This window comes from Pteropus medius, unplaced genomic scaffold, assembly GCF_902729225.1.
Source record: "Pteropus medius unplaced genomic scaffold, Ma_sr-lr_union100, whole genome shotgun sequence".
In the NCBI taxonomy this organism is placed as follows: Eukaryota; Metazoa; Chordata; class Mammalia; order Chiroptera; family Pteropodidae; genus Pteropus; species Pteropus medius.
The window spans coordinates 17,990,599-18,062,687 of NW_024349798.1; the positions used below are offsets into that span (position 1 = coordinate 17,990,599).

General features: G+C 38.4%; 1 protein-coding gene across 2 annotated transcripts; it reads right to left on the reverse strand.

Annotated features, from left to right (window-relative positions):
• Positions 1-22,247: 22,247 nt before the first annotated feature.
• GCSAML (germinal center associated signaling and motility like) lies at positions 22,248-52,793 on the reverse strand. 2 transcript variants are annotated; one of them, XM_039885622.1, is made up of 5 exons: positions 52,628-52,793; positions 41,420-41,479; positions 35,439-35,488; positions 23,664-23,692; positions 22,248-22,730 (listed from the first exon to the last, which is right to left on the reverse strand). In XM_039885622.1, the coding sequence occupies exons 1-5, from the start codon at positions 52,654-52,656 to the stop codon at positions 22,488-22,490; spliced, it is 411 nt and encodes a 136-aa protein (XP_039741556.1). In that variant the 5' UTR covers positions 52,657-52,793; the 3' UTR covers positions 22,248-22,487. The 2 variants fall into 2 exon arrangements, with proteins under 2 accessions (XP_039741556.1, XP_039741557.1); XM_039885623.1 differs by lacking the exon at positions 41,420-41,479.
• Between the last annotated feature and the right edge of the window lie 19,296 nt (positions 52,794-72,089).

The following is a 72,089-nucleotide window of genomic DNA, read 5'->3' on the forward strand; positions in this document are numbered from 1 at the left end:
CTATCTGGCAATAGCAGTTGCTAGAGTATAGCTGTCACACCTCTGCATTCTCTCTGTATCCTGGTCTCTGCCCTGACCACTGGGTTCTGCTGTAGTAAATGCTGATCACTCAGGCAAGAATGACAGGGCTACAGAGAGTTCACTCTGTCTCCTAATTTCTCCCCTCTTTTTGTGTTTCACATGGAGCTCCTGGCTTTGTTTGCAGCACTAATCTTCACTCCTCTCCCTGTCCTCCTCCCTTGCTCACTTGATTCACCCTCTTTCAGATGCTCTAATGCACAGCTCTCTTAGACTTATTTGTGTTTTAGGCTGGGCGTTTTTTGTTGGATCATAACTTTTTAATTTGTTGTAATTTCTAGAGGAGAAATCAAGGGAACCCCGCACACCACCGTGCTTCTGATATCACTCAGGATTTCTTAGTTATAACATTAGAAGTTGTTTTATAAAATAACAAACTGATAAATTGAACTTTCTCAAAATCAAAAACTGCTCTATAGAAGACACATGTGTCCCAGTCATTCCAATTCTAGGTCTTTGCCTAAGAGAAACAAAATCACATGTTTATACTAAATACATTCTAATTATACTGACTGATAATTTTATTGGGGAAAACCATCAATTTCTCAAACAGCTAATTTAACAGTTTTAGGTGTAATAGCCCCAACTGGAAACAACTTATCCGTTCATCCAGAGTGAAATGGATAAGCACATTGTGGTGTATTGATGCCACAGAATCCAACTCAGTGTTAAAAAGAAATGAACTATTAATACATACAACAATAGGAGTAAATCTTAAATTAATTATTCTCAGTGAATGAAATCAAACAAAAAAAGAGTACATACATTATAATTCCATTTATTTAAAATTTTACAAAATAGAAATGAGTCTAATAACAAAATGCAAATTAGCATTTGCTAAAGAAGGCAGATGGGAAGGAGCGAGGGGGTAACAGTGTAAGGGCAGGTGAAAACTTCAGGAGCGGTGTGTATGTTAACTCCTTTGATTACTATGACAGTTTTACAGGGTGGAATTATGCCAAAGCTATCAAGTTGTACACTTTATAAATATTTGCACTTAGTTGTATATTAATTATATCTCAATAGAGCTATTAAAATAAATTTAAAAATTTAAAGTCTGATGAAGCAGTTTCTTGGTTTAAATTGTCATGATAATGCCTTCTGTCTCAAAGATTAAATCAGAAGTGGAGAAAGAGCAGTGAGTTAGAAGAGAAAGGCTATCAGTTCAGATTTGAATCAATTGAGATCAACACCTAAGAGTCTACAAATTCAGATTTCAGTAGGTTTTGGAAGCATATGGCATATTATTTCTGGAGAATTAAGTTTGAGTCACTGCACTCCTAGAATATCTTGTCTTGGGAAAACTTCTTAGTGATGATTCATTTTATTACTATATAGTTGAATTGTTTGTTTTTATTGTACAGACATAATTTAAATGGGAAGAAAAGCATTGTGTTTACACAGCTAATTTCACAGTGTATTAAGGGAATCCGTTGGTCTCTTACTCATTAGCAAGTAACAAGACCCTAGAGAATCTGAAAGAGACAACTGGCTTGTAGTTCCAAGGGAATGAGACTATAAGCATCTTCCAGGGTCCTGTGGGAAGAAGTGGCTGCTCTCCTTTGGAGACACCTTTGAAAAAGTTCTGACAGTTCAGGCGAGTGAAAGATTCTGTTAATTAAGTAAAAGACAAACTTCCCACAGGACTTTTGAAATGAGGCTCTGCAGCCCTGCTGTCACTAATATGTGGTGTTTTTTTCTGAGCTGCCTTGTCACATTGGTTGTTCATGTTATTTAATCTACTCTTTCTCCACCTGGATGTTAATGGAATTGTATTCCACTTTTTTTCCAGAAAGAAGATTTATTTTATAAAGGTCTCTCTTTAACTTGTTACAAAGAATGTGTTTTTCTCTTAGTTTCCAGTAGATGGCGTCTAATCCTCTTGGACCCCTGGTTATATAAAATCTTAATAATGCCTTTTTTTTCTTATAGATATTCAATCACACTCACTATACTCAGTTTCAGTTCCTGTCAGTGTTAGCAACAGTTTCTGCAGTGTTTGCTCAGATTCCTCTGGGGCTCCGCAGTGTTTGAACTTAGAGGATATGGGAAGAGGGCCCTCTGGGTTGGCGTATGGAGGCTGAGACTCAGCCTCGCATTTTGCAACCCCAGCTTTTAATAATAAACTGTTTCTCTTCCATCTCCCATTCTCTGCAGTCCCCATTTGTCAGCTTTCTGCCCTGAACCCTGGGCACTGCCACAGCCCACATGGAGGTCACAGCTCTGTCAGGCGGGGCTGTTCAGAGAAACTGCTGTACCTTCACCCTTCTCCCTCTTCCTGCAGGGAGCTCCAGCTGCAAAAGGCAGCTTCTTTGTTTCTCCCTGTCCACCATTGGTCTCCCGGGATTCTTATCTGTGGTAGCTCTTATGTGCAGATCCCATGCTCAGATGTGCTGGAGTGCAGTTTGGGTGTTTTTTGTTAAGTTTTAGATGTTCAGCTTATTGTTATTTCAAGGAGAGAGACCTGGGGATGTCTCTAACTCTGGCATGTTTCTGACATCAATCCTCTCAGGGGTTATTATTTGCCAGTACATTTCTAAATTGCTTGAAGTTGATAGTGGGATTTCTGTTCTCTTCCTGGAGGACTGATACCTTCTTGTCAACTTTTTTAGTGCACCTACAACTTCCTTGTTTCTGAGACTATAGGCAAGAGTGTTCAGGAGAGGGGAGAGAATAATTTCAAACAGAAAAAGACCCTGATTCAACTTTGGAGTCTTGGCAGAGCCAGTTTTCATGAAGATACATATACTTGGACCAAAATAGAGACCCACCACCCAGAGGTGAGAGAAGCAAGTGGCCAGAGCCTTATTTCTGCCTTCTCAGGAGTTCATCCCGAGTACAAGGAAGATGAGAACATAGGAGGACAAGATGAGAGATAAAGGCAGCAGCAAAATGAGTATGTCTGTCACCACCACTGCCTTCTTGTAGCCTGAGATGTCCTCACACACAATCCTAAGGACAGCCATGACTTCACAGAAAAAGTGAGGGATCTCCCTGGGGCTGCAAATATGAAAATGCAGCATGAAAGCAGTATGGCTCATGGAAGTAAGTGCCCCTCCAGCCCAAGACATAACAATCATCTGCAAGCAAACCCTAGGACTGATGATGACAGGGTACCAGAGAGGATTACAGATGGCCATATAGCGATCAAAGCACATAACAGTTATAAGGGTGCATTCTGCAATGGCAACAGTCAGGGAGAAGAATATTTGAGTCCCACAAGCCAAGAATGAGATGCTCTGCCATCCAGAGAAGAAGTTGGCCACCATCTTGGGGATAATGCAAAGATCAAAGTCAAATCCATTAAGGACACAGTTGACTAAGCAGAAAGTACATGGGGGTGTGAAGTCCTGAATCCAACCAAATGAGCAGGACTAGCAGGGTGTTGCCAGTGAAGGCGGCCGTGTAGATCAAAATGGTTAACATTATGGTTGTGAGGTGTTTAAATTCTGGGAAGAAACCTGACAGGGTGAAATCTGTGGGTTCTGTCTCTTTTCTTCTCCACATGACTGGTGACAACAGAAAGGGAAAAGATTTGTAAAAACTGTCATAGTAGTAAACAGTTTCTTATTAAAGTCTTTATAAAGAACAATATTATAACAATGATAAACATAAAAATATTCATCCATGATTACTTGAATCAATTCTTAACATCCAATCAAAACAGTGAAAAGGAAAAAATAAAAAATAAATCAGGATAGTTTAAGGGTCCTCTGAAGCAACTTCAAGTGTACCAACATTCACATCATTGAGATACCAGAAAGAAAAGAGGGAGAGGAAATGGGAAACTAGTTGAAGAAATAATGAGTAAAAACAGGCCTAACCTGGCAAAGAAAATAAAAATACAAGTCTAGGAAGTGTAAAGAATCCCAAACAAGATGAACCCAAAGAGGCCCACAGGAAGACACATCATCATTAAAATGCCAAAGATTAGAGACAAGGAGAGAATCTTAAATGCAGCAAGAGAAAAACAGTTACTTACTTTCAAGGAGCTCCCATAAGCCTGTTTGCTAGTTTCTCAACAAAAACTTTGCAGGCCAGAAAGGATTGGCATGCAATATTCAGAGGTAAAAAATCAAGGTCCTACAACCAAGATTACTCTATCCAGCAAGGCTATCAAAAGACATGAGGTCACTGCATGGATAAGAAAACAAGTCCCGTACAGATGCTGTCTTCAAGAGACCCACTTCAAATTGAAAGACACACGAAGACTGAAAGTAAAGATGAAAAAAGATATCATGCAAATTAAAATTTTTAAAAAGCTGGTGTCGCAAAACTTATATGAGATAAAATGATTTTAAAATAAAGGCTATAAGAGACAAAGAAAGACTTTACATAATGATAAAGGAATCAATCCAACAAAAGAATATAGTCCTAGAACACATTTATGCACCCAACATAGCAGCACCTCAATATATAAAGCAAATGTGACCAATGTAAAGGTAGAGATTGGCAGTAATACACTCATAGCAGGAGACTTTAACATCCCAGTGACACCAATGGACAGATCTACCAAATAAAAAATCAACAAGGAAACAGCAAACTTAAATGAGACACTAGACTGGATGTACTTAATTGACATTTTTAGAGTGTTCACCACATAGCAGCAGAACATACATTCTTCTCAAGTACACATGAAACATTTTCCAAACGAGACCATATGTTAAGTAGCAAAACAATCCTCCATTAATTTAAAAGACTGTATTCATATCAAGAATTTTCTCCAACCACTATGTTATGAAGCTAGTAATAAATTACAAGAAAAAATTGAAAAACACACAAACACGTAGAAGGTAAATAACAAGCTACTAAACAAGGAACGTGTTGTCAATGAGATCAAGGAAGAAATCAAAAGATATGTTGATACAAGTGAAAATTAAATACAAAGTCTCAAAATCTATGGAACAGAGCTAAAGCACTGCTAAGACGGAAATTCACAGTAATACTGGCTTACCTAAATAAAAAGAAAAATCTCAAATAAAAAAATCTAACCTTACCCTTAAAGAAACTAAAAAAAAAAAAGCAAAACAGGACAAAAGTGAGTAGAAAAAAATCAGACTAAAATAAACAAAATTGAGTCTGAAAAACAGTACAAAAGATCAACGAAGCCAAGAGCTAATCCTTAGAAAGGATAAACAAGATTGATAAACTTTGTAAAATATATTTAAACTTTTAAATTGTTAATTAACTTTATTAAAGCAATATTGATTAATAAAATCATGTAGGTTTCAAGTGTACAATTCAATAATACATAATATGTATATTGCATTGTGTGTTCACCACCCAAAGTTAAACTTCCATCTTTCTAAATCTGAGGTCCATGAGTTTAGTACATATGTTTTCATCTATATAATTTATTGTTTCAGGTCTTATGTACTCATCAAGAAAAAAAGAGAGAACTAAAATAAATTCAGAAATGAGAGAGTAGTGACAACTGACTCCACAGAAATATAAAGGATTATAAGAAAATACTACAAGCAATGTATGCCAACAAATTGGATAATTTGGGGAAAAGGCATAAATTTTTAAAAATACAAAATCTTCCAAAACTGAGTCAAGAAGAAACTGAAAATCTGAATTGACCAATTACTACTAACAAAATTGAAGCAGTAATCAAAAACTTACAAGAAAGAAAAGTCCTGAACCAGATGGCTTCACTGGTGAATTTTGCCATACATTCAGAGAACGATTCATATCTATTCTTCTCAAACTACTTTTAAAAATCAAGAAATGGAAAGCTTCCCAAGCTCATTTGATAAGGCCACCATTACCCTGATTCCAAAATTAGACAAAGATGTCACAAGAAAGAAAGGAAGAAAGAAAGAAAGAAAGAAAGAAAGAAAGAAAGAAAGAAAGGAAGAAAGAAAGAAAGAAAGAAAGAAAGAAAGAAATAGAATATAGAAGGAAGGAAGGAAGGCTTAGCTGAAGGAAGGAATAATGGGAAGAAGAAGTGAAGGAAGGAAGGAAGGAAGGAAGGAAGGAATAGTAGTGAAGGAAGGAAGGAAGGAAGGAAGGAAGAAAGGAAGGAAGGAGGAAGGAAGGAAGAAAATTATAGGCCAATACCCTTGATGAACTTAGATGCAAAAATCATCAACAAAATATTAGCAAACCAAATTCAGTGATGCATTAGAAATATCATACACCATGATCAAGTTGGAATTATTCCTAGAACGCAAGTTTTGTTCAATATCTACAAACCAATAAGTGTGACATACCACATTAACAAATTGGAAGATAGAACCATATGATCGTATAAATAGATGCAGAAAAATCATTTGACAAAATCTAGCATCTTTTTGTGATAAAAACTCCTAGCAAATTAGAAAAAAGAAAACATATCTCAACAAAATAAAGATTATATATGACAAACACACAGCTAACATTATATTTAGTGGAGAAAGGCTAAAATTGTTTTCCTTAGGATCAGGAACAAGAAAAGGATGTTTACCTTTATTATTTTTATTTAACATAGTATTAGAAAATTTGGTACATATATACCATGGAATATTACATAGCCATAATAATAGACGAAATACTGCCATTTGCAACACAAGAATGGATCTTTAGATTACCATGCTAAATGAAATAAGTCAGACAGAAAAAGTTGAGAACCATATGGTTTCACTCATATGTGGGATATAAAACCGAAAGTATCAAACCAGCATGACATCAAGCAGAGACTCATGGACATGGACAATAGTTTAGTGGTTAGCAGAGGGAAGAGCGGGAAAGGGGAGGTAGATAAGAGTAGAAGAGTTCACCCCAAATACATTTAACAAATAAAGAAGTTTTAGCCACAGCTATCGGACAACAAAAAGAAATAAAGACATCCAAATTGGAAAAGAAGAAGTAAAATTGTCATTATTTGCAGATGAGATGATAGTATATGTAGAGAATCTCAAAGATTTCACACACACACACACACACACACACACACACCTCACACACAGAATCAGAACTGATAAATGAATTTAGTAAAGCAGCAGGATACAAAATTAATATTCAGAAATGGTTGCATTTTTATACACCAATAATGAACTATCAGAAAGAGATTAAGAAAACAGTCTCATTGACAATTGCATCAAAAATATTTAGAAAAAATTTAACTAAGGAGGTAAAGACATGTAGTTGTAAAATTATAAGCTATTTAAAAATTAAATTTTAAAAAGACACAAATAAATGAAAGCATATGCTATACTCATGAGTAGAAAAATTTAACGTCATCAAAATATCAATACTACCCAAAGCAATCTATAGATTCAATGCAATCCCTATCAAAATATCAATGGAATTTTTCACAGTACTAGAGCAAATAATTTTAAATTTTATATGGAATCATAAAAGATTCTGAGTAGCCATAGCAATCTTGAGAAAGTACAAAGTTGGGGGTGTCACACAATCTGACATCAAATTATATTGTAAGGCTACAGTAATCAAAACAACATGGTACTGGCATAAAAGCAGACACATTTATCAAGAGAACAGAATAGGGAGCCTAGAAATAAACCCACACCTACATGATTATGTAATCTATTACAAAGGCATTAAGGAGATATAAGAAGGTAAAGACAGTTAATTCAATAAATGGTGTTGGGAAAACAGGGCAAATACATGGAAAAAAATAGAACTGGATCACTCTTTTACATCAAAGACAAAAATAAACTCAAAATCGATAAAGGCCTTAAAAGTAAGATCTGAAACCTTAAACCCCTAGAAAAAAAACATAAGCAGTGAAATCTCTGACATTGCTGTTCCTTATATATTTTTTTCTGATATGTCTCTTCGAGCAAGGGAAACAAAGAAAAAAATTAACAAATGGGATTACGTAAAACTAAAAAGGTTTTGCACAGCAAAAGAAACCATCAACGAAATGAAAAGAAAACCTATTGAATGGGAGAAGATATTAGCCAGTGTTACATTTGATATGGGGTTAATATCTAAAATTTATAAAGAACTCTTACAACTAAACACAAAGAAAAAGTTCCACAAACAATTCAATAACAAATGATCAATGGACCAGAATAAGGATTGCTTCAATGCAAACATACAGATAGCCAATGGACATATGAAAAGATAGTCAATGTCACTAGTCATCAAAGAAATGCAAATTAAACGCACAATGAGATATCACTTCACATCTGTCTGGATGGTTATCACCAATAAATCACAAAACAGTGTTAGGGAGGATCTGGAGAAAACAGAAGCCTCATGCACTGTTGGTGGGATTACAAATGGCTGTAGCCACTATGGAAACAGTTTAGAGGTTCCTCAAAAAAATTAAAAATAATATCTTATGACTCAAAAATTCCACTTCTTGGTATTTAAGAAAACAAGAATAATAAATCAAAAAGATATTCATCCCTTTGTTTACTGCAATGGTATTTACAATAGGAAAGATATGGAAGTAACCTAAGTGCCCATCAATAGACAATCAGATAAAGAAGATGTGGTACATATGTACAATGTAATATTTTAAAAAATTAAATCTTACCATTTGTGACAACATGGATGGATCTGGAATGTATTATGCTAAGAGAAATAAGTCAGACAGATACAGAAAAATACATGTGATTTCACATATGTGTGGAATTTAAAGAACAAAATAAGTGAACAAACAAAATGGAAACAGACTCAGATACAGAGAATAAATTGATCATTGCTAGATGGGAGAGGCATTGGGAGGATGAATGAAAAAGGTGGAGGGCTTAAGAAGTACAAATTTGTAGTTATAAAATAGACACAAAGATGTGAAGTACACCATAAAGAATATAGTCAATAATTTTGTAACAACATAGTGCCAGGTGAGTACTAGACTAATCAGAGAAATTACATTATAAATTATATAAAGATCTAATTACTATGCTGTACACCTGAGACTAACATAAAATTATATTGTATGTTAATACTAATTGAAAAATTAAAATTTAGAAAAATGCTTCTGGTTTACCCAAACCTTCTGGTTCTGGGCATCATAATTTAAGGAGAAATCAATGATTAGGAATGTGCTTTGTGTTATACACACTTATGATTATTTAGCTTTTCATCTAATTAGCCTTATTCTATCCAGGGATAAAACTCATTGTATTTACATGTTTTAAAGTAAATTTGGATTAAGTATCAATAGGGTGAATTTTTTAATTCTAAATGGCCTTGTAGGTTCCTGCTCTTATAAAATGTATACTGTCTTTAACCACTAGCCATAGCAGTTGTGTGCATGGTGGGAACAGGGAAAACATTAAACTTCTTTCCCTCAGGCTTACCAAATTTTTCCTTTTTAGACATTTTTTCCTGTATACCACCTTCCCCCCTGATATTTGTACAGCCATGTAAACATCTACAGAAATTCTTGCTGGGTTTAAAACAAGGGAGAACACACCCATCTTCTCCTATGGGCTCATATGGCCTCGTTACAAAACTTGACAAAAAAAGTACAAATAAGACAAATGTAAGCAAATTTTACTCATGAAAATAATTACTAAAATTCTTTAAAAAGAGCAAATTAATTATGAGTGGATAAAAAAATCTATAAACATTTACATTTAATTGGAAGCAAGATTAACATTACAACAGATTATAGAAAGAAATTATATGCCCTTTGCATTAGTTACAAAAACTTGACAATTTTTTTCATTAAACCTTGACTTTAAAACCATCCTAACAAATTAGTAGTAGAATACTCCAATATCCTATTCTTTTACCTTCTTTATAATCTTTGACACCATATGTTAATAAAATTATTGAAGATATCATTTCTACATTGTTAGGCTATCTCCCCTCCTCTGATGTGTGTGTGTAGGTATGAACAGCAAGATCCAAGTTTATTTTGCTTTTTTACAAAAAAGCCTAAAAAAGCCTTTGCCCCTCCACCCAGTACTCCATCCTTAAAAAGAGCTGGCTCAAATATTAGGTCATTGATTACTTTTCTAATTCTCACACAATTTGACTTCAAATCACTGCTTCCATGCAGTCACTTGACTTAGATTTGTTCACCAAAAATAGTGATCAGTTTGGAATGCAGATGTTGTGATAACAACAACGAAAACTCTGTCTGTTCTCTCTTTGCTCTTCCACTACGAGGCTGAAACTTCCTGTGAAGAACCGGCAGACCTCTGTGGGTTCGCAGAGCAAGGAGTAGTCACCCATCTACATACCCAGTTTTCATCTGAGCAGGCTGTATTGATCGCCTTCAAATCAGAAGATCACATACTCATCAGATCTACCTCATGTCACTGGATATTTGATTGGTTTGTTGAGTTAGTCTGGTTTGGAAGGTGCAGATAGTTGAAGATAGAAGGAAAACACAATTTTAATAGCAAAATTAGCCCGCACACATCTTATCATCTCCCACCTAACATGAGTCTCAGTGCAGTCAGTGGGTTTCTGTGCCTGATCAAGTGTCATTAGATGGTGAGAAACCTACATTTCAGAAAGACCAGACCTTTGAAAATTCTCTAACTTTGCACAGAAGGAAATCAGGGCTCTGTGATTTAAGGGCTATGTCCCATAGCCTCTCACTTCTGGCTCAAGTGTTGATTCTGAGGCTTTGGGGCATCCCCAGATTTGGTGAAGTTCTGTTCTTATAAACTCTCATTCCAAATCTATTCGTTACAACCCGAATAGAAAACTAAATTTAATCACCATTTGTGCTTACATGTGTTAGCGTCTGTCTCACCCTTTACACTGTGAGGTTTACCATGGAAGAAACTGTGTTTGCTGAGTTTCACCTTTTCTCTCTCCTTCTAGAATGTTGCCTTCAGTCAAAATGAGTTACACACACAATAAGCTTAGGGCTGGAACCCAAGTTTTTGGACTCTGGATTTCAAGCCTGGATCACACCAGATACTTTTAGCACTAAAGTCATTTTCCTCCCTAAAGGCATTATTTTATTTTGCACGATGACTTTACTGGCTTCAAAACACTTTCCAACACTTTATATCATTGGGATTTATGGGAGGAGGCTAGGCATGGTGATGTCCACTTGAGCAATGATATCTGGAAAATTGCACACAACCTGCCAGGTCACATAGATAAATAATGCTTTCCGACTCCTGAGTAAAGTCTCTGTTTACCAAGACTGAGCCTCACAAACACTATTGATAGACAACTGTAGAGTTGGCATTATGAGTGAATTTTCACAATCTGGAAAAGTTGGGTTACTTCCCTGTCAAGACACTTACCTTGTAATTTGTGTTCAGTCACTATAATTTCTTAGAAAGTGTAAAATATTTAAAATATTTAAAATTCCTTCTGACCATTTGTACTGAGTATGTTGTTAAGGAAGAATGAGTAGACCACTTGTGTAGGAAGGGCATGAATGAGTGGGTCTTGCTAGGCTGTCCTGTCTCAGGCTGTCGGCTTCTGAGCAGGGCTGGGATCACCCTAATGCCCAGTGCTGTGGGTCCAGGTGAGTGACTGGTCAGCCTGAGTGATGCTGCTCCATGGCTCAGCCCCGCCAGATTCCCATTAAGGACTGAGGCACCCAGGTGTGGTGTCCTAGAGGAATCTTCTCCCCAGGATATAATTAGAGCTTTTAAAAATGAACTCAGATTTTTCTTTTGGTTGTTTTGGTCAGCACTACTATAATTTCTCCAGAGATTCAACTTGGAATTTTCTTTGACTTTTTAATTCTTAATCTCATATAATGATTAAGCAACATATTGATTTTTAAAATTTCTTTTCTACTTTCAAATTTAAGTCTTGCCTTCTCAGTGAAGTTTCCTTTGTTTCCACAGTGAATATCAACATATTTTCTTTAGTTAATTGTGACATCTCCTTCTTTAATGTATCATACCTACATTGTCCTGTTATTAACTTTTTACCACTCTCACATTTGCTGATTATATTTTATACTATAGAAGCACAGGGTTTTGCTTCTCAATCTTTTTGTTCCCTAGCATGGTAGACTGTCTTATTTCTTGTAGGCACTTATTTAACACTATTAATTAAATCAAATTTTATTAAAATCAACAAATGCTACTCTATGTGCTGGGAATTCAAAATGGAAAAAAAGTAAATCCACCAAAGCCTGATAAAATAAGGGAGGCTGAAAAATTAAAAAGAGATTATAATATGGGAGATATCACAGCAATAAAAGTATATAGACATTGCTGCAAGCACATGTGAAAGTAAGGGTTAATTTGTGAAGATGAAAAATTAGTGGATGAGCAAAGAATGGTTTCATTGGACAAATATAATTTGAATTTGGTCTTAAAGGATATTAAGAATGAATGAGAATAAGGAATGAGGGAAATTCGAGAATGAGGAGTTGTGTATGAGATCAAGGCAGATGCACCAACATGGCTATATAGAAAAGTGAGTCATCCATAATTTTTATTGGACACGGAAGCTGTGTGGATGGATGGGAATGATGTTGGAACATGGACAGAGTGAGATGCACAATGGGCACCCAGCTCAGGAGAGCAGAGTATGATCTGGGCACTGAGTTACTGCACCAACCCTACCCAGGGGCAAAGCTTCTATGATCGATGGACATTGTGAAATACAGGAAAGGTATTAGAATTAGCGTATTCAACTGGCCACACTGGTGAAGCCAGACTCAGCAAGGGCCTTGAAGAATTAAAGAAAATAGGAGACCCATTGATGTGGAGAGGGTTTATTTTTTGTCCACAGAAAGTTGAACTCGTTCATCAGACTAGATGCCAAAAGATTAGTAATATTTAAAATAAACTTTTAATTTTTGAAGGATTCTAGGTTTACAGCTAAGCTGCAAAGACAGCACACTTGGTCCCAGCAGGCCACTCTCCCCATTTCCCCTCTTGTTAACATGTTTCGTTACTATGGAACCAACACTGGTTTTTAGTACAAAGAAGGAACCCATAGCCGTACAGTAATATTAACTAAATCCTGTGCTTTATTCAGATTCCACTCATTTTCCTCTAATGTCCTTTTTCTCTTCAGGAGACCACATCCTATACATCAGCATATCTTCTTAAGCTCCTCTGGGCTCTGAGAGTTTCTCAGATTATTTCAACAGCCTTGGTAGAGTTGAGGTGTACTGATCAGTATTTGATAGAATATCCCTGGATTTGTGCTTGTCTGACATTTTTGCTCAGGGTTAGACTAATGTTACATGTGTCGGGGAGAAAGATTGTAGAGGTAAAGTGCCCTTATCATCATGTCATGTAAGGGGTATAGGATGTCTACATGACTTGTTGCTGATGATGTTAGTTTGGTCGCTTGGCTGAGCTGGAGTTTGCCAGGTTTCTCTGCTGTAAAGTTACACTACTCCCTCTTTCATACCCTGTTCTTTGAGGGCAAGTCCTTAATGCAGCCCACACTCAAGGGAGAAGGGAGTTCCAGCTCCACCTTCCTGAGAGACAGGGTACCTACATAAAGCACTTGGAATTCTTCCACATAGAAGCTTGTCTATCCCTGCCTCCTTATCACCTTCTTTCATCTCTTTCTTTCTCCTTTCCTTTCTTCTCCCTCCATCCCTTTCTCCCTTCCTTCCTTCTTCCTTCCCTCCCTCCTTCCTTCCTTCCTTCCTTCCTCCTTCCTTTCCTCTCACCCTTCCTTCCTTCTTCTTCCTTCTTCCTTCCTTCCTTCCTTCCTTCCTTCCTTCCTTCCTTCCTTCCTTCCTTCCTTCCTTCCTCTGTCCATCCTTCCTTTCTTTCTTTCCTTCTTTCCCTTTCACTCATTTATATCAGTATAGACTCATGGTTTTATACTTTGGAAAAATCAATCATATTTTGACTTCCCATCTCCCCAGGAGAACCTAGAAGTAGTATGTAGAGCCCTCAACTACCTTTTATTCAACTTTTAATTTTGAAATAAAAATTTACATGCAGTTATGAGAAGTAATACAGAGTGATCCCATACATGCTTCACATACTTTTCCCCAATTACAATCAGGAGTTGATGCAACCTTGTTCATATTTCGCCAGTGTAATATTTACTTATTTTGGTGTGTTTGTGTATTTACATCTATACAATTTTTTTTTACACGTCTAATTTGTGTGACCAACAGCACAGTCAAGACACAGAATGGTTCCATCACAGGACCCCCTCATATTTACCTTTCATAGTCACAGCAACCTCACTCTCTCCGCCTTTCTTCACCACTGACGGCCACTGATCTGTTCTCCATGTCTACATTTTTGTTATTTCGAGAATGTTATACACATAGAATAATTTATTATGTCGCCTTTTGATACTGGCTTTTTTCACTCACTATAATTCTGTTGAGGTCTATCCAAGTTGTGCAATGTATCAATTGCTCATTTATTTATTTATATTGCTAAGTAGTATACTATGGTACAGATTTATCAAAGTTTGTTCTAAAATTCACCTGTTGAATAATATTCTGATCATTTCCAGTTTGGGTTATTATAACTAAATTTGCTGTTAGTAGCTATAGTTTTTCATGTGAACATAAGTTTTTATTCTCTGGGATACAATTTGAGGCACAACTGCTAGATCCTTTCTAGAATGGCTATTCCATTTTATATTCCCAACAGGCATATATGAAACATATGATTTCTCCACATTCTCTTCACTATTTTTTTCTTTTAGTTATCCTGATGTGTGTGTAGTTATATCTCATTTTTTTAATTTGCATTTCTCTAATGGTTAATGATATTGAATATCTTTTCATGTGCTTATTTGCCATCTATATATTTTCTTCATTAAAAAGGTCATGTCTTTTGCTCATTTCTAATTGGATTATTATTATTAAAATTCAAAAGTCTGTTTTATGTTCTAGATATTATTCTTTGTCAGATATGTAGTTTACATGTTTTCTTCTAGTCTATAAGTTTCCTATTCACCCTCTTAAAAGAGTCTTTTTAAATTAAATTTATTGGAGTGACATTGATTAATAAGATTTTATAAGTTTCAAGTGTACAATATGATAATACATCATTTGTATATTGCATTGTAAGTGCATCACCCTAAGTTTAGTTTCTTCCCATTGCCATATATTTAATCTCCTTACTCTCTTCAAACTCCCCCAAATAATCTTCCTCTATGATAACCACTATACTGTTGTCTATGAGATTCTTGTTTTTTTTTTCCATTCATTTGTTGCTTTCTGTTTTATATCTCACATATGAGTGAAATCATATGGTTCTTTTTTATTAAATTTATTGGGGTGACATTGGTTAATAAAATCATAGTTTCAAGTGTATAATACAATAATGTGCCATATGTATATTATGTTTTGTGTTCACCACCCAAAGTTAGATTTCCTTTTCACCATATATTTGACCCCTTTTATCCCTATCAAACTCTCCCCCTCCCCCGTTCCCTCTGGTAACAACTAATCCACTGTCTGTGTCAATGAGTCTTTGATTGTCCTGTTTGTTTGTTACTTTTAGTTTTATATCCCACATATGAGCAAAATCATACGAATCTGAAATTTTTCTGACTTATTTCGCTTAGCATGATAATCTCCAAATTGATCCATGTTGTAACAGATGACAGTATTTCACCTCTTCTTATGGCAGAGTAATATTCTATTGTATATATGCACCACATCTTCTTTATCCAGTCATCTATTGAAGGATACTTCAGTTGTTTCTATGTCTTGGCCATCATAAATAATACTACAATAATCTTTGGAGTGCATATATCTTAACAGATAGATGTTCTCAAATTTTTGCTGTACATACCCAGAAGGATTTAATTTTTTGAGAAACCTCCATATTGTTTTCCATGGTGGCTATACCAATTTACATTCCCACCAGCAGTGTACGAGGTTGCTTTTCTCCCACAACTCCTCCAACACTTGTTACTACTTGTCTTGTTGATAATAGCCATTCTAACAGGTGTGAGGTGGTAGTTCTTTGTAGTTTTGATTTGCATTTCCCTAATAGCTAGTGAAATTGAGCATCTTTTTATATGTCTGTTGGCCATTTGTATATCTTCTTGGGAGAAATGTCTACTCAAGTCCCCTGTCCATTTTTTAATTGGATTGTTTGTTTTTTGTTGTTGTTGAGTTTTATGAGTTTTTAAAATATATCTTTGATTTTAGCCCCTTATCAGAAGCATTGTTTGCAAATATCTTCTCTCATTCAGATTGCCTTATTGTCTTGTCAATGCTTCCTTTTGCTGTGCAGAGGCTTTTTAGTTAGATCTAGTCCCATCTATTTTTTCTACTTTTATTTCCCTTGCCTTTGAGGTCAAATTCATAAAATCCTCCCTACATCTAAGGTCCATAAGTTTAGTTCCTATGTTTTCTTCTATGCAATGTTTGATTCAAGTCTTACATTCAGGTCTTTAAGACATTTGGTGTATGGTGACAGATAGCAGTTTAGTGTCAGTCCTTTGCATGTGGCTTTCCAATTTTCCCAGCACCATTTATTGAAGAAGGTTTCTTTTTTCCATTGTATGTTTTTGGCTCCTTTGTCAAAAATTATTTGTCCATATTACTAGGGTTTATTTCTGGGCTCTCAATTCTGCTCCATTGGTCTGTGTGCTTGTTGTTTAGCATGACAATGCGGTTACGATTATTGTCACTTTGTAGTGTAATTATAACCTTTTTAGTGTATTGTATGCAACCTGCTAGTATTGTGTTTAAAATGTTTGCATCTGCATTCATCAGAGATATTGGTCTATAGCTTTTTTGGTTTGTGTGTTTGTGTGTGTGTGTGTGTATGTTATTTGTAGCAGATTTTAGTATCAGGATAATGTTGGCCTCATAAAATGAAGAAATATTGCCTTGTCTTCAGTTCGGAAAAGTTTGCGAACAAGTATTAAATCATCTTTGACTGCTTGGTAGAATTCACTAGTAATGCCATCTGGTCCTAGACTTTTACTTTTTTGGTAGGTTCTTGATGATTGTTGCAATTTCCTTACTTCTGATTGGTCCTTTTAAATTTTCTAGTTCCTTGTGATTCAGACTAGGAAGGTTGTATTTTTTCAGATCTTGTCCATTTCTTTTAGGTTATTTAATTTTGTGGCATACAGTCTTTCATTGTATTTTTGTACGAGACTTCGTATTTTGGTGCTATCTGTCGTAATTTATCTTTCATTTCTGATTTTATGCATTTGTGGATTGTTTTTTCCTTCTGAATCTAGACAGAGATTGGTCAATTTTATTGATCTTTTTAAAGAATTAGCTCTTTGTTGCATTAATTTATTCTTTTTATATTAAATGTATTGGAGTGACATTCATTAATAAAATTATATAGGTTTCAAGTGTACAATTCTACAATACATCTGTATATTGCATTGTGTGTTCACCACTCAAAGGTAACTCTCCTTCCATCTCCACATATTAGACTCCCTTTATCCTTATCTACCTCATCCTACCCCCTATCTTCTGGTAACCACTAAACTATTGTCTGTGTCTATGAGTCTCTATTTGTCATATGTGTCTGTTGGTTTCAGTTTTATATCCTGCATATGAGTGAAATCATATGGTTTTCAACTTTTTCTGTCTGACTTATTTCACTTAGCATAATAATTTCAAGATTTTTTTTGTTCTAAATTTTATTTAATTCTGCTCTAATTTTTATCATTTCTTTCTTTCGGCAGACTTTGGGCTTCCCTTCTTTTTCTAGCTTTTTAAAGATGTAAGGTTGTTTATTGAGATTATTCTTATTTCTTGAGATAAGTCTGTAATGATATGAACTGTCCTCTTATTACCACTTTACTGTATCTCAAAAGTTTTGATATGTTGTACTTCCATTCTCATTTGTTTCTATGCATCTCTTGATCTTTCCTTTTATTTTTATAAGCCAGTCATTCTTTAGTAGCATGTTGTTTAATCTCCATGTTTGTTAGGTTTTCTACTTTTTTTTTTGCAGTTGATCTCTAGTTTCAAAGCATTGTAGTCAGAGAATATGCTTGATATGATTTCAGTCTTCTTAAATTTGTTGAGGCTAGTTTTGTGTCCCAACATATGGTCCATCCTTGAGAATTTTCCATGTGCACTAGAGAAGAATGTGTATTTGGTGTTTTGGAGATTAAAGGCTCTGTAAATATCAATTATGTCCAATTGGTCTAGTATGTCAGTTTAGATTGATATTTCCTTATCGATCTTCTGTTTAAATGACCTATTCATAGCTGAAAGTGGGGCATTTAAGTCCCCTACTATAATCATGTGTTAGTCAGTTTCTCCCTTTAGTTCTGTGAGTAGTTGCTTTATATATTTTGGTGCTCCCTGATTGGGAACATATATATTGATAAGTGTTATGTCTTCTTGCTGTATTGTCCCTTTTATCATTATGTAGTCTCCATTTTGTCTCTTGTTAACTTTATTATCTTGAAGTCTGTTTCTTTTGATATAAGTATGGCTACACCCACTTTCTCTGAATGCTATTTAGAGTATCATTTTCCACCTTTTCATTTGAGTTTATATTTGTCTTTGCAGCTGAGATGTGTCTCTTGAAGGCAACATAGAATTGGGTTTTATGTTTTGATCCAATCTGCTGCTCTGTGCCTTTTTATTGATGAGTTCAGTTTGTGTACTTTCAGGGTTAATCATTGTTATATAAGATTTTTCTATAGCTATTTTATATTTTGTTTTCTAGTGTCTCTATTGTTTCTTTACCCTTGTGTGTCTATCTATTATTTTAATTTGGTGGTGTTCTGTGATTTTTCCTCTGTTCCATCTTTTTTTATGCTATGTGCTCCAGTTCCAGATTCTTTTTGTTTGTGTAGTTACCATAAAGTTTATATAAATGAAAGTTTTGTACACGTGGTAGTCCTTGTTCTTCTGTGTGTGCCTTATCTCTATTTCCCTTTGTGGATTCAGACATTTATCCCAACCTCTTTACTGTTTCTGTTGTCTCAAATTATATCTATTTATGCTGTGAGTTCATCTCTGAGTTGCAATTTAAAATGTGTTTACCTCCTTTAACCAATATGTAATATTTAAGTTTATAATACCCTATTTTAAATACAGATTGCGATTTTTCTGTTTCTGTCTGTCATCTTGCTCATAGTATTGTATCTTTTTGTCCTCTCGTTTTAGGTAGAATGACCTCCTTTAGTATTTCCTGTATTGCAGCTTTGTGGTAGAAAATTCCCTCAACTTCTGTATGTCTGAAAAGGTCTTTATCTCTCTTTCATATCTAAAAGAGAACTTTGCTGGATATATTATTTTTTTGCTGGTAATCTCTCTCTTTTAATAGTTTGAATATTTGATTCCACTCCCTCCTAGCTTGGAGAGTTTCTGCTTAAAAGTTCGATGATAATCTCATGGATTTTCCTTTATTGGTTATCATATTCTTTTTCCTGCCTGTCTTGAGAATTCTTTTTTGTCATTAATTTATGACAGTTTTAACATACCGTTTGGAGAAGACCTTTTTTGGTTTGTGATAATTAGGTGTCTGTTTGCTTCTTGGATTTGAGAATCCAGTTTTTTCTATAGATGTGGAAAATTTTCATGGACTATTTGTTTAACTAGCCTCTCTGTTCCCTTCTCCTTCTCTTCTCCTTCTGGTATGCCCATTATTCTTGTGTTGCGCTTTATGATGGTGTCAGATATTTCTTGTGGAGTGCTTCCCTTTTTTTTATTTTCACTCTCAAGCCTCTCTCTTCCATATGTATCATTTTTCAGATTTCTGCCTTTGATATCTCTAATTATGTCTCCACCTGGTCAGCTCTATTTTCTAAGCTTGCTATTTCATTCTTCATCTACTTTATTGAGTTGTTCAGTTCCAGAGTTCTACTTGGTGCTTTTTTAAAGTTTCAATTTGTTTGGTAAAGTATTACTTTTGTTTATTGATTTTATTTGATTTCATTAAACCATCTATCTGAGTTTTTTTGCATCTCACTGAGTTTTTTCAGGACTGTGATCTTGAATTCTATGTCATTTAAATAACATTTCCTGAAGATTTTTCATTTTCTATATGAGCTGCCTTGTTAGCTTGGTTATTCATAGTATTTGATAGATTATAGTCCACCTAGACATTTATGGGAATGTACTCTGCTTATTTAAAGATCACATTGTCTTGAAGAGTAATGCCTCTTTAGCAGGTTGATAAGAATTTTTTCTTTTGTTTTACAGTAGTTAGTGCACAAGCCTCCTGCACTGTCCAGGACTCTTGGATCACCGCTGTGATACTAAAAATGCCCCTTTTTTCCTTGGAATTTGTGTGTATCCTCTGTGGTCCAGTAGTCTTGGTCTCAGGGCTCCACCTCTGTGGGAGAATGTGTTAAGAGATGGAGTTCAGATCCCTTGATGTCCTGGAGTTTCCCCAGTAGCAGATGCAGTGTCGTGCTACCCGAGGTACCCAAGTATCTTTGCCAGAATCAGCCTGGATGGGTGGGTGTGGGATGGCTTGAGAGAGGCCACAGGTGTGCCTGTGGTTCTTTTCCTCCAAGTAATGGTGAGGACCAGGCTTCAGATTCCCTGCCTCTGTATCTCCACCCATCACTGGGATCAGCCGCAGAGTGTGTCTGCCACTGAGCTGTATGCTCAGTTCCCAGGCTGCAGACTCCCAGCTCTGTAGCTGGATGCTCGCTGCTGCAGATTCTCCTGGGCCCACTGCTACTTCTGGGAGGGTGCAGGGAGGCGGCCAGGCTCTGTGACTCCATTTTCTACCTGACAGTGTCAGTTGCTAGAACTCAGAAGTCTCATCTCTCTAGTCTGTCTTCACTCTGGCCTCTACCCTGATCACTGGCTGGAATGCTCAGGGTATAGAGAGTATACACAGCAACCTAATTCTTCCTTTCTCCCTGAGTCCTGCAAGGAGCTCTGGGCTGTGTTCTTAGCATCTATCGCCACTCCTCTTCCTTTTTAACTCCCTTGCTCACCTGATTCATCCACCTCAAATGGCTCTGATGTGCAGAGCTCTCAGATGTGCTGTGTGTTAGACTGGGAATCTTCCACTGGATTTTATCTGTTTAACCTGTTGTGGTTTAAAAGGGAAGGATAAAGGAGGCCCCTCACACCAACATGTTTTTGACATCACTGGTAGTTACATTTTGTTGTATTGTAATTATACTTGATAAAATTGATTAAAATACATACAATTTTAAAACTCAAAATAGTTATATGCACAAAAATAAGTTAACCTTTAGAAAACAGTTTACAGATTAAAAAGCACTTTTCCAACAAGTTTTATTGATTTTTAAAACTACATGAGATATTTAATTTTGAAAATTTTTCTATGATGAAAAGCTGTCTCAGAAAGATGAAGTGGTCTGTCCATGGCTTATGGTTAAAACCAGGCACATTTATGCCTTTGAATTCCAGCATTTCTTTTATTAAACAATACTATCCATTAATCACCTGCCCCTTCTCCTATAATTCCAGATGGTTACACAATTTTTAATTATTTAATGTTATTTTAAATATATTTATTAAAAATAAAAATAATTACGAGGGTGTACAGAGAGTAAATAATTTTGTCATTTCCTAAATTTAGCTGATTTCTATAACACTAGCATATTTCTGACAGAGAGACTTTTTTAGAATTGCAATATTTCTATTATGTTCTTCTTCCAGACATTGAAATCACCACAAAGAAGCATAAAAACTTGTCAAGAGTAGAGAGTCAAAACTTGTGTAAAACAAGTAAGATAGCTGGTGTCCATCTATTGACTGATGCTTGTGTATGACCAAAATGTCATTATATAGAAAAATAAATCATAGATGTTTTGTAAATTATAGCCTTCATGATCTTGTTAGGAAGTTGGAATATAATTTAAAAGTTCCCTAAAAATGAAAAAAAAATGAATGGATTATTTACTAATTTGTCTTAAATTTAAAATCAGGTGCTATTCTTCTTTAGCAAAGGCAACTAATTATAAGTTAAATTACCTAGTGTGTTATGAACAAAACTGTAGGTATAGCTTACTTTTAGTTTTTACTAATATTGGAACAAAATCCTTCTATTTACTATTGGAAAGAAAGACAATGCCCTTTAATGTATTTCTTCTTCATTTTTTTTAAATGGCATGCTCAACTCCTCTTCTCAGGAAAGTGAATAGCAAAAACTATTGACTCTTGAACTGGTACCACATGTAAAATCTCAAATACATGGAAATCTCAAAAACATGGAGAACACGACATTGAAGTAAATACCAGATTAGCAAAGGATCTCATCACTGATCTTATATTTTAACAGTCATTAGGTAGATTACACTTCAAAATAAAATATATAATTAGAAATAAGAATATTAGCATTTGGAATTTGGAGAGCATTGTTGAAACTGAACATAAGTCATGCATTTGTGGATGCATATTGTTCTAGGAAGGTTTCCCTACCATCTCCATGTTCTCCAATCTTACAGAAAAAAAGGTGTAGGATACTTTATATCATTATGTCAATTTATATGGCTTCACACAAACTTCAGAGATGCTGTTTAAGAGTTTCCCAAGGCAATAGAGTAAAAGAATATCATTTCCAAACTCTGGCCAGAGATGAATGTTTTATGAACTGCTGAGAGAGAGTCCTGTTCTATAGCATCCATGAAGATGATGGAGTGTGAGGGTCCTAGTGGGGGAGCACAAGTTCATAATCGTAATCGGAGGTGCAGGAAGAAGGCCCAGCACTGCAAGTTGTCCTGAGAAGGGCGTATTCTGTTTCTGGCCCTTCTTTAAAGGATCTCACTCTCTTTGTGGCAGAATCAATGTTTTCATAACCATTGTCATTGGAGCTCAAGGAAGGCCTCCGATAAGAGCTGTGACTAATGACAGTGTAGCACACTTCTTCAGAACCACTGCCACTCTCATTTTCCTGCCAAGCACAAAGAAGAGAGAAATCAAGGATCCAGACTCATCTATCATACTTAAACTCAAGGCCACACCACCTTTCTTCCTTTCTGATGGTGACCCTACATCTCAGGTATCCAAAAGCATGTCTTCAACCCTGACATCTTAGAGACCTCGTTTTAGCAACATGAACTATGTTCTAAGTTACTGCTCACTCTGACATGTCACCTCGTGTAATGAAAGAGGAAAGGACGCTAATATCCCTCTGAATATCTAGAGGAAAACAGTTGTTTGCTTTATATCACACATATTGAGATAGAATATAAAGAACAATCAGAACTTAAGAAATTAATGTACACAAACATAAATATTTATGAGATAAAATACAATTAATAAAAATTAGAGTTTAAATACGTTTGCAATTATATAACCAGGAAAGAAAAAATTAAAAATTAAGATACTACATAATAACTAAATCAACAAAATGCTTGTGATGTAGTGTTAAAAGGTATAAACATTTTTCATGTTTGTTGATATCCACCATGTTTGTAAATATAAATGCTAATTTGTGGACATAAGGATTGGAAAGAATGTGAATAGCTAAAAACGACTGATGTTCTATGCTGGTCAGATTATAAGTGTGTATTTATTGGACTTTATTTCATTTATTTTTGTTATAATAGTTTCAAAAATTAAAATAATAGACTTCAGTAGAATTGAGACAAGAAGAACTTTCCAACCATCTAAATACGTTAAAATGTTTTTAATTTTTTATTTCTTTTTATTTCTGCATTAAAATTACCAAGAATATTTAAATATTTTAAATATTTTAAAATATTCAAATTACAAAAGACATTAATAGATGCATTTAGAAATTGCAAGAAAGACATACAGCTATGCTTATATAAAGTCATCTGTATTTTGAAATTTATCAGAAATACGTAACATTTTTTATTACCTGATTAGAAGTGGATGAAACTTCTTTATCTGGAAAAGAAAAAGAAAAAGGAAAAGAAAAAATCTAAGAGTGTTGCCCTGTGATGGCTGAGGGTGGGGGAAGGTGGAAAAAATAGAATGCAGTGGTAAAACTATATAAAGTATCAAGTACCTGACACTGTCCACACCATTATAGAGATTTTCAGGACTAAAGGGCAAGACCAAGGGAAAACATACATTCAAGGGCACATCAACCATGTTTCTGTGTAAATGATACATACCAAGTCTGATGAATAAAAGTGGATTTTGGAACTGGTTAACAAAATTTCATCTATAAACATACTACAAAAATAAAGTATGGCAAGTAAAAAGGAATGATTATAACTATAAATTTAAGATATAACTTCTATAAAAGTATTTTGATATTTTAATTTTTTTTAATATTAGTTTCAGGTGTATAGCATAGTGGTTAGACATTTATATACTTTACGAAGAGATCTTTTAATTAGTCTAGTACTCACCTGGCTCCAATACACAGTTATTACAATATTATTGACAATATTCCTTATACTGTATTCTACATCTCCATGACTGTTTTGTAACTATTCATTTGTACTTCTTCATCCTTTCATTTTCTTCACCTAGCTCTCTGCCTTCTTCCCATCTAGTGATCACCAGTTTGTTCTCTATATCTGTGAGTCTGTTTTCATTCTGTTTGTTCACTTATTTCGTTCCTTAGATTCCACATATAAATGAAATCATGTGGTATTTGTCTTTCTCTGTCTGGCTTATTTTATTCAGCATAATACTCTCTAGGTCCATCCATGTCATTGCAAATGCTAAAACTTTATTCTTTTTCGTGGCCAAACAATATTTCTTTATATATATGTACTACACTTCTTTATTTAATCCTCTATTAATGGACAATAAGGTTGCTTCCACATATTGGTTATTGTAAATAGCACCGAACAAAGGGGTACACAGATCTTTATAAATTAGTGTTTTAATTTTCTTTGGATAAATACCCAGAAGTGCAAATACTGGATCAAAAGGTAGTTCTACTTTTAATTTTTTGAGAAAATGCCAAAATATTTTCCTTAGTGGCCATACCAGTTTGCAATCCCACCAACAATGTATGAGGGTTCCTTTTTCTACACATCCTCACCTACACTTGTTGTTCGATGATTTATTGATAATAGCCATCATGACAGGTGTGAGGTGATATCTCACTGTAGTTTTAATTGCACTTTTCAATGATTAGTGACCTTAAGCACCTTTTTATATGTTTATAGGTCATCTGTATATCTTCTTTAGAGAAATACCTATTCAAGTCTTCTATCTATTTTTTTTCTGCCTGTTTTTGATTGGATTGTTTGGGGGCTTTTGGTGTTGAGTTGTATGAGTTCTTTATAAATTTTGAATAGTAACCCTTATCAGATGTATCATAGGCAAATATCTTCTTCCATTCTGTAGGTTGCCTTTTCATTTTGTTGATGATTTCCTTTGCTGTGCAAAAAATTTGTTTGATATCGTCACATTTGTTTATTTTTTCTTTTGATTCTCTTGCCTAAGGAGAGATATCATAAAAAAAATTACTAAGAGCAGTGTCAGAGAGTTTACTGCCTATGTTTTCTTCTAGAAATTTTATAGTTTGGGGTCTTATATTTAAATCTTTAATCCATTTTGAGTTTATTCTTCTATATCATGTGACAAGGTGGTCATTTTATTTTTTTTTTGCTAGTATCTGTCCAGTTTTTCCAACACATTTATTGAAGACACTGTCTTTACTCCACCGTATATTCTTGCTTCTTTTATTATCATAGATTAAATGACCATGTAGATATGAATTGATTTCTTGGCTCTCTTTTCTGCTCCATTGACCTATGTGTCTGTTTTTATGCAAGTATCATGCTGTTTTGATTGCTTTAGACTTCTAGTATAGTTTGATATTGGGTAATGTGATACCTATATACATATATATATATATATGTATATATATATATATATATATATATATATATATATATATATATAGAGAGAGAGAGAGAGAGAGAGAGACTGAATTATATATATATATATATATATATATATATATATATATATATATATATATATATATATATATATATATATTGGTAATGTCTTTGTCTGGTTTTGGAATTAGGATAATGGTGGCCTTGTAAAATGAGTTTGGGGAACTTTCTTGAATTTTTTGGAATAGTTTGAGAAGAATAGCCATTAATTCTTGTTTGAGTGTTTGGTAAAATTCACCAATGAAGCTATCTGATCCAGGACTTTTGTTTCTTGGAAGTTTTTTGATTACTGATTCAATTTTTTTGTGGTAATTGGTTGGTTCAAATTTTCTGTTTCTTCTTGGTTCAGTCTTGGAAGATGGTATGTTTTTAGAAATGTATCTATTTCTTCCAGATTGTCCAATTTGTTGGCATATAATTGTCATAGCATTTTCTTATAATTCTTTGTATTTCTGTGGAAGCTGTTGTCACTTTTGTTTCATTACCGATTTTATTTGGGTCTTATCGCTTTTTTTTCTTGATGAAAATGGTTAAAGGTTTATCAATTTCGTTTATCTTTACAGAAAAGCAGCTCTTAGTTTCATTAATCTTTTGTGTTATTTTTCTAGACTTTATTTCATTTATTTTCCTCTGATCTTAATCATTTTCTTTTTTTTTTTTACTCACTTTGGTTTTTGTTTGCTGTTTGTTTTCTAGTTCTTTTAAGTTTAAGATTAGATTGTTAGAGCTTTGTCTTATTTCTTGAAGTAGGCTTTATTGCTATGAACTTCCTTCTTAGGACTATTTTTGCTGTCTCATAGATTTTAAGCCATCATGTTTTCATATTTATTTGTCTCTAGGTATTTTTTGATTTCTTCTTTGAACTCAATGTTAACTCATTTACTGTTTAGTATTTAGCATTTTTTTTCTTGTAGTGATTTCTCGTTTCATACCATTGTGGTAGGAGAAGACACTTGATATGACTTCAACCTTATTAAATTTGTTGAGACTTGTTTTATTGCCTAACATGTGTTTTATCTTGGCAAATGTTTAATGTACACTAAAGAAGAATGTTTGTTCTGCTGCTTTGGGGTTCTGCTGCTGTGATCTAAAAATTTAATTAAATCCATCTAGTCTAGTGTGTTACTTAATGCTCTGTTTTCTTATTGATTTTGTGTCTGGAAGATCTAACTACAATGGAGTGTTAAAGTCCTCTACTATGACTGTATTGCTGTCAATCTCTCCCTTTATGTCAGTCAGTATTTGCTTTATATATTTAGGTGCTCCTATGTTGGATGCATATATGTTTAGTAGGGTTATGTTCTCTTATTTTATTGATCCATTTATCATTATGTAATGTCCTTCTTTGTCTCTTATTATAGACTTTGTTTTAAAGTTTATTTTGTCTGATAAAGTATTGCTACTTCCAACTTTTTTATTTCTATTTGCATAAAATATCTTTTTTCGTCCCTATACTTTCAGTCTCTGTGTGTCATTTGATCAGCAGTATGTCTGGGTCTTGTTCACTTATTCATTCAGCTTCCCTATGTCTTTTTATTACAGCATTTAATGCATTTACATTTAAGGTGATTATTGATAGAAACCTATTTATTGCCATTTTAAAATTCTATTTATAGTTTTACCCCTTTTTCTTCTTAAGGAATTTCCTTTAAGTGTTTTTTGTGTGAGTTGTGTGTTCTCCTGTTATAGCTAAGCCTTGATTACTGTTAGCACATTAGTGGGTGGGACTGACTCTCAGGTTGACTGGCTGTGAAGACTGGCCACACTCACAGAGTATGAGCTGCTATGTGGAGGCTAGTCCCAAGGAATAGGATTTGCCCCAGCAGGCTCATGTACCTGTTGGAGCCACTCTGTGTGCCACTTGTGAGGCTAGTCAGGTGGTGATGTGTTGTGGTCTGATGCCAGCCTTTGTATGTGTTTGTCCTGTGGCCCCTTGGGAGGGGCTTCCATGTAGGTCAAGGTCAGCCACTGCCTTTGACAACTCAGGGCTACCTGGGAAGAGTTACAAAGCAATCTACATGTTGTCACTTCCGGTGCTGGATCTGGAGGCAAGTGGAAGAGACTAAACTGAGACCTGAGGCCTGTTGCCATCAGTAGTGGGCCTAGGACAGCTTAGTATAAGGTCTAGGGAACCCTAAGGCCTGAGGCTGCCTGCCAGTTGCCTGTTAGGCTTAGCTGTTGAGGAGCCTTTGGGTGGAACACAAGTTGGATGGTGTGGAGCCCAAGGAGTCACTGGAGTAAGTGAGCAGTTTATGCTTAGCCATTGAAGATTCAGGTTTTGTGTCAGTGCTGAGCCTGTGTCCTCTTGCAAAAGGCTTAGATTGCAGCAAAGCCAGCTGCCACCCTCCCTGAGGCCACAGATCCCTGAAATTTGTTCAAGAGACACTGCAACTCAGGCTGGCACTAGCTTCCCTCTACCAAATGTGTCTCCTGAGATGTGTGTGTCACTCATAGGCCACACGCTGAGGACTGCTGACTGCTGTCCAATGCATCACCTACTGAGTTCTCAGGGTGGGGACAGTTGCAAGGCAATGAATCTGCTGTGGGCAATTCATGGGCTGGGTAGGATGGGGTCACAAGGAGCCATGGGATGGAGCAGGCTAATCCCACCAGTCAATGCAGATTCAGAATTTGTGTGTTGGGGCAGGCTCAACACAGGATAAGATGGCACCCACCTACAGACTGTCCTTGAAGTAAGATCTGACAAAGGGCCAATGGTAGCTGTCCCTCCAGCCCTAGCCCCATTGCCACACACATCAGTCTTTTTCTGTATGTCTCTTGCGCCTCCCCAGCTGTTGACCCTTTGCCAGTACCCAGAGTGTGTGCCTGCAGGTGAGTGAGTCTGTGCGCAGGCACTTTAAGGAAACATCTGAGTTTTCACATTCCTTCTATCTCACCCAAATGATCACTAAGTTTTACAGCCAGGTTTATTCGAACTCCTGTTCCTGGCATGGGTACCCTGGACTGGTGAGCCCCTGCAAGGGGCTGGGACCCCTCTCTTCTTCATGAGGATCTTTTCAGCTTTAATATTCCTCTCAGTGCTCAACCACCACGCAGACAGTCGAGGCATTCGTTTTGCATCTCCATCCTTCCTGTTGGTCTGAATGTTATTTTTTCTTTACCTCTTCAGTTGTAGGTCATATGTTCAGTTAGTCTTCAGATGATTCTCAAAGTTTACTGTTTTATAATGTGGTTGATATTTTAATGTGGTCATGAGAGGAGGCAAACCCCACATTTACCTAGCCTGCCATCTTGACCTTCCTTAAGCAGTATCGTGTGTGTATGTAAATGTCTAATCCAAAATAATATCAAATCTTTTTCCTATTGTCCAGTGTAGAAGTTTCTTGCTCCCCAGTGGACAGCCTGCAGTGGGCTGGTAAAAGATGAACAATTGTTATAGAGATAGGTACTGAAATAATAAGAGTAACTATTTCAAATTAAATATAAATATACAGATTGAGGTTGATTACATATATGAATACTGAAGCAATTTATATGTATGTTAATCTGATATCCACTACTAATATTTTAAATAAACCAACTTGAATGAGGAAGGTCACAGGACACTAAATATAGCAAAAAATCTCAATTTATAAGAGGAACATTGACTGGTTCTGAAATCTACATCCTAATAAGCTCGATAGTGATTCTTAGCAACATTTTAGAATATATTAAACAAATTAAACAGATTACATAAAACAACAGTATGTTAATAATTTCTAATAACTCATCATTCTTCACAAATAAATTCATGTTCATTGCACTGATTTCAAATATAAAATGTTAGGTATATTCATAAAGTCACATATCTTCATATATATAGTTTTATGTAATAATTTAATTAAAAATATGTTTTGATTTTAACATTGTTTTGTAATCATGAACTGAGGAAATTATGTACTGAAAATGCAATTCAATTATAGCATTAGAGACAGCAGCTTGGAGAATCATATGTCACTATGAATGGCACAAAGAAATCAAAGACTAGTGTTTCTGCTATTGGTGCTTAAGATGTTAAAATACTTAGAAACAAGAATATTTAGTCTCAAAAACCTGTAAAATGCCATTATTAAGTTAAAGGTTAGTTGAATTAATGTCTGAATAGACTTCTTATTTGAGGTTAGGGCATCAATTGAAGGAAAATATATATACACATACACATCTTAGAATCAGAATGAGAACATCTGAGAGAATTTCTGATAACTACAATTAACCTGAATCCCAAACTACAGCACGTATTTATAGTCAGATGAGCTGCCCCCTCTGGACTCATATAATAAGGGTTTTCCTTCCTTGATTGACAAGGGAAGACTCCATTTCACTGTCTTTTCCAACTCCTAGAGGTTGCTCTCATTCCATCTCCCTCTGTATTCAATGCCAGCAACATAAGACCCAGTGGCTGCTCACACTTTCTTCTGCTGTGTCACTATGATGGTGTGTCTTCTGTTTCTGTCTTCTCCCTTTTAAGGACCTTTTGTTTGCACTGTGCTCACCTGGACAACCAAGGATGCTCTCCTCACCTCAAGATTCTTAATTTAGTCATATTTGCAAAGTCCTCTTTGTCAAATTTTAAAAAGCAGATTCAAACTTAAATATCTTTTGGGTCCTTTATTATGCCTTCAACACAATAATTTCCTATTATTAAAGAAAAAAACTAAAGATTTAGGACTATAAGAATATTAAAGTAGATGTATTAATGTAGCCTATTATCTTTTTTGCACTCATCAAATGGCAAACAAACAAACAAACAAACAAACAAAAACTTTCTTATTCCAGGTACATGAGATAACACATTGGTGAGCATCATGTTGTATTATAAAATGCCAATCTAAATTACTGTTCATTACTTGGTAAATCTGGTAGCCTTCTCATGATTTGTAAGACATTAGTAGCCTACAATGTCTTCTATGTAACTCAACTCAGTAATTGTGACTGAACTGCAAAAAAATGGTACCAGGAATGGTTGGAAACAACGAACTCCCCAAAGTATGAGAATCTGCTCTTAGTCATATCACCTGGTTTGGTTTAGAGGTAAAAAGAATCCAATCTGAATCAAAATATGAGACACAAGTGGTCCACATCACATATAAAAAAAAGGTTTATTAAGAAAGTCCCAGTCAAGATGGTAGAGTAGGTGACACTGTACTCTCATCAAATCACTGTACCACATCAAATTACAACTAAACTACAGAACAGCAATCACTGGAAGTCACCTGAAGTCTACCTGAACAGAAGTCCTAGAACTGGGGACACACAGAAGGAGGGGCAGAAATGTGGAACAGGCTGATCCCACAACCACACATAGCAGCTGAGAATCAGGAGGAAATCTCGGCTATGAAAAACCCCCCAAAAGAACAAAGGGTCCAGCCACACACAGGGCTGCACAGACCAGGGTTCCAGTGCTGGAAAGAGAAGTCTTCATAGCTTCTGGTGAAAAACAAGAGAGATTGTGGCTAAGATGGAGGGGTGAAAAACTCACTCACTATTAGCTCCAGTGCTGAGAAAGCAGCTCAAAGGCACCAAGGACATACAGGGAGGAACTGAGTTGTCTGGCTTCAGAGTGAGAGCTGGAGGGGCAGCTTTTTCCCAGACAGAAGTGCTGGCAGAAGCTATTGTCCCTTTGCTGAGCCCTGACACCTCCCAGTGTGCAGACCCAGGTGGCTGCCATATTTGAGTCTCCATCAATCTGACTGACACTGGTCTATTCAGACTGGTGATTCCCTGAGAGTCTACCCCACCCAGTTTGCATGCCTACCCAAACCACTTCCTCCGTATAAATGACCTGTCTTGGTTCATGCTGTAAATTTTCTTAAAATCTCTCAAAGTTTTTGCAAAACCCAAACAAGCAACATTGGACCTCAGTGTGTACCATACCTCTTGTTAAGCAGCCCCAAGCCCAGACTAGCAGCAGCTGGCTTTGGTTTGTGGCTCAACCTATTGAGGCACCCCTAAGTCCAGCATGGGTAGTAGCCATTGGCGAATGGTTTGATGACTCTTGCCAAGTGGCCTTAAGCAGGGCACAGGCTATGGCTAAATTTGGCCTGTAGGGGAACCCATGTAAGGAGTCCTAGGGCCAACATGCACAGTGGCTGACTCCTTACCAAGCTGGAGTGTGACCCAGGCCTGTATCCAAGGACTACATACCCAAAGAACAGACTGGGAAGGCATAAGAGCCCTGCTAAAGTAAATCTTACTTCATGGGGTCAACCTTATGAACTGGGCAGTTCTCACAACCAGTCAGTCTGAGGTTTGATCCCTCCCATTGACATGCAAACAGCAAAGCTCAACTACAACAGGAGGGCACACACAACCCACACATGGGATATACCCTGAGCACCCAGCTCAGGTGACCAGGGAAGACTGTGCCACTGGGCCCCAAAAAACATCTACTACATTAAGCCACAGTATTAAGACTGGAGGACATAGCGGCCCTATCCAATACATAGAAACAAATTAGGGAGGCAGCCAAAATGGGGAAACAATGAAACATGTCCCAATTCAAGAAGAGAACAAAGCTCCAGAAAAAGAACTCAACGAAATAAAGACAGGCAATTTACCAGATGCGGAATTCAAAACACTTGTTATAAAGATGCTCAATGAACTGAGGGGAAAGTAGAAGAACTCAGTGAGAACTTTAGCAAAGAGATAGAAAATATAAAAATAGACATAGAAAACTTAAAAAAGAATTAGTCAGAAATGAAGACTACAATAACTGAAATGAAGAATGCCTTATGAGAAATTAACAGTAAATCAGAAAAGGAGGATTGAATCAGTGATTTAGAAAATAAAGTAGGAGTAAACAATCAGAAAAGCAACCAGAAAAAATAATCTAAAAAAAAGAATTTTAAGGGACCTGTGAGAGAACATCAAGTGTACCATTATTTACATAATAGGGGTACCAGAGGGAGAAGAGAGAGTACAAGGATTAAAAGCTTATTTCAAGGAATAATGACTGACAACTTCCCTAACCTGGCAAAGGAATAGACATACAAGCCCAGGAAGGACAGAGAGTCCAAACAAGATGAACCCAAAGAGGCCCACATCAAGACACATCATCATTAAAATGCCAAAAGTGAAAGACAGAGAATCTCAAAAGCAGCAAGAGAAAAGAAGTTAGTTACCTACAAGGGAGCTCCCATAAGACTGTCAGTTGGTTTCTCAACAGAAATTTTGTAGACTAGAATAGATTGGCACAAAATACTCAAGGTGGTAAAAAGCAAAGACCTATAACCAAGATTACTCTGCCCAGCAAAACTATCATTTAGAATTGAAGGACAAATAGAGTTTACCAGATAAGAAAAAGCTAAAGCAGTTCATCATCACCAAGCCACTACTACAAAAAAAAAGTTATAGAGATTTCTTTTAATATGAAGAAAAAAGATTTTAAAAAAATGAATAATAAAGTGACAATAACTACATATCAATCAAGAAGTACTTTTAATGTAAATGGATAAGTGCTCCAATCAAAAAATAGAGTGGCTGAGTGGATAAGAAAACAAGACCCTTACATATGCTGCTTATGAGAGACTCACTTCAGTTTGAAAGGCACACACAGACTGAAAGTAAAGAGATAGAAAAAATGTTTCACATAAATGGAAACAAGAAAATAAGGTATCAATATTTATATCAAACAAAGTAGACTTTAAAACGAAGGCTATGTGAAGGACCTATATAAAGAAAACTATAAGGCCCTATTAAAGAAATCGAAGAAGATACAAAGAAATAGAAAGATATTCTGTGTTCTTAGATTGGAAGAATCAACATAGTTAAAATGACCATATTACCTAAAGCATTATACAGATTTAATGCAATCCCCATCAAAATCCCATTGGCATTTTTTTAAGAAATAGAACAAAAAATCATCAGATTTGTATGGAAGCACAAAAGACCTCGAATTGCCAAAGCCATCCTAAGAAAAAAGAACGAGACTGGAGGCATCACTCTGCCCAACTTCAAATTATATTACAAAGTGACCGTAAACAAAATGGCATGGTATTGGCAGCAAAACAGACACAATAACCAGTGGAACAGAGTCAAGAGTCCTGAATAAACCTATATTTATATGGGCAAATAATTTTCTACCAAAAAGCCAAAAACATACATTGGAGAAAGGAAAGTCTCTTCAATAAATGGTGCTGGGAAAACTGGAAAGCCACCTGCAAAAGAATGAAACTAGACTGTTGTCTATCGCCACACAGCAAAATTAACTAAAAATGGATTAAGGACCTGAAATAATAAAGTGCATAGAAGAAAACACAGGACCTTGGACTTAAAAAGAATTTTATAAATTTGACCTCAAAAGCAAGGGGAGTAAAAGCAAAAGTAAATGAATTGGACTACATCAAACTAAAAAGCTTCTGTTCAGCAAAAGAAATCATCAACGAGGTAAAGAGACAACCATTTGAATGGAAAAATATATTTGCAAGCAATGCCTCCGATAAGGGCCTAATATCCAAAATATACAAAAAACTCATATGGCTCAAAAACAACAACAACGAAAAAAACGATCCAATCAAAAAATGGGCAGAGGACCTGAACAGACACTTCTCCCTAGAGGACATACAAATGGCCAACGAATATATGAAAAGATACTCAACATTGCTAACTATTAAGGAAAAGCAAATCAAAACCATAATGAAATATTATCTCACACCTGTTAGAAAAGCTATAATCAACAGGACAAGTAATAACAAATGTTGGAGAGGATGCGGAGAAAAAGGAACCCTCTTACACTGCTGGCGGGACTGCAAATTGGTACAGCCACTATGGAAAACAGTATGGAGAGTCCTCAAAAAACTAAGAATTGATCTACCATATGATCCAGCAATCCCTCTACCGGGTATTTACACCAAAGACTTGAAAATATCCAAAAAAGATATTTGCACACCAATGTTTATAGCAGCATTATTCACAGTGGCCAGGACATGGAAGTAGCCAAAGCATCCTACGATAGATGGTTGGATAAAGAAGCTGTGGTACATATATACAATGGAATATTACTCAGTCATAAGAAGAGATGAAATACTGCCATTTGCGACAACCCAGATGGACCTCGAAATAATCATGCTAAGCAAAATAAACCAAACAGAAAAAGTTGAATATCACACGGTATCACTTATATGTGAGATATAACCTAAAAGCAACAAATAAACAGGATAAACAAACAGAGACTCATGGACATGGACTATAAACTAGTGGTTACCAAAGGGAAGGGGTGGGGGATGATGGCGGATGTAGACGGGTAAAGGGAATCAAATATAGAGGGGGAGAGGGAGGGTAAAGTAGGTAAAGGGGATCAAATATTATAGCTGAAGGAAACTGGACTTTGGGTAGTAAACACACAATAGAATATGTAGATGTCAAATTATAACATACACCTCTACATGATTACTCCATCTAGGTACTGTGTCAAACAGAGCAAATGCATGAAAAAAAAAAAAAATGCTTGAGACAGCTAATATTCAAAATGGCTCTATTTCAAAATAACAATACAGAAATTAAAGTTGGTATGATTTTGGTTAATTGCTTCTCATAGAAGTTCGCAGTGTTGCTTGCAATAAATTAGATATAGATACTGCTATAATAACAAGATCAAAATAACAAGATCAGTTTTGTGAGGCCAAAAAAATGAAGGACTAAGGCATTGCCATAAGAAAACCAAACAAAATTTACTCCAACCCTAACAGAGTATCAGAAGCTCAGCTAATCTGGATGTTTACATTTTCTACTTCCCAAGTATAAAAAATATTATGAAGCAGACTTACTTTTCTTATCTTGACCTTGACTTTCTCTCTCATTTGTAGCTATTTCCTGCCTACAAGGAAAAGAGATAACACAAGACACTTCAGTTATCTGAAGCTGAAATTGCAGTTGAAATCAGTGTTTCATTGCCCTTAACTCGAGGGCATTGCTGGATTGACAATTGAAAAGTTAAATACAATTAAAAGCCTGCTTACCCTAGTGTTTTGTTTTGTTTTATTTTTCTGAAAAACAATGAAATATGGCTAATAACACTGTATTGTATAATTGAAATTGGCTGAGAGTAAAACTTAACCGCTCTCACCGAAACGAAACAAAGGAACACTAAAAGGTAAATATGGTTGTGTTAATTAACTCCATAGGGAGTATCCTTTCACAATGTATATGTTTATCAAATCGCAAAGTACACTTTAAGTATATTAAAATTATATTTGTAAATTATACTTCAATAAAGCTGAAAAAGAAAAAATCAAAATCTAGGAAAATGATTTTTAAAATGAAGAATAAAATCCCACATTTTATGAAATTTAAGGAATTACTAGATTATCAAACAGTGAAATTTGTAATATTTCTAGGAAAGAGTTTGAAAGTCAATTTACTTCTCTGCTGTTCTTGATGACAGAGTAATGTAGGGAGGAGGCAAGAGAATTAAAAATGTTAATCAAGCTACATTCAGAGACTACAATGTGCTGATCAGCCCTGCAGCCAGGCCAGGAGGACTCCTGCAGAACAAAAGTATATTCCTGCTAGGACTGCGAACCATCCATTCCTCACACCTGTGAAGGGAAAACAGGAACTGAGAGTCATTCCCTATGGCTAAAACCATGGGGAACCTATGGCTCAAAGGCTAGGAACTGTCAGCAGGCTTTTCACTCTACATATTCTTACCTTTTCATGCTATATACCCTTCCCCTTCCTCATTGTATGTCCATAGTAAAGGAAATGGATTAACAGTCTTTTAAACAATAACTCGTAGAAACTAAAGAATGATATATAAACTGAATTCCCTGAACACTCACTCCCGGACACCACCACTATCTTTCCAAGTCTCTCTTGGTCCCTCTCATTCTCTGCCTCTGAGAGGAGACCGCACTCTATCTGTGGAGTGTTACCTCTTTTCTAATATATTCTCCTTTTGACTCTAAGTTTGGCAGGTGTGTCGAATTCTTTCCACACTCTCCAACAAAGGACCCTCTTCTTCTGTTAGTGCAGGGCTTAGTCTCCCTGTCAGTTGGGGAAATTTGCCCTGCCCTGCATCAAGAGTATGTATCTTTAAAGGTAAATGAGACAATCCTAGAAATTCTAAATACAAATTTACAACACAGATTAATAAGTGTGCGCTGGTGAAGAGAAGATAGAGATTCATCTCTGCAGGGACATAATTCCACAGCACAACAGAGAAGGGCTAAAAGGGGATAGAAGTCACAGAAGGAACCTTTTGTACCTCTGACTCTCAGACTCCTGCTTGAGGGAATGTGGAGGTGACACAGGATACCACCTGTAATGGCTTGCCACCTCAAAGAGGGTGACATACACAGAATAGAGATGTGCCCAGGGCACAAGGAGCAGGATACTTGATGAGGAAGCAGTCTGAATCAACACCAAAATCAAATCCTGGATTTTGGCTTTTATCCCCCTCTTCCACTCTCCCCGACGAACGCACAAAGGTTCACACATACCATTCTATCTCACAAATGACCTGTTGCCACTTGAAGAAGTAAGCATGAAGTTGCAAGCATGAACTTGATAACAAAAATAGCACGTGCGCGCACACACACACACACACACACACAGAAAAACAGAAACAATCTATTATAGGTAGATAATTAAGAAATGATGTTCTTAATTATAATAATAATAATAATAAATGGAATGGGAAAGTGGGCTAGCATAAATCAGAAAAACAATAGAAAGAAATGATAAAATCTTTAGAGAAATTAAAACAGCATTAAAAGCATCAAAAAGTAAAATCAATTATTCTAAAATCAAACCAGTAGCTTGGAAAAAGCATGCTTAAAATGAAAACTAAATAGATAATGAAGAAGTAGATCGTTAAAGAAGAGATTATAATTATGAAAAAAGAAAGCATTTATTTTATTTAACACAATTGTTATTTCTGGAGATGAGATGCAAACAAATGAAACAAATGTATCCAATGATGTAATAAAAGAGAAGTCTTGAAAGAAAGACTTTTATCTAAAAATTTATTTTACAGAAAGAAAAACACTGAGACATGTAAAGGCTTTAGAACTTCAAGAATAAACAATGACCTCCAAGGTAAGAAAACCTACTGTCCAAACCTTAGTAGCAGGGAAGATAAAACTGCTGCGTTCTTTAGGAAAACAACAGGAAACAAAACAAAAGATGAATGTAAAACTCATTTGAACTTTGTGAAGTGTGAAGTCATGTTGCAAAGGGGCTAATGAATGGTGCATACTGCTGGGGGCTGGCTGGCTGTGGTTCTGAGGTGAAGGTCTGGCCATGAAATGCAGATCCCAGCCCACGCCGTTAATCATTACTGCCCACCGATAACTGTCCACTCTAATCTAAGTGCAGTGCGGCAGTCCTGGGTCCTGGGCCTAGCTGTCACTTCCAGAGAGTGAAAAATCTCTGGATTTTCTTTTTAAATGTTTTTTTATTGACCCACATTATGGATGAAATGATGTCCCCCTGCAAAAAAAAAATTGTATGCTGAAGTCCTGACCCCCTGGACCTCACGATGACACCGTATTTGGACAGAGGGTCTTTACGGAGATAATTTAGTTAAAACGAGGTCATGCTGTGGCCCTAATCCAGTTCAAGTGGTGCCCTTATAAGAAGAGGAAATCGGGACACAGGCAGATACCAAAGGAAGATGATGTGAGGACACAAGGAGGAGACAGACATCTGTAAGCCAAGGTGAGAGGCCAAAATTTTGATCTTGGACGTAGGATCTCCAGCATGGTGGGCAAATGAGTCTATTGTTTAAGTCTCCCGGTTTGTGATAGTTTGTCATGGGGCCTGAGCAAAGTCATCGGCAGTGGCCCTCAGACTGACATCATCGAGTATCAGCACTTCACTTCTTCATCCTCCTTGCCTCCTGAGGGAGATTCTAGCCTTCTCCCCACCCACCCAGCTTCCACCACAGAACCTTCTCACACTCCAGGAGACAAGGATGGCAGCGAATTCCTTCTCTAATTTCAGAACTAGATCCAGAAAGAGACACCATGACAAAGAGGATATCCCCAGACACCCACTACTGTCATGGATCTTTCCTCATTAATGCATTTAGAATCGATATGCAGCAAAGAAAAGGAAAAAGTGAATGTTAACTCAAAATAGTAGCAGATTAATTATAGTCAATAACATAGGTAAGAAAAATAAAGTCATAGAATATCTGAAATACATGATTGTTTCTTTAACAGTTAATTATAATCCTTAAACAAAAATTATATAGTATGAGCCTATAAACATAATGCTAGCTCATATTTATTGAGTGCTAGTTTCAGCCAAGTGCTGTTCTAATGAATAGACAATGATTTTTTTAAATGTTATTTTCACAACCACAATACAAAATCGTAGTATTTTTAAATTCTAAGATTATAACCCATGTGAAAAAAACAGAATTTAAAGTATTTTAGTTAACCCATGTCAAAACTGATATACAATGTATGACCAAGAACTTTGATGAAATCCACAAAGCAGAAATAACACAGATACTGATAAGGCAATGAAATTAGAATTAGTATCAAAAATGTAAAGCAATGCTTAAAATTAAAAACTACTCAGATCCAAGAAGAAATAAAAATTGAAGTAACAAAATAATAGATAATAATAGCATTTCCTTTAACAAAACGTGGAGTACAGATAAAATCTTTTTAAAGGAAATGTTATATTCCTACATGCCCCCATATCTAAACAAAAAAAAAATGAAAACACAAAAATTAAGTTTTTAATTCAAAATAATTAGAATAACAACAATTTCAAAAATTAAGGTAAGCTCAAGTAAGACTCCAATGAAGCTAAAAGCAACAATACCATGCAGTCCCAGAAAGAGAAAAACAGAATTCGGGCCAGAGGTATCAAGGGGTTGTGTGTTTGGGGGCGGGGAGGTTGGTACAGATATTCTATATCTTGATTGGAGGTGATGGTTACATAATGATATGTGTTTTTCTAAACTTAACAAATTATTAACCTAAAAGGTAAATTTTACTGTACTATACTTCTGTAAATCTACATTTTAAAAAGTTAAATGACTTGAAAGAGTTTATATTATCCTTTTTGTAAATGTGTTTAAAGTTATGAATTAAATGAATGAAATTCTAGTAAAAATAAGATAACTGAAATTGACTTAAGAAGATGTAGATAATGTAACTTCATTCAGAGTATCATCCTGCCAAATCCACCAAAAGCAGAATGGAATTATTTCTAGCCTGTGTAAATCTCACCTACAGTGCACTGAAATTAGCTGGTTTGTCTAGGTGATTGAGATCATCCCCTCCAAGCTGGCTGTTCAAAATCCCATGAGATTTGCTTGCATGGGGATGCCCAGACACATGCAGCCTCTCTTCACTTAGTTATTATTGCCTGCTTGTGATGAAGATTTGCTTGTATCTGAAAATGTCGACACTTCAGTTCCCTTCACAGGGGAGAATTATGGATGTCAGCTAGTGCAAATCTCACTTCAGATGTGACAGAGCAAGAGCCTTGTTTAAATTTCCCAACTCCACAGAACTGATTTATGACAGCCTGAGAGAGGGCCTGGTCCGGCGACATCACCGAGTATTTGCTTTCGCCTCCCCAGCTACAAACTGTAACGGGAGTTACAGAGTCACATAACACAGGCACAGCCACCCACTATCTCTACCTTTGCCTTGGTGCAGAGAAAGTGTAAGCGAAGCACAGGAAATGCAGATTCCTGCAAACATTGTTTCTTGTCACCAACAAACAACGCGCCCTCCTCACAGTCCCCCACCCTTTCACTCTGTAAAAGAAGGCAGGCATCTCAGAGTCCGGCATCTCCGGAAACCCAGAGCTTGTGATGGAACGATTAGGAAAGAGTTTGGGTGCAAAATATGAAAAGCCTATAAGAAACAAACAAGTCAGGATGTTTCTGTTCATCTAAGCTGCAGTGAGATATGGATGTCCAGTTATCTGTTGTTTTTCCACTTTTTTTTCTTTTTTCCATTGAGTGTCTTGTAAGGGTTGATCAACAGATAGGCTAACAAGCCTATCTAGTAATGGTATAGTCTCTTGAAAGCATGCAGCAAATGAACCAACATATGGTTTTTTAAGTGGTGAGAAAGCATGCAAGCCTAAGTAGAGGACAGAGCAGAAAATGCACGGGGCGTGGAAGGGACACTTCCACACAGTGCAATAGGGGACAATGAGAACCAGCAGTGCCAGGAAGAGACACCACCAAGCACACGCACAGGAAATAAAAGCTGTGTGCACTAGGAGAGCAGCGTGTTTTGAGGTCTTGAGGTGAGGCTGAGCTTAGTGATTTGAAGAATGAATAAATGGAAGTAGAGTTCCTGAGAGATAAGTGTGAGAGTGGAGGATGGGTAATGAGACTGGGGAGGGCCATGGAGCTCAATCTCTACAGGACTGTGGTCCCTGGTAGAGTCTGGATTTTATTCTGATGCAATAGAGAGCCATCAAAGCTCTTAGGCAAAGGCATGATTACACTTATATTCTCAAATGCTATTCTGGCTAAGCATAAAGAATAGGTTGGAAGTGTGACCACTGTAGATAGCCAACAGAAAACAAACATCTTTTATTCCAGCTATACATTGTATATTTGCTTTGTATAACCATTAAGAAACAAGTCATGTGCACATACCCCATGTCCCCTGTTTAGAGAGACCCACCATCTAACCTTCTGCCAAGTCTTAGAGGAAATCACCAAAGAACTCTCTCATTATAGCTCTAAGATGTTCACTCTTGTGGGACAAACATTTTAGGAGTAAATGCCAGAGAGAAAAGCTCTGGTATGTTGTGTTCTTACCGTTTCCTTCCCACATCTGGGTTTACCTTCTTGAGCTTCTTTTCATTGTCTCTCAGGCAACTAAGTGGAAATATTAAAAAAAAGGAGAGAGAAAGAAAGAGATTGTTACCTACTTCCAAATGTTCTCACCATATTTTGTAGCTTTCCCTGTCATTAAAACAAAGCCTGCCATTTCCCCCCAAACTTCTCTTCTCTTCAGTATTGACAAGTGGTCACAGATATAAAATGCAATTCAGAAATTAACCAGAGGCTAAGCTAACAATGGGATGAAATCCTAATAGTCTGATCTTTGACTCTCAGTCTTGTATTTAATAATCAGAAAAGTTCCAGGGCTAAGATTTATCCTGATAAGGCATGCATGCAAATTTCCTGAGTCTCCAGAAGAGGTGAGGGGCAAAGGCAGTAGAAATGGCCTAACCACCTAGCAACGGGAAGATGTGGCTTCTTCACAGCCCAGGTAGGTCAGCAGCTCACCCACATCCATCCTGTTGACTATGAGGACCTTTTAGCTTGGCCCTTGAAGCCAGAGCAAGCTCCTTCAGACCTGGCTGTCTGGCCATCCGTGTACAGTATAGAGTGCTGTGATCTCCACCTATGTTCGGGGAAGTTTATTTTGTGCAAATTGCCTGCGTGTTTTCCCATCAATAATCACCATCCTTGAGAGAGTCGAGTGAGCAATAAATGATGGAGTGGAGGCCAGAGAATTAGCACCTTGCAGTTACAGGACAGTTGGCAATGCAACAAGACCCCCACTGCACCAGTTGTCCTGTGAGTGCTCTTTCCCTCCTTTATCACATCCCTCCTACCTCCACGTGAGATTGCATGTAAAATGTCAAAGCTGTGAGCCTCCCTCCTGCTCACTGTCAAGGTTCAAAGAAGACATTTCCTTGGTGTCAATGATAAAAAGTACAGAAACAATGTCAGATACTGACATATGGGGCCATTAAGCAAATAATAGAATTTGTTAAATACAAAGTAAAGGGCCCTTTTTCTTTGCAGGATGAGGTCTGATGAAGAGATTTCTGGGTAATCTTCACAAGTACTTAAATTTGAATGTAATAATTGCTAACAGTATAGATTGTACATCTGGCAAAATTTAATTTCACTGTCCCCATCTTTTCTTTTCTTTCCGTTTCCCTAGAATTCAGTTTTCTCGTGATTTCATCTTCCTAAACTGGTAAATAGAGAAAGAATCTGTGAAAACAATTATCCTTGAGGTTATTGATGATTCATTGACTTACCCTTCTAAAGATTTTTTATTATTATTATTTTAAAGTTAAAACCAGGAGCATAAATCCTATAACATTAATAATGACATGGAATTCCATGTCTTTAGTATTATTGGTCATAAGTGTGCACTAATTTCTGCCATACGTGAAGTAAATGTTTGCCTTTTTTTAATCAGGGAAATCAGACAATGTCAGGCCATAGGTGATATACAAAGATTTGTTAACTGAATTAATAAATTAAGTAATATTCTATCATTTAAAAAATAGATATTAAGTTAAGCATAAAAATGTATGTTGGCCAAAATATTGAGATCATGTGTGATTTTTTCATACTTTTTTTTTAACTTTTCAAATATTCTATATTAACTTAAGACATTATAACTCCAAAAAAGAAATCTAAAGAAATATTCAAAATATCTGCAATGTACATACTACTTGTCCATCAAGCAATAAAGTTAAAAATCAACTTTATTTTTAACCTTAAAAATTTTAAGTTAAAAATAACTAAAAATGTTCATATGTCTAGGCATTAGGTAATATAATAAGTAATCCTTATTTTAAAGAATAAATTATAAAAAAAAATCTTTCTTGAACATGTAATAGTAAAAGCTACAAAAGACTATTTGAAGGATATAAACAAAGGAAAATGTGAAAATGCATTGCTAAAATACATTCATAAGAAGACTCAAAGTAAGCAGTTATCTCAAGAAGTTGGAAAAAGAAAGAGAAATGAGAAAAGTTGTGGGGAAAAATAAATGTAATAGAGAACCAAATATTAGAAAATAATAATATCAGTAAGGTGGGCAAAAATCTGGAAAGATCAATTAAGTAAAAAGAGAAGAAACCAAAAATAACACTAAAACAAATTTCAGAATAAGTACCACAGCTGTAAAACAAATATTATGAACAATTATGTATAATAAATTCAAGAAAATAAAATGCAAATAGTGGCACGATCCTCCATACCTCAAAATGCTATCCCACATGGTTTCATATAAAATATTATCAAACTCCATGTGACAAATGTATCCTCTCTTAACAAGGTATTCCAGAAATAGGAAAATAGAAAATGATACCAAACTCACTTTTGGCATCAGAAATTAATGAGATTAGAATATTCTTCATTTTAAAAAGTAAGTAGGAGAAAGAAACATAGGCCAAATTCACGCATGAAAATACAGAAGTTGTCAATAAAATATGAGTTAGCTAAACCTGAAATTTGTAATAAAAATAATGAACATGACAGAAATTTAAGGACAGGTCATTAACACAAAATCTGTTAATATAATTTACCACATTAGAAATCTAAGAGAAAAATTACCACATAATCTCAATGGTTTCCAAAAATTGCATTTTATAATATCTAGCCTCATTAACAATAAAAAAAATCACACAACTGATTTTAACATAAAACTTCCTTGTTTTGATAACTCCAATAGACTAAAAACACAGCAAACCTAATGTCAACAATTTAGAAAAAAATCTAAGATCAGTTACAAGATAAAAACAGCCAAGAACATAGATATTTTAAACATAATAATGACATAAAACAAGATAACGGCATGAGTTGAAAAAAAAAGGAGAGAAAATATTTAACTTCATAGATATATATTAACTTGTAGAAAGCCCAGTCAAATTAACAAACTATAAAATGAAATGAGAAAGTTAGCAAGGCTGGTAGATAAACAATATTCTTACAGCAGCAGGCTAGAAAATAATGTTTTTTTAAAATAAATCTATGGTTGTAAATGGCATCTAAAAAGCAGCCTCACAAATGAAAGAAAAACAAAAATTACGACTCTACTAAAATTCATTTAAAAATATTTGAATAAATGAGTAATATTGTTTTGATTGGAATAATGTATTTGCATAAATGTAGCATTTTGTTCTCACATTGAGCTATGTAGTCAGTGCATCCCAATCAAAATTCAAGCTGGCACTGTTAATAAAATCAACAAATTCCATTATAAATAAATATGGGAGGATAAAGTCCTCAAAATGATAAATCAAGTCTGAAACAAAGAACAAAGATGGTACATGCTGGATAGACACTGTTAACAGACAATGTCAATGTACATTCATTCTGCCCTCTTCTGGTCCCCCCTGGGTGATTCTGTAGGGTGAGGTAACGTCACAAGAGGGCCAGTCTGAAGCCTACAACATCAGCCATTACAGTGATTTTTCAAACACTCCAATTCTTTATCTTGAAACCCATCTTACTGGAGAAAAAATTTGCCACAGTTTATATTTTCTGGGCCAACCTTCTATGATGTCGTAGAGGATGATATCACACCTGATGCCAAGTCATAATAATTAAAACACTATGCCACTAGCAAGGGAATACAAGAAATCGGCCAATATAAAGAAGCTGAGTGCAAAGAAACAGACTCGTATTAGTAGAAATTTGATATATGATAAAGAAGGAACCACTATTTAATGGGAAAGAATGGAGCTTCTAACAGATGAAGTTGCAAAATCTGGCTCACTTTTGGAGAGAGAGATAAAAAGCAAAAACCCTACTTGATGCCATATACTAATAAAGATTCAATATCTAAATAAAAGTCAAATGAAGAATATTCAGAGTAAAGCTTTGTCATGTAAGAGTGGGGAACATTTTCTTCACAAAGACCCAGGAGAATAAAATAGTATTTCTACGCCTGGAAGATCACCTGAGACACTCACAAAAGCACTTACATGTGTCTGTTTATAGTGGCTGTATTCATTATAGCAATATCTGGAAACAACCCCAGTGCCATCACAGTGAGAATGTATAGTTACGCTCATGGGTGTGGACATAAACGGACCCTGGGTATTCAGCAATTAAAGGAATGAGATGTCAGCACCACACAGTGCAGATCCATCTTCCTGACATGAACACTGAGTGAGAGAAGACAGACACAGAGTACCTGTTGGGTGTATTTGTAAGAGAAGAAGAAGGAGGAGGAGGGGGAGGGGAGGAGAGAGGGAGAGAGGGGGAGGAGAAAGGGAAGGGGAGGAGGAAAAAAAAGAAAAAGACAAGCACAGAAATAGAAATCAGAACAGTGTTTGGAGATGATTGAGAAGAGGCTTGAGGGGGCTTTCTGGGGTGATAGAAAAGTTATATATCACAATTGGGGCGCCAGTTATGTAAGTGTACTTTGTAAAACTCAACAAGCGTTACATTTAAAATTTGCTCATTTCACTATGTGTGACTTTTACTTTAAATGTAGAAATCAGTTAAAGGAAATTAAATTATTTTTTAAAACCCAAAAGCACAATCCATGAGTTAAAAACTTGACAAATTTGACTACATCAACATTTTGGTTTTTCTGGTCAACAAAAAATGAAGCAAATGCAGAAACACTCAGTAACCATAGATATTTGCAATGGCTGACAAACATTCTTTGCTTTTCCAAACTTTAGTCAGGCTCCTGAACCTTCTCCTGAGCTCTTCTGTGCACTTCTTTCTAAAAATCCAGTTTTAGCAATAAACCTGCTAAGACAGTGTGAGATTGTGATTTATTATAAGAAAGATGTCTTTGGTCTTCATCCCCATCCCTGACACAGAGTTCCCAAAACTTTGCAAATCCCCAGTGATAAGAGCACTATAGTATATCTCGTTATGGTATTCAGTCTTTGACCCTAGTTTCTGATAAGAGCTCCTGGAAACTGGGTAAATTCCTAAGTGATAAGAATACTAGGGGTACCTTTTGTTCCAATGAGGAGGCTCTGGGTGGCTCCTGAATGGCTCCTGGATGGGAGCTGGTCATCAGAAGGACCAAGCCACAGTTAGAGAAAATGGTCATGCCTGCACAAGGAAGCCTCCACAAAATCCCAACAGTCTGGGGTTATAGGAGCTTCCAGACTGGAAAACATCAAGTAGTATGAAGTCGACACACTCCAGCTCCATGGAGACAAAAGTTCCTGTACTCAGGACACTCCCCCCAGTCCTTGCCCTATGCGTCTCTTCATCTGGCTGTTCATCCATATCTTTTATCATGTGTTTTAATAAACTGGGAAACATAAGTAAATGTTTCCCTGAGTTCTGTGAGCTATTGCAGCAAATTAATCAAACCCAAGGAGGGGATCGTGGGAACCGCAGATCTATAGCCAATTGGTCAGAAGCACAGGTGATGACCTGAACTTGTGATTGGCATCTGAAGTGGGTGGAAACAGGCTTGAGGGACTCAGCCCTTCACCTGTGGGCATTCTACTGTCGTTTCAGAGAATTGCTTGGCTTGGAAAAGCATGTGGTATCAGAAGTGCTGAGACTGTGGAGGGGGTGTGAGGACACAGGAGGAAGACTGGGTTTTTCTAGGAAGACAGTTTAACCAGAAACCACTACATTCAATATCTGGTCACTTGTGATATCTGACCAGGTTCCTCACCCTCCAGCACCCACAGGTGACATCTGATTGCCTGGCCTGTCTTTAGCAAGAATCCCATGGGGGGAACATGGTTAGCCAGAACTCCCTCACCCTGGATGTTTCCTCTCAGTAACTTTCCACCCACTGATCCCACCCTGCTCCTTGGCAGCAAGCCACACTTGCCCGGGCTGTGCTTGGTGTTGAGTCTGTCTCTCTTCCCCACTGTAAACCCCGTTGTGATGGTCTCTATACCTATTGTGATGGTCCTGAATACAGTCTGTATTACCATCTTTAACTAGTGTTACTGACTTTTTTTCTTTAACATGGCTAACGCACAAGGAGTAAGTCTACAGTATTGAAAGGATACTTTGCTAATTGACTAGAATCCAAGAAATCAGATAGAAAAAAAATTATTCAAATATTAAACATTTAAAAGGAAGGTTTAGCGTGTGACAAGCATATGATTAGATATACAAAATCACCAAACCAGACTGGCACTCATTTATCCCTCTGGTTTCTACAGCACAGTTTGTGCTTCTACCCAGAACCCATTCTCATTTGCCCTGTCTGAAAAAGAGGCTGTGTGGTGTAGTGCAAATGACACAGACCTGACATCAGCAATAGGACCCTGGGAACCATTTCAGTATATACATATATTAAATCATCACATTGTACACCTTAAAAAGAAAGAAAAGAAAAAAGAAGGAAAAGAATAAAGGAAGGAAGGAAGGAAGGAAAAAATTACATGGCGGTTTCATTGCTTAATAACAAAAATGATCTTGACAAATTTTTATTCTCTATCAGTCGTATAATATCTATTTTTTTAAAAAAACTTACAGCAAAGTGAATAATTACAGTGTTTCTTGAAGGGGTTTATCTATTTTTTTGAATTGGCATCCACTGCAGTCTCCTCTCTATGATTAATTTTTCTTGAGGCCAAAAGTGCTGTTTCATGTAGATTTTCCATAAATATTGATTAACCTTAAAGAAAGGGTAACATTTTTATCAGAGCATATGTTTGAATTCAACTTTTTGAGCACAATTGTGTTATCTGTCCTCCATCTCCAAAGAAGACATCCAAATGCCCCATAGACACATGAAAAGATACTCAACATTACCAATCATCAAGGAGATGCAAATGAAAACCACAACAAGATACTACCTCACACCTGTTAGGATGGCTACTATCAAAAAGACTAATAATATCAAGTGTTGGTGAGGACGTGGAGAAATCAGAAAGTCTGATCACTCTTGGTGGGAATGTGAGTTGGTGCAGCCACCATGAAAAATAATTTAAAAAATTAAAAATAGAACTATCTTATGATCAAGCAATCACACTTCTGGGTATATATACCAAAAAAAAAGTCAATATCAAGCTCTCAAGAGATATCTGCACCTCCACCTTTACTGCAGCATTACTCACAATAATGAAGATAGGGAAACAATCCATATGCTCATTGATGATGAATAAAGAAAACGTGATGCATATACAATAAAATATTATATAAGAAAAAAAAAATCCTGGCATTTGTGACACCATAGATGAAACTTGAGGGCATTGTGCTCAGTGAAATAAGCCAGTCTCAGAAGGACAATTACCATATGAATTATAAATAGACTCACAGAAGCAGAGAGTAGGGTGGTAGTCGCCAGGGGCTGCTCATTAGATGTAAAATCTCGGTTTTACTACATGGATAAGTTCTGAAGCTGTGCTGCACAACACAGCACCCACAGTTCTCAGTATGGTGCCATGCACTTGAAAACATGCTGGAATGTCTCATGACAGTGCTCTTGAAATGAAACCAGATCACAACAAAACCCTCAAAAGAACACAAGGAAGTCTTTGGAGGTGACAGATTTATTTAGTGTTCCGGTCGCAGTGATGGTATCACAGGAGTTTGCACACATCCAAACTCAATGTATATGTTAAATATGTGCAATTTTTGGCACACTAATTATACCTCAAAAATGCGCATGAACCCGAGTGGCGGGTTCACCTCACCAACCACCCTCCCCGTGCAGGAGCTCTTCACTAGCACTATATGGGACCAGTCCTCTGCCTGGAGTCTCTGTCTGGAAGCTGAGTCCATATCCCAATAACCCAGGTCTTCAGGACCGCCCGGCCCCCTCCACGGCATCTCATTCGTGGCACTCATCCCATCCCACTGCATTATCTGTGTGTTTGTTACCCTCCCCCACTGGCATAGTCTCCTCACTCCTCCATCGTGTCTGCAGCACTGTGAACGATTTCTTGTGAGCCCAGTAATTCTGAAGAGTGGTTCACGGAAACTAAATGTTCTGTGGTTGAAAGGCCGGAAAAACGCCTCGGGTATGGCCTGCACTGGTTCAGACACGCAGTCTGCTTTGTGGGGAGGCATAGGGGCCGCAGATATTCATTCAAAATAACAATTGCCAGGAGATGGGAAATAATTAGAGGCCAGTTGCTATACATGACAGTGGAGGCAAAGCCCAAAGTGAGAAAAGTACAAGGAGAAGGGAGTAATTAAAACAGGATATATAGAATCTTAAATTCTGAAATAAGTAGTCTGCACATGAAGTGTGGGAAAAGGAGATACACGCTGGACACAGGAGTGATATAATCAGAGTGTTGCCTGGCTGGGTCAAACTGGCTATGCTAAAAACACATTCGAATGGCCAACAGGCACATGAAAACGTGCTCAGCACCACTGCTCCCCGGGGAAATGCAAATCAAAGCCACAGTAAGACATCACCTCACGCCTGTCAGATTGGCTGCCACCAAGAAGACAAGAGAAGAAAAGGACAAGAGATATTAAGTATCAGCAAAGGCGTAGAGAAAAGGGAACACTCATAATTGTTGGTGAGACTGTAAGTTGGTTCAGCCACTTTGGAAAACAACTTTTGAATATAAAACTACCATATGATCCAGCAATCTCACTTCTGACTATATATATAAAGGAAATAAGTGAAAACTGGGTCTCAAAGAGATATGTACATCCCCATGTTCATTGCAGCATTATGCAAAATAGCCAAGACATGGAAATAACCTAAGTGTCTGTCAGTAGATTAATAGACAAAGAAGGTGTGGTTCATCTCTATTTCTATGCACACATATATCTATATCTATCTATCAGCTATGAGAAAGAAGGAAAATCTGCCATTTGTGACCACATAGATGGACCTTGGGGAAACTGCTAAGTGAGTCAGACAAAGACAAAAGCTGTATGATCTCACTTATATGTGAAATCTACAAAAGATGAACCAGAAGAAACAGAGAGTAGCATGGTGGTTACCAGGGGTTAGGGGTCGGGGAACTGGGAGACATTGTTTAAGGTACAAACTCACAGCTACAGACAGTAAGTCTGGAGACCTCATGCACATCACAATAGTGATGGATAACTGTACTGCAGTGTGACCATGAAAGCGGCGAAGAAACGGTAATTATATGATAGGATAGAGGTGTTTGTTACATTGTGAAGGTGGTCACATTGCAATATACAAATATATCAAATTGATAGATCATGTCCCTTACACCTGTGGAATGGTATGTGCCAATGTATAAACATAGTATAATAGTACAGCCTGGAAGGATTGAGGGACAGTGGACGCAGAATGGGGTGATGAAGAAACAGTTTTTTAAGATTAAGCAAGATGTAAAAAGGATAATGCCTGTTATCTATATCTGTTCTACACTTCAAAAGCATTTTCAAAGAATAGAGATAAAAATCACCAAAAGAAAGAGAAGTCAAAATGGCATTGACAATAGAGGATTTGTTCATCCCTCTTGCGACCACATCAAAGTTGTGACAGAAACATGGAGTAAAAAGCAAGGAAAGTCGCCTGGGACCTAGACAAACAGAAGCACTACAACTAGAAAGACAAATAATTAATCACTGTGCAACGAGAAGAGATAGGACGGGGTGAAGACATGAGGCTGCCTGGTCTGGAGCAGTTGAGTGGGACAGAGGCCATAGCAGTGGCAGCTGCAGAGACCTCTCAAAGGGGCCATGTTTGTGAGCGGACTTTCGCGGTGACAGACATGCTCACCCTGAGCACCAGCACTACTAGGTGGGCTGCTCTGGGGACACCAGGGACTTATAGGGGGTCACTGAGTTGTCGGAGTGAAGGCCAGAGGCGAGGCTCCATCCCGGGCAGAAGTGCTGGAGATATGCTTTGTTCTGCTGTTGAGACCTCCTCCCTCTCAGTGTGAGGATGCAGTGCCGCCATAGCTGAGACGTCATCAAACTGAATAACACAGGTCGCTCTGCCGAGAGGATTCCCTGAAACTCCACCTCCCCAATTCATGGACCCACCCAAGCCACATCCAGATGTGTCCTCAGAGGTCAGGTGCTCCTTGCTGAGAAGTGCCTAGACTTACACTGGTGGCAGTTGGCCTCGGTTTCTGGTGTGGCCTCTTGAGGCAACTATAGGCACAGCATCTGGGGATTGTTTGTTAAATCTTTATAAGTGGCCCTGGAGGGGCACAGACTGGGGCTAAACTTGGCCTGCCGCTGAACCCTTCTCAGGACTGGGCCACTGGACACCTACTACACAAAGCTATGTTAATAAGACCAGGAGACTTAGGAGCTTTGCTTAGTACATAAAAACAAACACAGAAAGGCAGACAAAATGGGAAGATAAAGAAGCAGAAACTGTATGATAGAACAGAATAGAGATCCAGAAATAATGGAGGCAAGATACACACAGACTAAAAAGAAGGGGATGGAAAAAGATATTGTCTTGATGGACATAGAAGGTATTGCACTGAATGAAATGGGTTAGATAGAGAAAGACAAATATCTCATGATTTCACGTACATGTGGAATCTAAAGAACAAAATAAACAACAAAAACAGAAACAAATTCATAGATACAGAGAATATTTTGAGAGCTACTAGATGGGAGAGGGGTTGGAGGGTACAGTGAAAAAGGGCAAAGGGATTAAGAAGTACAAATGTATAGTTACAAATATACATGGAGATATAAAGTATAGCATAAGGAAAATAGTCGAAATGTTGTAATAAATATGTAAGGAGGAAGAGAGGTATTAGATTTAGTGGGGTGATCACTTGAGCTCTAATCACTATGCTATACAACTGAAACTAATATATTATTGTATGCCAACTACAATTGGAAAAAAACTCATTGAATTGTACAATGTAAATATGAGCGACTAATTGTCTATCATATTTCAATAAAGCTGGCAGGGGGAGAGGTGGGGGGGTGGAGAGGGAGGGGAGAGAATCACCAATAAAAGCACTACTTAAATCGAAAGCATCTGAGTGCATTATTTTGCATCCATAAATTTTCAAGTAACTGACTGTTTATTCTTATGTCAACCCCTTGAAGCTGATAAATAGGAAAATAATCTCCATACCTAACTGAGGAAAGGTGCAGAAATATTCAAGTGACCAGTCTAGACTTGCTGGATAAAATAGGGGATGCATAGTTAAATTTGAATTTCAGATAATATTTTAGTATAAGTACGACCCACACAGTAATTCTCCAAATAGAGCATAGGATGTGCTTATGCTGTGTGTTCTCAAGGGGGTGCCGTTTGCAGGCTCAGCCTCCTTAAAGTAAAACCTGCCAGTCCAGATGTGAAAAACCAGCTGCCTTCTCCCCAGAAGGGTAGCACCCAGAGTCAAGACTCACCCTAGTTCTCTCAAGAGATTATTTCCCATCCTCGCAGTGTGTCAGGTTCTCAGCTCCTAAGTTTTGCTCTTTTGGACAGTTTTGGCCGAAGTAATGGAAGGCACGACATGGGGCAGGATGTTGCATCTGACCACTGCTTGTGCTCCCACCAACCACTAGCTGCCAGGGGATGGGCATGTTAGAGTAGGAAGGGACCATTCAGAGGGCGGGGAGAAGGAAGGCACATTTTTTTAGCGTATGTGTGTATGTGCATACGTATGTGTGCAAGTGTGTGTGTGTATTTCTGTGTATCTGTGTGCATGTGCATTGCACGCATGTGTGTGTGTGTGCATACTGTGGGAAAACATCAGACTTAACTGAGAATAAACCTAACACTGAGTTCATTTGCCTTTTCAGGAAACCCAGGATTGCAGGTAGAGTGGCTTTCCTATTGCCCTGAAATCTGGTATCTGAAGATTCCCAATATTTTGTTCTCTTCCAAACACACAGAAGAAAACTTCTTAAAAAGAAAGAAAGAAAGAAAAAAAATGCCTGATCGTTCCTCTAGCCATAAAAACCAAATCAAGATTAATGCCTTTGCTCAGAGATCTGACCCCAGAAGACGAGGAGTATGTGGGTGGGATGGCCTTGGTGGCCTTTGAGGTAGAAAAGTGGACCACTGTTCTTCCTGGTGTCATCCCAAGCCCACTTCATAGGGGGAGGAGATGGCCTGACAGCGCATCTGCACCATCTGGCCCCTACTTCCTCCCACAGCACTTCTGGGAGCTGCAAGCACAAGCTGGCCTGCAGTGATAATTTGGGGTTAGCCACCACTGACTCAGCCACTGATGTTGGGAGGGGATTGACTGACCATGGCCCACTCAGTGGAGGGAAGAACAGGGGCCTGGTTTTCTTCAGTTTTCATCCAATATGAAACTGATTAGTTGAATTCAGAAACTGTGTTCATCTAGTCCAATTCCTTTTTTTCTGAATAAGGGTACCAAGGCTGATGAAGTTTAACTTAACTGCTACCCATTGTCAGAGCTCAGAGGTCTCAGGTGCCTTATAATTATTTCTAAATTTTATGTTGTAATCACAAGCTTGAGAAAACTCTGTTTGAAACAGGAATTCTGCACAACCCCACTCTGGGCTTTTGGTTTACCTAATTCGTGTTTGAGAACCGATGTCCCACAGCCCTGCTTCCCAAGCTCTCACATCCATACAGATCATCTGAGGACCCTGTTACATGCAGATTCTGACTCTCTCAAGGTGGGTCAGCATCTGCCCCTCCAACAAGCTCACAGCTGCTGCCATTCCTGCTGGCCCCTTGAGCAGCAAGGCCCCAGACCAGGGATTCTCAAAGCCTGGTCCCAGACCTACAGTGTGAGTCACCAGAGAACTCTCAGAAATGCAAATTCCCTGCTAAACCAGTAACTGGGGGTGTGTTCTTCTCACTGTCTGCTAGAATTGGAGAACCACGGCAGTAATCCGTTTTTTTTTTTATTAGTTTGTTCTTTTTTTTCCCTTAGATTCCTCATATAAGTGAAATCATATAGTGTTTACCTTTCTCTGTCTGACTTAAATACCCTCTAGGTCCATCAAAGCAATATCTTTTCCATCCCCTTCCTTTTAGTCTGTGTGTGTCTTTTAATCTGAAGTGAGTCTCTTGTAGGCAGCATATGCAGGGGTATTGTTTTCTTACCCTTTCAGCCACTCTGTCTTTTGGTTGGAGCACTTAATTCTTTTCCATTTAAGGTACCTAATGATAGGAATGTAGTTGTTACCATTCTTTATTCCTGTTTTTAATACATGTTTTTTCTTCTTAAAGAAGTTTCTCCAACATTTCCTGTAATACTGGCTTGGTGATGATAAATCCCTTTAGCTTATTTTTGTCTGGGAAGCTCTTTATCTGTTCTTCAACTCTAAATGGTAGCTTTGCTGGATAAAGTATTCTTGTTTGTAGACCTGGGTCTTCATCCTGTCTAATATTTTTTGCCAAGCCCTTTAGTCCTTCATAGTTTCTTTTGAGAAATCAGCTGCCAATCTTAAGGGTGTTCCCTAATAAGTAGCTATCTGTTTTTCTCTTGCTGCTTTTAATATTCTTTCTTTGTATTTAACCTTCGGCATTTTAATTATAATGTGTCTTGGTGTGGGCCTCTTTGAATTGCTGGTTTTGGGGGTTCTCTGAGCTTCCTGGGGTTTTATGTCCATTTCTTTCACCAGGTTAGGAAAGTTTTCCATCATTATTTCTTCAAACAGCTGTTCAACATCTTGATTTTCTTCAGTTATGCTGATCAGGTGGATATTTGGATCCTTAATAGTGTCCCATATGCTCCTTAAATTGTTTTTATAGTGTTGGCATCTTATCTCTTGCCATTCTGATTGAGTGTCTTTGGCTTTCCCATCCTCTAGATAGATCATTTGATCTTTTTTTTAATTCATTTTATTTATTCCTTTGTTTATTTCATTTAATATACTTCTCATCTCAGATAATGTGTTCTCCATTTCAGACTGGTTCCCTTTTATAATTTCCATTTTCATTTCTATGTTTTTTACCTCTTTATTGACCTTCTCCCTGAATTCATCTACACTTCCCCTAAGTTCATTGAACATCTTTATAATCAGTGTTTTGAACTCTGCATCTGTTAGATTATTTGACTTCATTATATCTGGACCTCTGCTCTGTTCTCTCATATGGTTTCTGCTTCTTTGTCTTCCCATTTTGGCTGCCTTTCCATGTCTGTTTCTGTGTACTAAGAAAAACTCCTAAGTCTCCCAGTCTTATTAGTGTGAATTTGTGAAGTAGGTTTCCAGGGACACAATCCTGAGAGGGGTTCAGCTGTAGGCCAAATTTAGCTCAAGCCTCTACCCCTCCAGGGCCACCTGTTAAGATTCAGCAATCAATCCACAGATGCTGTGCTTATAGTTGCCTCAAAAGGCCACACTGCCTTCACCAGTGTGAGTCTCAGCAAGGAGCACCAGACTCGCTGAGGATATACCTGGATGTGGCTTGGGTGGGGGCCCGAGTTGGGGGAGGTAGAGTTTTAGGAAATCCTCTGGGTGGAGCAACCTCTGTCATCCAGTTTAATGACCACACAGCTATGGCAGCACTGTGTCTCTGCACACTGGGAAGAGGGAGAACTCAACAGAGAACAATCATACCTCTGGCACTTCTGTACAGAGCGAGCCTCGCTTCAGCCTTCACTACGACAATGTCTCCCTGTAAGTCCCTGGTGTCTCCTGCGCACAGCCGAATTGGCACTGGTGCTTAGAGAGAGCAGGTCTGCGAATATCAGCTCGCCGATGAGGCCCCTTTAAGAGGCTTCTGCCGCTGCCACTGCCACCGCTTCTGTCTCACTCACTCAGCAGCTCGAGACTTGGCAGCCCCACGTCCTCACCTGGTCCTACCTTCTGCCATTGCAGGATGATTCCTTGGATTTCTCCCTAGTTGTATGGATTGTTCATCAGAATCCCAGGTGATTTTTCTTTGCTGCTGCTTCTTGTTTCCATCATAATTTTGATTTGGTCGCCAGAGGGATGAACAAAACCTCTATCATCTATGCTATTTTTTTTTTCCTCCTCGTGGCGTTCTACCTTTTAAAGTACTTATCCTGTCTTTTTTTGTGCTGTTTCAGGAGGAAGTAATGATACATATATTCAATTCGTCATGGTAACTGAGATGGTTATAGCATTTTCATTTCAACCAGCATTGTTCAAGAGCATTGGCTTCCTCACACTTTTACCAGCATTGGGCCCAGTAAACCATTTATTGATCACAAATAAACTTGTTCATCCCTAAATGCTCAATTAAATAAGACCTGGGTCTCAGTGGGTCTCAGTCATTCAGTGATGGAGCTGTGGTGACACCAAAGGTCTACAGTTTCTTCAGCCTCCTTGATTTGGTCCCTGGCCGCGCTAGCATAATCGATCCAGAAAAGACTTTAATCCCATTTCCGAAGGCTAAGATGCACCTCCTGGACCTCGCTCGCTTTGTCTGTAAGGTGGGAAGAGGACGCATAAAAGTGAGCTTTCAGTGAACTATAGAATACTCTGAAACGGTAGTGACTGAGACGAATGGCAGAGCATAGTGCCCAATTCATTTTGAGTTTCAGTGCTGTGTCCAAGGAGAGAGACACTGGTTGGTCCCTGTGTGGGGCTTACCCATCCAACACTGCCCATTTTTCTCTTTTTTACTTTTTTCTTTTTAACAGTTCAAGGGTCTTCATTTTCCTACCCGTCGCAGTATGGACTCACGGGGAAAGCGTCCTTTCCATGGCGCTCACTGAGAGCCTCTCCAGGGGGAGCAGGCTGGCGCTTCAGCTGAGCCCATACCTTTCTCTGCGGCATCCTTCTTTTATGACCATTTTCCTTCACAGGTTTCAGGGAGCTTTCTGGGCTCTTAGAGAATTTACTGCGCTCGATACACACCTTAATTCTCTTGACAAGAACCTCGCCCTTGATTTGCTTGTTCACAACAGGCCACCTGCATGCTGGGTGACTCCTAGTTTTGTCTTGGGAACTCCGGTGGACTGAACAGTGCCCATTCCCCTCTTTTGTAGTACCACCTGTCTGGTGACCCTTGTGCACGTGGCCAGCTCCATGTTTTCTAAAAGGCCCAGGGAACATGCAGCGGACGCCTCACCTCTTCCCCTTGTGTCGCTCATTTTGGCAAGTTACTGGGAGATGGTGGCTCCAGCCCATAGGGCCCACTGCAGGTCAGTGGTCACTTCTGTCCTCCCCAGGAGTCCTCCTTCTGACCCTGGCTTCCCTACTTGGTCTCCTGCCCACCAACCAGTTTAGGTTTTATTTATATGGACTTCATTTAGGAAGGACACACCACCCTTTCCATTTACTCTGACAGAGAACTATCATCTCACTTTGTGCTTTTAAAGCCAAATGTTTAATCACATGTGTTCATCTTATTAAATTATTATGTATAAGAAAACATAAAAATTATTTAAATAACCCAGAATCCTGCTACCCAGAAACAATTTTCATGTGTTTTTTGATGTATATTTATCATTTTTGGTCTGTGAACACACACTGGTTTAAAAAATCTCAAAAAGGAGAGTATACTTTGCACATACATCTTTCTATATCATTAAACAAAGAACATTTTTTCAAAGAACATTTTCCATTATTTTTTCCAGATCTATTGATGTGAAATTGATAAACAAAAAACTGAATATAATTAATGTATACCATTAGACGGTTTTGAACACAAATAAATACTATTGATACCATCATCACAACTAAGGTAGTAAACAGATCCATCATCTCCATGTTTACTTGTGTCCTTTTGCTCAGTGTGTGTGTATGTGTGTGTGTGTGTTAAGAAAACTAAACATGAGATCTACCCTTTTAACAAATTTTTAAGTGAACAATATTGCAAATCATATATATAGGATGAGTTCATTTCCAAAATATATAAGGAACTCCTAGGACTCAATAACAAAACAAAAAGAAACAAAACAAAACAAACAAAACAAAAAACCTAATTTAAAAATGGGCAAAGGACTTGAACAAACATTTCTTCAAAGAAGACTTGCAGGTCCAGAGACAGGTGCTCAGTCTCACCAATCATCAGGGAAACACAAATCAAAATCACGATGAGCCATCACCTTTGTTTAAACAAAAATCTTTAACTTCCAAGACTGAAGTCTTTTTGTCAGTCAAGGTTTTATTGAGCCAAAAATGCTGGATGAAAGACCCGTCTTGGGCCTGGAGTCTAAAGTACCAGCAGCAGCATGGCTAGATATAAATGACAGCTTGTCCGAAGTCCCAGAGTTTTGCAAGTGTTTGCAAGCTCTGGGCTAGCAGGGTCCACAGAAACAATGTCTCTGAAACCCTTGTGTAAACAGCAAACAGAGGCTCCTTCTCAGTATTTTTCTCTCTTGGTCCCTCTCACCCTCTGCTCTTGAGAGAAGACCACACTCTGTCTGTGGAGTGTTTCTCCTTTTCTAATAAACTTTCCTTTTGACTCTAACGTTGACCCGTGTGTTGAATTCTTTCCACACTCTCTGCTAAAGGACTCTCTTCTTCTCTCAGTGCAGGGCTTGGTCTCCCCTTGCACACCCCTCACGTGGTGTACGTCCTAATAAGATTAGAGATGAAGCTGCAGAAGTCGATAAGTTATTGTGGATTGATAGATGCTAGAGGGCAGGTGGTTTACACTCATTGTAATGGAAGTTAAATGAACCTATATGTAGTGTAGTAATCATAACCGTGGCATTGTTTTCTGGAATAAATCTCTATTGTTCAAATGCTTTCAGAAACAGCTGTTTTGTCTTTCTGCTGTATTCTCAACAATTAATATAACAATAATAAAGATAGTAATGTAAATAGCCCGTGCTTTGACACATCCAATAATAACTTTGAACACTTCTTTCCTGTAATGTTTTCAGTTGAAAGACATCCTACTGAGGAAAGTTAATCTGGGTTATGTGGTTAAATCCCAAATGTGTGGGCATTTCTTATTCTCATTTTCTTTTTTTAAAAGGTATGTCACAGCTTTATTTTTGTTTTTAATGGATATATAGTTGACATAACATTGTATGAATTCAAGGTATACAGGTTTTGATTTGATACATTTACATGTTGCAGTATGAATGATTTTGTAGGTTGGCATAACCATTTCTTTTTTTTGTGTGGTGAGAACATTTAAGATCTACTCTGTCAGCAGCTTTCAAATAGATAAACATGGTGCTAACTGTGCTGTACTCAGAGCCCAGGACTTTTTATCTTTTAGTTGCAAGTTTGCAGCCTCAAACCGAGGTCCCCAGGTTTTGGGGAGCACGGATTCTTGCCGCCTCTGGCTCTGTAGCTGATTAGACCCCAAGGGGATGGAGGCCCAGGACAGATTTTTAGTCAAGGAAATCAGCTTCCTAACCAGGGCCTGTTATAGTTGAAGTCAGGCCCGTCTTGATGGCCAAGACCATTATTCAGAAATACCTTCTCGGTGTCCAATCCCTTTAACCTAAGAGGCGCTCATAGTAAACATTTAATTGCATTAAATTAGGTTTGACTCTCAGCTTTCAGATGTGTTATTATTAGTAAGAAATACTGGTGCAACCTCTTGCTGTAAAACCAAGATGCATCCATCTCTCGTTAGAAATCACAGAATTTACTAAGTGGATGTGGCATTTTAAGTAAATACCATGGGAGTCCCTTTACCTCTGAATAAATGAACTGTAGTCACCAAGTTGGCTTGCCTTCGGAAGCGTGGGAAACTCTAATCTAGAATCAGAGGCTGTAACTGCTTTGCTTCACACGGTCTCACTCCGTAAAATCAGATATTCTTTAAGAGAACAGTGCCTCTTGTTTCCTACGCTTCATTCTGTAATTCCACAGAACTGTATTACAAATGTTCCCCAAAGGTCCCCATGCCTGTGCCTCACTCTGGCCTGCAGCAAGTACTTGCATATGAAAATACTCAGTGAAAATGATTATTGTCACAGCCCTGTCCCCACGGGTCCCCAGGTTTAATGCATCATGGGAAATGGACTCAGCCTGCTTTGTCCTACAGGTGCAGAGTTATGGAAGAGGCAGGTTCAAACGTCCTGTGGTGGATCCAGACCCCAGACAGTGGGAGATCTGCTGTGCAGGAAGCTGTGGTGACGGCCATGGTCTGCCCTCCTCGGAGAGCAGGGACAGAAAGGTTCTCAGTGGAGGAGACACAGCCCAGCCTGCAAGATGTGGTTTCCATTTGTCTTGCATGACAGATCTGCATTCTTACATTGTTTTTTAAATTTCACTTTAAATTTTTAATTTATTTTTGAAATAGAATTGACAAGTAAATTGCACATATATTAAAGGTGTGTAATGTGATGTTTTGATAGACACATACACTATGGAGTTGTCACCACGATCAGTTAATTATCACATCCATCATCTCACTGAGTCACTTAGTAAATTCTAAGTATGTCACACAGCAGCCCTGACAATAGTCACAATGGAGCACATTACATCCTCAGAGCTTAAACACCTTATAACTACAAGTTTGCACCTTTGACCAACATCTCCCCACTCCTCACACCCCTCAATCCCCACCATTCATACTATTTTGTATTTCTCTGAGTTCAGCTTTTTTTAGATTCCATATATAAGTGATCTCATACAATATAGCCTAATACCCTCCAGTTTCACCCACGTTGTCTCAAATGGCTATATTTCCTTTATGTATAGCTGAATAATATTTCATTGCATATATGAACACATTTTCTTTGTCCACTCATTTGTTGACAGACACTTAGATGTTTTCATATCTTGATTATTGTGAATAAAAGTGCAATGAAAAGGGTAGTACAGGTATTGGCAACAGGTATATGAAAAGGTGCTCAACATCACTAGCCATCAGAGAAATAAAAATAAAACTATAATGAGGTATCACTTCACACCTGTCAGAACGGTTATCATTAAAAAGATGAGCTAACAAGTGCTGGCGAAGATGTGGAAAAAAGAAAGCAGTTTTGGTGTGAACATGAGTTGGAGCAGCCACTGTGGAAACAGTATGGCAGCTTCTCAACATTCTTACTTAAAACTTCAGTTCATTTAATAAAAACCTTGCCACTTCAGCAAAGCGATCAGATAACTAACTGAGCCTAATGATGTTCTCTTGTTTTCCCCAAGGCATTACAGTGTTCTGATAGGGTCTGAGGCATTAAAAAGTGTGCTTCTGGAGTTCTACAGACAGAGCGAATCACAGTTGGCTCCTGAACATTGCAGTTCAGCCCAGATGCTGGGCCAGCAGCAGGGCTGCGTGTGTGGGGTATATATCTGAGCACACAGAGCCCATGCAGCTACGTCTGCGTGAAGCTCGTTTCCTCAAGCATCGAGTCTGGCTGTGTGTCTGGAAGGGATGTGTAAGAGGAGACATTCTTGGCTGAGAGGTGGCTGTGTGACATTATCATTTCTCCATCACTGGCATAAGTAGGAGGCTTAACTGGCATCAGAGCTAACTGAAAAACAAAGGTACAAGCTTTCAGTTCTGAGATGACTAAGTTCTGGGGATGTGTGTACATGTGGTGTTTACAGTTCATAATACTGTACTGTATACCTGAAATCAGCTGAGAGAGTAGATCTTAAATTTTCTACAGCAAACATAGCAAGCAAATCTGAAATCTTGCAGCCTGAACCCCATCCCCTGCTCACAGCAGTGAATACAGTCATTTGGAAAATCAGAACATATAGTGCCAAGGAGGTAAATTCTATTTCTTTCTGTCTGTTCTGTGGATCAAATAAAACTGCCAGAGTTCTCTGAGCCACTTGGGAGGTTTCTGTGCAACCCTTTCCTCCCAAAGCCTTAATCCAGCTTTCCCCACACACCCTCCCTGGGGTCACTGCACTCTACAAGGAGTTTCTTCACACTGAAAATATTATACTAGCATACATTTTTTTCTAAAACATATTAAATTACATGTAATATGAAACAACAACATGCACGTTTACAAGTTAATAGTTTGTCTTCCCATCTTTTCTAAGATTCCATCGCCGTCTTAAAAATACAAATCCCTGCCACCATTCACCTCAAGGTTTCCCATTTTAGGAAGCAGCTGGGGTCCAAACCCAACACCCTACACTGGGTACTTCTGTCCCAGTGGGGCTGGTTCAGAACCAGCATTCATTTCCTGCGTTCGTGGGCACCACACTGTGTGGGGCCTGACTTTCTGTTTGGGGTTCGAGCTCCGATTTCAACTGTCTTGGGAACATATTGCTTACCCCACGTAGAGTGTGATGAGACAATTAGACAAAAACATTCGTCCCGAAAGCTTTTCCGAAAGAAAGTGTTTGTCGAGCCAAATGCTGGCAAAAGCAGGCCGGGCCCTGGGCTGAGACGTCTGAACACCCAGCAGTCCTGGTTGATGGGTGTCCTGGTTAACCTGTGCTTTTACACTTTATGTTTGGAGAAGAAAAATGAAGCTGCTCTGAAAGGATTTTTGTTGGCTGCAGACAAGGTGGGTGGGACACTGTGAAGCGGGGCAGCTGTATAACATGAGCATAGTCTGTGAGGAGGAAACCTACTGCATGGATTGGTGCAGAGGCCTGACGGACTCTGTGGTGCAAAGCGTGATGGGGTGGGGTAGCACTAATACGCGCCTGCAGGCCAACTCACAGCACCAGCAAACACCCAGGCACCAAGGGTCTTTCTTTGGCTGGCCGGCAGCATTAATTGGTCAGTTGCTCTCACTCTCTGGCCTCTGCGGTTTAGTTTAGTACATCTCAGCACTTTTTTTCTTGCCAAGACCATCTGTGGCCCAGCCCTTGATGAAGCATACAGCATATGCTCTGCCCAGGTCACGTGGCCACAGCCATCATTTTGCTTAGCGATATACATGGAAACTTGAGTCCTGAGAAGCTGAGTGACTGGGAACATGTGACGCATTTGTCTAACTAATGAAGTACATTTCTTTTTGTTTTAATTGCTTCAGTAGGAAACATACATATACATGTATGTGTGTGTTCTGTAAAAATTAATAATCAGTATTTCAATTGTAAAACAGTATATTTTAAGGCAAAACTATGACCACATAAGTCTTAGGAAGGTATGAATAAAAAAAATAAGAGGCTTGGTAACATAATTATCTCTTAAAATATTTGTGTCATTTTGAAAATAAAAATTATTTTTTTCTCTTGAAGTTCCAGTTCCTCTTACAGTGATGATATTTCGAGCTTAATTACTTCTATACAGAAATGGAGCATATAACAAGTCATCAGAACTTTCTCAAAGTTCTTGATTTTTTTCTATAGATGATGATAGCTTAAGATATATGTAACTGACAAGCATTTGGTCATGTGATGATTGCAAAGTATTATAGATGAATAGAAAAGACAAAAATGCAAGACTCAAAGTGACACTGTATCTTTTCTTTATTTTCTCTAGCTTTATTGTTATGAGTGACAAATAAGAACTGTATATGTTTCAGGTGTGCAACTTGGTGTTTTGATATATGTTACCCTGTGAAGTGACCTTCATGGTCAAGCTGTCTCTTCTGACAGGCTTGTTGAACTCCGGGATAGACACAGGCGAAGGGACTACTTGTTTTCAGCACAGCAGGAAATCCTGCTTCCTTCCATAGGCTGTCTGCCTCTCCGGTGTCACTGCCCTGCAGTCCAGCACAGTGACATGATGGGCATCGCGCAGCACCCACATGCCGCTGTTCTGGGAGCTGGGAAAGCAGTCGCCCTCATGGGCATCTCCTGAAAGAGGGACCTAGCATGTTGGGGAGTTGTTGGAAAGTGCCTGGAGAGAGGGTGGGTCTGCACTTCTGAGTAGAGGCTTCTGGGAAGCTTCTCCTGATGTGAAGCATGAGGACAGAGCTGAGGAAATGGTGACATTTCTAGGCAAATTCATCAGAAAAGACAAAGGCAAAGTGGCAAGTGAGAGCCTAGAACATTTCAGGAACAGCTAGTCAAGGGAGGAATAGGGAAGGGTGAGAAACGGGGTGGGAGCAGCAGTGGACGTGGATGGACAAAAGGAATGGCCAGTGGGGACAGACCTCATAGGTCCTTATAGCCAGCTGAGCAGTTACTTGGTCAGGCAGAAAACAGAAGCATTTTCAGGGAAGATGGACACAGTTTGACTCACATTTTACTACAATCATTACGGCAGAGACAGGAAGAGGAGTAAGCCGCGAGAGATTATTATAACCCAGAGACAGGAAGATGACAAGCTACTGTAACCCATTTTGAAGGCACAGCCAGCAAGACTTGCTGGTCAGTCCTACCTGCTTAGTGAGGGTAGGGTGGAAAGGCAGCGACCTGAGGAGCTGGCAGAGCCCAGTCAGAGTAGCGCTTACTTTCTGAAGAGTTGGGATCTGTATTAGCCTTTTGTCTTAGTCAGCTCAGGCTGCCAACTCAGAATACCACACACTGGGGGACCTAAACAACAGAAATTTGTTTTCTTACAATTCTGGAGGCCAGATGTCCTAGATAAAGGTGTTAGCAGGGCTGGATTCTGGTACAGCCTCTCCGACTTATAGACAGCTGCCCTCCTGTTATGTCTCACTTGACTACTCCCTCTGTGTGTGCTTAAGGGTAGGGGACCTGGTTTTTTTCTTTTCTTGTAAGAATACCAGTCCTGTGGGGTTAGGGTGCTACTTATGACTTCCCTCTGCTAACTGTAATTATTCTTTATTAAAATGGTTACAGGACCCAAATAAACACTTTTTTGTTCAAAGAAGACATCCAAATAGCAACAACTAAATAAAAAGGTCTATCAATAATCATCCTGGAAATTCAACTCAAAACCACATGAGATACTTCCTCACACCTGCCAGAATGGCTGTCATCAATAAATCAACAAATAACAAGTGCTGGCGAGGATGTGGAGAAAAGGGAGCCCTCATGCACTACTGGCAGGAATGTAAATGGGTGCAGCCACCATGGAGAACAGTAGAAAAGTCATCAAAAAACTATAACTAGAACCTCCATGTGACCCAGCAACCTTGCTTTGAGTCATTTATCCAAAAGAAATAACAACAAAATCACAGAGACATCTGCACCCCTGTGTTCATTGCAGCATTATTCACAGTAGCCAAAACGTGGAAACGGCCTGAGTGTCTGACAACAGTTGAGAGTAAAGACATGGTATATATATGTGGTATATATATGTACATGCAATGGAATATTTTTCAGCCACAAAGAAGAAGGAAATCCTGACATTTGTGACCACATGGATGAAACGTATAGGTATTATGCTAAATGAAATAAGTCAGATAGAGAAAGACAAATGCTGTATGATATCACATGTGTGGAATCACTTATAGGTTGTATCATTTGTCTGCTAAACTCAGGAAAACACAGAGTAGGATGATGGTTATCAGGGCTTAGAAGTGGAGGAAATAAGATGTTGGTCACAGGGTAGAAACTACCCGTTAGAAGATGACTAAGCTTAGAGGCTCTCACAGTGACCCTAGTTATAATCCTGTATGCACACTTAAAAGCCGCAAATGTCCTCACCACACAAAAGAAATCATGATTACGTGACTTGAGGAGGTGTGAAAGACGGTGGTGATCGTTTTCAGTGGGTAAGTGTATCGAATCAACACGTATGCACCTGTGATTGCAACCAAGAGTCCTCGTGGCTTTGAGTTTAGTTTTAAACCCTAGTGCTAGAAATCACATCTCTCTATAAATACACCCCTCAGAGACCCAGTCTTTCCCGATAACCAGCAACTTCTGAGGCAGCAGAGTACAGTGGCCTGGACCTGACTAATTGTCATAGAGTCAGGACATCTGGCAAGCTAAGGAAAATGTCTTGACCTAAGTTATGTGCCAGATCCTGAGCCCTAAGTTAGAAATACCCACAGCTGCTTCCCCATGAGCCCAGACAGAGGGACACCAGAGCAGACCTCAGAAGTGTCATCCAGGCCTGAGGACACAACTCATCACCCTTCTCTCACCTCCCACCACTCAGCTCCCAGCACAACCCCAAATCCTAACCTGCCCCATAGAATCTGTGGCCTACACACCAACAGGAGTTCAGGCTTTTGAGCATTAGCTTAACGTTCTCCTGGGCAGCACTATTCACAATAAAATAGCCAATCTCTCTCCACTGCCATTCTTGGCATTCAGTGTTTGGCACTGCTTGCGCTGGGTGGACGAACTCCTTCTCTTCTGTAACATGATGCTGTGATTTATAATAAAAAGTACACAGTTGGTCTCTGTTCCTATTCCTGGCATAGGGCTCCTAAAACCCTTGGCATTTCCTAAAATAGGAGAGCCTTTTGTTGGTCCTGGTGTATAATCTAATTTTTAACACGCTGCTGGATTTGGTTTGTAGGTATTCTACTGGGGAGATACACACACACACACACCCCCCCCCCACACACACACATATGTATTCATAAAAGTGTATTGGTCTTTGATGTTAATATCAGACAGCTGCACACTTTTATGTGCACTGTGAGATAACTACCACCTTATTGGACGGCGCTTCTCGCTCTTCTAGTGAGGAACCCTAACTGCACTGTGACAAGATGTCTCTGTTATGTTAATGAGATAGCTTCTGGACAGCCCAGGATAGGGGACAGGGGGAGGCAGTGCCAGGGGGAGCAACCCTGTGTTAGAGGGCTGGAGATTTTAGTCTCACCCTTGGACCTCTACAAGGGGAAGGGGCTGAAGATTGAGACAGTCTTAATTGTTAATGATTCAAACAATCATGCCTATGGAATGGAACTTTCATAATCTCCTACAAAAAAAATGGGGCCCAGAGAGAGAGCCTCAGGGTTGGGGACCATGTGGAAGTGCAAGGGGTGGTGGGCTCAGAGGGCACAGAAGCCCCTCGCCCGTCTCATATACCTTGCCCTGTGTGTCTCCTCCATCTGGCTGCTCCTGAATTACATCCTTTTATAATAAACTGGTGGTTTAGTAAGTAAAATGTTTCCCTGAGCTCCATAAGCTGCTCAAGCCAATTAACTGAAGCCAAAGATGGGATCGTGAGAGTCTCTCATCTAGTCAGTCAGAATCACAAGTGACAACCTGGATATGCAGCTGGCGTCGCCTGTGGAAGGGCAGCAGTCCTGTGGGACTCAGCCCTCAGCCTGTGGGATCTGACACTGTCTCCAGATAGATGGTATCAGAATGTATCTGAACTGTGAGACATGTACTCAGCTGGTGATGTTGGGAAAAAACACATGCTGGAATGACTTAAACTCACGTGATGCTATATGCCAATTATACCTCAATAAAGCTGAAAAGCATTTTATACCCTGATTAACAGATTAGATCCAGAGTTATTCACTTGCTGATGAAGAAAGAAGAACAAGGAGTTAGGAGCGGGAGGCAGTGTCTTACCGGATACTGCCAACACCACAGCCATCACTGCATACAGTTTTGGGGTGATAGGGAATGTAATCGTAATTCGGACCTTACCTTATTAGAGCTTAAGTATTAGAACAATATCTGTATACCTCTTAAAATATGTATGAAAAATTGAGGACAAGTAAAGTTAAGAGACTGTAATGCACAAACCCAGTCAGACTGATTTCGAAGGTCGAATTTTTAGAGATGATGCTGTTCCAAGCCTCTTTCCACTACACATTGAAGAGTAAATTAATCATGCAGTTAGGATCCCTCACTAGAAGAATGAGAAACACCATCCAGTAAGGTGATAGTTATCTCATAGTGCATAAAAAAGTGTGCAGCTGCCTGATATTAACAAAGAAATGAGAATCGAAGACCAATATACTCTTATGAACAGATACATATATACACACACACACATATATATCCTCAACAAAATACTAGCAAATCAAATCCAGCAGCATGTTAAAAATTTGATTATACACCAAGACCAAGAGAGATTTATCTCAGAAATGCATGGATGGGTCGACATATGAAAATCAATGAATGTAATTCAAAAAAGAAACTTTCTCAATATGGTTAAAGCCATAAATAAAACCCCACAGTTAACATCATACACTCAGTCGTGAAAGCCTAAAAGCCTCCTCCCTAAAACCAGGAACAGTACAATGATGTCTAATTTTACTATTTCTATTCAATATTGTGCTAGAAGTTCTAGCTAGAGCAATTAGTCAAGCAAAAGAAATTAGAAAATTTCCAAAATGCAAAAAGAGAAGTAAAACCACCTATTTTCAGATGGCATGTTTTATGTATGCAATTCTGAAGAATCCACAAAATTGTTGAAGCTAATCGATAAATTCACTTAAGCTACAGGGTACTAAAGCAAACACAAAATTCATTTGTATTTTCATATACGAGCAATAAACAAGCTGAGAGGTAATAAAGAAAGCAATTCCATGTACAGTAGCACTGAAGAAATGCAACACTTAGGAATATTTTCTCTAGTTTTATTGAAAAATAATTGGCAAAGATCACTGTATAAATTTAAGGCATATAGCATTATTATCCGATTTACATGTATTATGAAAAATTAGAAATACATCTAACCAAGTATGTTCAAAACTTGTACACTAACAACAAAATATTTGCACCCTATGTACAGAGAGATGATGCTGCTAGCTTACCATCAGTAAGTGCATTCTTGGGTTTATTTGTTTGTTTTTCAAGGTACTTAAGATAAACTGGGATCACGAGTTTCTGTAATTCCAATTAAGGTTGATAAGTAGTGATCCATTTCAATAATCCTATTTACTCTTTTGGGGGTTTTTGGAGTTTTTGCAGGTTGCCTACAGTCAGGGGTAGAGCTTATGACTGCATAATTGTCTTGCAAAATTTGGACTCAAAACAATTCCGTACTGTCACTATGCTGCTACCTTTCGTGGACATAATGTCACAGGACTTGGGATGGAGTCTCATTTTCGAGAATGATTTTTTTTTTTTTTTTACTTTGACCGTTTGGGTAACTCTCTTGCTGAGTAGAACTCTTCTTTTACCGAGAAAGTTATTTTTGTGCTGAGACCCTGGCTACTTCATGTGCAGTTCCAGCACTTGGCCTCAGCCGCCCTTGGACTTTGTATAAGCCGCTGAACATCTCTGTAACAGATTAGATTATCGGAGTTCTCTATTTCCTCAAAAATTCTACTAAATGATTACCTCATGATTCACTCACAGTCCCAGGTCTTGGTGACATTCATATATTTTCTGCATATGTGCATCAACAAACTGCACAGACGAGGCACTGCCACCCATGGTGTAGTTCTCAGTTCAGCCTTTATTTTTCCAAGTCCTCATCAGTTCACCCAAGGTGACTCTCTGGGGGGCGGGGGGCAGCCACTGTATTGTGTCCTGACTTAGGTGCACATAGCTGTCCGCATTCACCTCTCCCATCCACACCTGTAATACAAAGCCAGCCCTGTGCTTACAGTTCCCCAAATTTCCACCACCCCCACAATGCAGGGGTCGCAATCCATCTCCAGATGCTCACTCAGAGTGGGGGCTGCAGGCTCCCCCATGCAGTCAGATGCTGCCTCAGCCCTCACTTAGGGAAGCTGGTGCATCTGCACAGAAACTGTCTGAGCCCATTTCTACATGTACAAGATGGAAGCACTGCGTGTTGTAAAACACTGTAAATGCACACGTGTTCATGTTTATTTTACTTGGTCAACTTCCAGCTACAGAGATGGATGAATTTCACTCCCTAGGATTTTAAAAGTGTTGACAGCTGAGTTTACAACTGTTCTGTTCCTCACATCTGGATGGACTCTCATTATAATAAATTTATTCTTCCTTTTAAAAGACAGAGAAGAAAAAAATAATATTTTTGTAAAGAAGGGCCCCAGAACTTCTCAGGAATGCCTGGGACAGATTGAGATTGCCCGTTTTCCTCTCTGGAGGCTCTGGCTTCTCACGTTGTCCCTGCCAGGTCAGGGTTTTTTCCTACACCTTTGTAAGAGGAGGATTGATCTGGGTCACCTATGAATGACACTGACAGTTGCACTGTGTGTCCCTCAGCTGTGCTTTTATAATGCTCTCATCCTGCCTCTCCAGGACCACATGCTATCCTGGTGACCTAATCACAGTATACTCACTTAGTGGAGACTGATTAAGGGGGTTCTGTGTACTAGGCACTGGGGACCCAGAAGCAAACAAAATAGCCAGAAAGCCCTGGCTCCATGGAAATGATGATCTAGTAGAATGAGACACATAGCAAACATAGTTACAACGGCATATTTGTTCACTGGTGATAAGTACTGTGAATAAAAATAAAGCAGGAAAGGGGAGCAGGGAGCTGGGAGGGTTTTCAAGCCAAATAACACAGTGGAGCAGAGGAAGGGGTGCTCAATGAAAGATGTCTTTTGAAAAATAACCTGAAAGAGATTTTTTTTAAAAGTGAGTGTGTGGATGTCTTGGGAAAAAGACTTGTACCACGACGATGTGGAGGCTGAGCAGTGGACGGATTTGACCATATTATATCCTAATGTATCTTCAGGCTGCTTTGTTGAATACTCTGCAGGAAGTAAAGGTGAAGCAGGGAGGCAAGTTAGGTATCCATCCAATCAATAATTCAGGTGGTAGAAGATGGTGTGGCAGCCTGACCCTGCATGGCCATTTCCTGCTTGAATGAGTTCGTTCCTGACTGCCCTCCCACCACCACAAGAACTCTCCTGCTAACAACAGTTTTCTCATAGCTTGCCAACCAATCAATGTTCTTTCTTATATCTGTAGCTGTGTAGAAATGACAAGACTGTATAAAACTGCCTGTTATATTACAACTGGAGCTCAGCCTTTGGATCAGAATCCGCTGAGCTGGTGCCAGCATCGATAACACTGCTCCCTGCTTATAGCTTTGGTGTCCCATCTCTCCGTTGGAGAATCCCGCAACAATGGCAGCAGAGGTGGCGAGGAGTCATAAGAATCTGGATATATTCAGTAACAAAGCAAAAACTTCCTAATCCCGGATGCCAGAGGTGTATCAGGTGACTCCGTGCTGGGTGACTCCACCTGTCAGATGACCCTGCCTAGCGGCTCACTATGAAGCCACAGGTTTTCAGGCGAGCGCCTTCCAGCACTTGAAGTGTCCTCCTCCACCCAGCAAAGCCACATCTCTAGATGTCAGGTTGATTCCAGATGTTGCTACTGCTAATACTATTTCAAATAAAAGATCAGTGCCAAGAAGTGTACATGGTATCCATTTCCCCCGAGGCCAGGTACCCTCCCGTGGCTTTCAGCACAGCCTGCACATAAGCCTGCAGGGAGGTGATGTGCATCAGGGGAGGAGTGGGCTCGGATTGTGCTCACTTTGCGCTGACAATAGACTGACTGGCAGAGCTCCTGCACAGCTGGTGTTCTGCTCCCCTACTCACTTGCGGCCTCTCCCCTGCCCCCAGCCACATGGGCGTGGCCTTGGCAGTGTCACTGCTGTTGCCACTTCTGTCCTGCCCGGCCTCTCTGCAGAGCCCCCGCTGGAACCCATCCACATCGTCGCCCTCCCATGTCAGTTTTGGACAGTAGCACAGCCATTCTGATCTCATTCCTCCATACCCCTGAGTGTTTCTTTCTCTCCCACCTCTCCTTCCTGGATGTCAGTGTCACCACAAGCATCGTCCCAAACTCCAGGTCAACCTCTGGAAACCACAGAAAACCATTAGTTATGGGGGGAAGGCCCAGTTTTATATCTCCCACTGGCTGAGGCCCACCTAGTGTGTCCTCCTGGCTGTTGTGTCTTAGTGATGCAGGATGGGCAAATTTCCCCGAGTTGGGGGAGAGGGACCAAGCCCTGCACAGAGAAAAGAAGAGTGTCCTTTGGCAGAGAGTGTGGAAAGAATCAACACAAAGGCCAAAGTTAGAGTCAAAAGGAGAATTTATTGGAGAAGGGGTAACACCCCACAGACAGAGTGTGGTCTCCTCTCAGAGGCAGAGGGTGAGAGGGACCTTGAGAGGAACTCAGAGGGACAGAGATAATAGAGAGATGAGGACAGTGAGAGAGACAGAGTGAAGGCACTGAGAGGGACCCTGAGTGTTCAGGGAATTCAGTTTATGTCATTCTATAGTTCCTATTTCCTTTGATATTGACATACAGTGAGGAAGGGGAAGAGTATGTAGTGTGAAAAGGTAAGAATAT

Excerpts from the sequence above, each read along its gene's own strand:
- GCSAML (XM_039885622.1), bottom strand. The coding sequence starts at position 52,656 with ATGGGAAATAATCTCTTGAGAGAACTAGG. Across the intron at positions 41,480-52,627 it reads AATCTCTTGAGAGAACTAGG|TTGCCTGAGAGACAATGAAA; the intron begins GTGAGTCTTGAC and ends ATTTCCACTTAG. Across the intron at positions 22,731-23,663 it reads TTTCATCCACTTCTAATCAG|GAAAATGAGAGTGGCAGTGG; the intron begins GTAATAAAAAAT and ends TGTGCTTGGCAG.